The sequence below is a fragment of the Triticum aestivum genome, chromosome 1D (assembly GCF_018294505.1).
Source record: "Triticum aestivum cultivar Chinese Spring chromosome 1D, IWGSC CS RefSeq v2.1, whole genome shotgun sequence".
Lineage (NCBI taxonomy): Eukaryota > Viridiplantae > Streptophyta > Magnoliopsida > Poales > Poaceae > Triticum > Triticum aestivum.
In genome coordinates this window covers 448,059,995-448,131,741 of record NC_057796.1, presented here as the reverse complement: position 1 = coordinate 448,131,741, position 71,747 = coordinate 448,059,995, and the positions used below count along the sequence as shown (strand labels likewise).

Genomic DNA, 71,747 nt, shown 5'->3' with positions numbered 1-71,747 from the left:
TTCGCGAGAGGCATGGTTGTGCCTCTCAGAAATGAAAATTATGTGGGTTTTTTTTCGTGAGAGGCACGGTTTTGCTTCCGTGAGGGGCACGGTTTTGCTTTCGTGAAAGGCACGGTTATGCCTCTCGAAAAGGGAAAAATGTGTTTTCTTTTTTTCCTTCTGTGAGAGGCACAGCCGTGCCTCTTTCGAAAAGAGAAAAAGTGCTCCGGTTCGGTTTTTCGTTCTGTTTTTTTGTGAAAAAAATTCGTCAAATCTATCAACATGTAATCTAGTTTTAAAAATCTTGACGCGATATATCCATTGGTGAAAACAGTTCGAGATTTGAACATACGATTTGAAAGATAAAACATTTTGAATAAACAGATTTACAAAAAATAAAAAAACTCAAGAGGTTGTGATAAATGACGTGCATGCAATGCACCATTTGTCGCATCTTGGTGAGTACTTCTTAATTGGCGATTTCGCCACGGCGGATACTCCAATTCTTCGCTTTGTACGATAAATCAACCGTAAAACACGCACTAGGCCAGCCCACATAGCACGCTCTTGTGCGCTCCCCTCACACGTGGGAAAAAAATCAGTGTGCCCCCTGTGAAGGAAAAAAAACAGGCTATCGGTATTTCGAGAGACTTATTTTTAACACAATGCATACGGTCATACATACGTGCATACACTCATCTCTATAAATGCATACATGCACATCCTACCCCTACTAGTTAAATACTCGTGCGTTGCCACGGAACAACATAACAATGTTACTTTGGTTGTATTTCTCCCAGCAGCTAACCAACAAGACAAACTTTCGTTTGCCCCTCTTTAATCTCGGTCCACTCCTTGCTCTAGCTTTGGTGTCATCACTCTACTTCAATACATCCATTTTCACTATGACATGATAAGCTAGCTCTTACTATGCTTGTCATTCATTGTTTTTATGGATTGGTAACGCTCATATGTAGGTGCATGTTTCTCAATTATCTGGATTTTGGACTACCAGGCTATTCAAATAAATGGTTCGTGTGATTTTCTTAAGTTGAACTTATTGACATTGTCTTGTCAAAGCAAGCGTATCAAAACGTACTGGTTATGGAAGATGCAAACAAAAGATGTTCGAACTCTTACCGAAATCTGTTGATGATACATAGAAACTGGAGATAGTTCCATCAGTACATGCTTGCCTACCAAATGGAATTTGAACCACAAAGATATGTGAAAAATAATTTGAGTGCATATTGGATGCCACATCATTTATTTACAAAATCATATAGTTTCATGACCAAGTATTGAAGCAATTGGTCCTTCTATCAAAAATCTAAAATTCGTTCACAAACTCCAATGTATTTCTCCCACTTCGCTCCATTCTTGACCCTCATGTCTGTTTCTCCGCATGTAAGTCCCACCCGAAACACAAATAGGTAAAGTTTGATGATGGTCTCCATATTCTTTTTTGTTAGGAAAAAATGGTTTTCATCTTCCTTCACTACTTCTCTGTCGGTCTTCATATGTGGATATGGCTCGCAATACCTTCTTTCTTATGTGGCATTTCTTCCAACTGCAAAGAATTGTTGCAGAGCTCTCGTTGTTCACTACGAGAAAGGGCACACATGAAGGGCAAAACATAAATATAGGTAATCAAGGACTTGTGACAATCGCTATATCCCTGCAACCCACAGTAAGTAATTTGAACAAATGTGCAATCAAATTTGCCTCATGCTTCACATCAACCAATGCCTCGGTGAGGGTGAAGGGTTTTGGAAAAGTTTAGAATGTAAAATAAGTATATCGACCATGCTACGAGATTTCAAGACAAAGTTATAAACAGGCTTATTAACAAAAAGTTTTAAACATGTTAGAGAGGCAGCCTGATTCCTACATGCCAATTTTGGAACCTTTAGCCAAATTACTACAGAGCAGCACCAGCAGTGAAGGAAATTTTGATACCTAAAATAGGATAAATATTACTCAAACCCATAGGGATTATCTGATGTAGAACGAAATGTGGTTATACACGAGGATGAATGATCAGACAGGTATAAATAGTCAGGTTCATAATGCTGAATCTAAGATCAATTTTCGCCTCTTGCTTAAAGATTAAATCATAAATTGAACACATGTCATCATTGTCAGGCAAAATTTAACAAAGCACAGAGATACTCATAAGCAACAAAACATCTCACTTCTATGACACATCGACAATAAAAAAACAACACCATACTTTTGGTTCGGTGTGGTGACCCAAAGGTATCATAGAACTGTGCTCTCGGTAACACCGTGCTAGTCTGTACGGTCTACAACATGTATATGAACAGATTATGAGGCTGCAAAAAAGGAGTACAATGGGTCCTTGTACACCAAGGTATCTACATCTCTATTACTAAAGGCGAATTTGGCATGTTATTCACAGTTAAGAGGGAGAACAAATAGATCCAGGAACAGCTGCAGAAAAATAGAAATGCAGTACCACTAATTCCGTCCTGAACCAGTCTGCTGCCGTGACTCACCGCTAAGGCCAAAGGTTATTATTGAAGGAAATATGCCCTAGAGGCAATAATAAAGTATTATATATTTCCTTATATCATGATAAATGTTTATTATTCATGCTAGAATTGTATTAACCGGAAACATAATACATGTGTGAATATATAGACAAACAGAGTGTCACTAGTATGCCTCTACTTGACTAGCTCGTTAATCAAAGATGGTTATGTTTCCTAGCCATAGACATAAGTTGTCATTTGATTAACGAGATCACCTCATTAGGAGAATGACGTGATTGACTTGACCCATTCCGTTAGCTTAGCACTCGATCGTTTAGTATGTTGCTATTGCTTTCTTCATGACTTATACATGTTCCTATGACTATGAGATTATGCAACTCCCGTTTACCGGAGGAACACTTTGTGTGCTACCAAACGTCACAACGTAAATGGGTGATTATAAAGGTGCTCTACAGGTGTCTCCAAAGGTACTTGTTGGGTTGGCGTATTTCGAGATTAGGATTTGTCACTCCAATTGTCGGAGAGGTATCTCTGGGCCCACTCGGTAATGCACATCACTATAAGCCTTGCAAGCATTGTGACTAATGAGTTAGTTGCGGGATGATGTGTTACGGAACGAGTAAAGAGACTTGCCGGTAACGAGATTGAACTAGGTATCGAGATACCGACGATCAAATCTCGGGCAAGTAACATACCGGTGACAAAGGGAACAACGTATGTTGTTATGCGGTCTGACCGATAAAGATCTTCGTAGAATATGTGGGAGCCAATATGGGCATCCAGGTCCCGCTATTGGTTATTGACCGGAGACGTGTCTCGGTCATGTCTACATAGTTCTCGAACCCGTAGGGTCCGCACGCTTAACGTTACGATGACAGTTTTATTGAGTTTTGATGTACCGAAGGAGTTCGGAGTCCCGGATGAGATCGGGGATATGACGAGGAGTCTCGAAATGGTCGAGACGTAAAGATCGATATATTGGACGACTATATTCGGACTTCGGAAAGGTTCCGAGTGATTCGGGTATTTTTCGGAGTACCGGAGAGTTACGGGAATTCGTATTGGGCCTTAATGGGCCATACGGGAAAGGAGAGAAAGGCCTCAAAAGGTGGCCGCACCCCTCCCCATGGTCTGGTCCGAATTGGACTAGGGAAGGGGGGCGCACCCTTCCTTCTTTCTCCTTCCCCCTTCCCTTCTCCTACTCCCACAAGGAAAGGAGGAGTCCTACTCCCGGTGGGAGTAGGACTCCCCCCTATGGCGCGCCTCTCCCCTTGGCCGGCTGCCTCCCCCTTGCTCCTTTATATACGGGGGCAGGGGGGCACCCCAGAGACACAACAATTGATCCTTGAGATCTCTTAGCCGTGTGCGGTGCCCCCCTCCACCATATTACACCTCGATAATACCGTTGCGGAGCTTAGGCGAAGCCCTGCGTCGGTGGAACATCATCATCGTCACCACGCCGTCGTGCTGACGAAACTCTCCCTCAACACTCGGCTGGATCGGAGTTCGAGGGACGTCATCGAGCTGAACGTGTGTAGAACTCGGAGGTGCCGTGCGTTCGGTACTTGATCGGTCGGATCGTGAAGACGTACGACTACATCAACCGCGTTGTGATAACGCTTCCGCTGTCGGTCTACGAGGGTACGTGGACAACACTCTCCCCTCTCGTTGCTATGCATCACCATGATCTTGCGTGTGCGTAGGAAATTTTTTGAAATTACTACGTTCCCCAACAGTGGCATCCGAGCCTGGTTTTATGCGTTGATGCTATGCACGAGTAGAACACAAGTGAGTTGTGGGCGATATAAGTCATACTGCTTACCAGCATGTCATACTTTGGTTCAGCGGTATTGTGAGATGAAGCGGCCCGGACCGACATTACGCGTACGCTTACGCGAGACTGGTTTCACCGTTGCGAGCACTCGTTGCTTAAAGGTGACCGGCGGGTGTCTGTCTCTCTCACTTTAGTTGAACCGAGTGTGGCTACGCCCGGTCCTTGCGAAGGTTAAAACAGCACCAACTTGACAAACTATCGTTGTGGTTTTGATGCGTAGGTAAGAACGGTTCTTGCTAAGCCCGTAGCAGCCACGTAAAATATGCAACAACAAAGTAGAGGACGTCTAACTTGTTTTTGCAGGGCATGTTGTGATGTGATATGGTCAAGACATGATGTGATATAATGTGTTGTATGAGATGATCATGTTTTGTAACCGAGTTATCGGCAACTGGCAGGAGCCATATGGTTGTCGCTTTATTGTATGAGATGCAATCGCCATGTAATAGTTTTACTTTATCACTAAGCGGTAGCGATAGTCGTAAAAGCAATAAGTTGGCGAGACGACAACGATGCTACGATGGAGATCAAGGTGTCGCGCCGGTGACGATGGTGATCATGACGGTGCTTCGGAGATGGAGATCACAAGCACGGTGCTTCGGAGATGGAGATCACAAGCACAAGATGATGATGGCCATATCATATCACTTATATTGATTGCATGTGATGTTAATCCTTTATGCATCTTATCTTGCTTTGTTTGACGGTAGCATTATAAGATGATCCTTCACTAAATTATCAAAGTATAAGTGTTCTCCCTGAGTATGCACCGTTGCGAAAGTTCTTCGTGCTGAGACACCACGTGATGATCGGGTGTGATAGGCTCTACGTTCAAATACAACGGGTGCAAAACAGTTGCACACGCGGAATACTCAGGTTAAACTTGACGAGCCTAGCATATAACAGATATGGCCTCGGAACACGGAGACCGAAAGGTCGAGCGTGAATCATATAGTAGATATGATCAACATAGTGATGTTCACCATTGAAACTACTCCATCTCACGTGATGATCGGACATGGTTTAGTTGATATGGATCACGTGATCACTTAGAGGATTAGAGGGATGTCTATCTAAGTGGGAGTTCTTAAGTAATATGATTAATTGAACTTAAATTTATCATGAACTTAGTCCTGATAGTATTTTGCAAATTATGTTGTAGATCAATAGCTCGCGTTGTTGCTTCCCTGTGTTTATTTTTGATATGTTCCTAGAGAAAAATTATGTTGAAAGATGTTAGTAGCAAAGATGCGGATTGGATCCGTGATCTGAGGATTATCCTCATTGCTGCACAGAAAAATTATGTCCTTGATGCACCGCTAGGTGACAGACCTATTGCAGGAGCAGATGCAGACGTTATGAACGTTTGGCTAGCTCAATATGATGACTACTTGATAGTTTAGTGCACCATGCTTAACGGCTTAGAATCGGGACTTCAAAGACGTTTTGAACGTCATGGACCATATGAGATGTTCCAGGAGTTGAAGTTAATATTTCAAGCAAATACCCGAGTTGAGAGATATGAAGTCTCCAACAAGTTCTATAGCTAAAAGATGGAGGAGAATCGCTCAACTAGTGAGCATGTGCTCAGATTGTCTGGGTACTACAATCGCTTGAATCAAGTGGGAGTTAATCTTCCAGATAAAATAGTGATTGACAGAATTCTCTAGTCACCATCACCAAGTTAGTAGAACTTCGTGATGAACTATAGTATGCAAGGGATGACGAAAGTAATTCCCGAGCTCTTCGTGATGCTGAAATCGACGAAGGTAGAAATCAAGAAAAACATCAAGTGTTGATGGTTGACGAGACCACTTCAAGTGTTGATGGTTGACGAGACCACTAGTTTCAAGAAAAGGGCAAAGGGAAGAAGGGGAACTTCAAAAAGAACGGCAAGCAAGTTGCTACTCAAGTGAAGAAGCCCAAGTCTGTACCTAAGCCTGAGACTAAGTGCTTCTACTGCAAAGGGACTGGTCACTGGAAGCGGAACTACCCCAACTATTTGGTGGATAAGAAGGATGGCAAAGTGAACAAAGGTATATTGGATATACATGTTATTGATGTGTACTTACTAGTGTTTATAGCAACCCCTCAGTATTTGATACTGGTTCAGTTGCTAAAGAGTAGTAACTCGAAAACGGGAGTTGCAGAATAAACAGAGACTAGTAAAAGGCGAGGTGACGATGTGTGTTGGAAGTAGTTCCAAGATTGATATGATCATCATCGCACACTCCCTATACTTTCGGGATTAGTGTTGAAACTAAATAAGTGTTATTTGGTGTTTGCGTTGAGCATGAATATGATTTGATCATGTTTATTGCAATACGGTTATTCATTTAAGTTAGAGAACAATTGTTGTTCTGTTTACATGAATAAAAACCTTCTATGGTCATACACACCAACGAAAATGGTTTGTTGGATCTCGATCGTAGTGATACACATAATCATAATATTGAAGCCAAAAGATGCAAAGTTAATAATGATAGTGCAACTTATTTGTGGCACTACCGTTTAGGTCATATTGGTGTAAAGCGCATGAAGAAACTCCATACTGATGGGATTTTGGAATCACTTGATTATGAATCACTTGATGCTTGCGAACCGTGCCTCATGGGCAAGATGACTAAAACGCCGTTCTCCGGAACTATGGAGAGAGCAACAGATTTGTTGGAAGTCATACATACAGATGTATGTGGTCCAATGAATATTGAGGCTCGTGGCGGATATCATTATTTTCTGACCTTCACAGATGATTTGAGCAGATATGGGTATATCTACTTAATGAAACATAAGTCTGAAACATTTGAAAAGTTCATATAATTTCAGAGTGAAGTGGAAAATCATCGTAACAAGAAAAATAAAGTTTCTACGATCTGATCGTAGAGAAGAGTATTTAAGTTGCGAGTTTGGCCTTCAGTTAAAACAATGTGAAATAGTTTCACTACTCACGCCACCTGGAACACCACCGCATAATGGTGTGTCCGAACGTCGTAATCGCACTTTACTAGATATGGTGCGATCTATGATGTCTCTTACTGATTTACCGCTATCGTTTTGGGGTTATGCATTAGAGACAGCTACATTCACGTTAAATAGGGCACCATCAAAATCCGCTGAGACGACGCCTTATGAACTGTGGTTTGGCAAGAAACCAAAGTTGTCATTTCTTAAAGTTTGGGGTTGCGATGCTTATGTAAAAAAGTTTCATCCTGATAAGCTCAAACCCAAATCGGAGAAATGTGTCTTCATAGGATACCCAAAGGAGACAGTTGGGTACACCTTCTATCACAGATCCGAAGGCAAGACATTCGTTGCTAAGAATGGATCCTTTCTAGAGAAGGAGTTTCTCTCGAAAGAAGTGAGTGGGAGGAAAGTAGAACTTGATGAGGTAACTGTACCTGCTCCCTTATTGGAAAGTAGTTCATCACAGAAATCTGTTCCTGTGACTCCTACACCAATTAGTGAGGAAGTTAATGATGATGATCATGTAACTTCAGATCAAGTTACTACCAAACCTCGTAGGTAAACCAGAGTCAGATCCGCACCAGAGTGGTACGGTAATCCTGTTCTGGAGGTCATGTTATTTTGACCATGACGAACCTACGAACTATGAGGAAGCGATGATGAGCCCAGATTCCGGAAATGGCTTGAGGCCATGAAATCTGAGATGAGATCCATGTATGAAGAACAAAGTATGGACTTTGGTTGACTTGCCCGATGATCGGCGAGCCATTGAGATTAAATGGATCTTCAAGAGGAAGACGGACGCTGATAGTAGTGTCACTATCTACAAAGATAGAATTGTCGCAAAAGGTTTTCGACAAGTTCAAGGTGTTGACTACGATGAGAGTTTCTCACTCATATCTATGCTTAAGTCTGTCCGAATCATGTTAGCAATTGCCGCATTTTATGAAATCTGGCAAATGGATAAACAAAACTACATTCCTTAATGGATTTATTAAAGAAGAGTTGTATATGATGCAACCAGAAGGTTTTGTCAATCCTAAAGGTGCTAACAAAATATGCAAGCTCCAGCGATCCATCTATGGACTAGTGCAAGCATCTCGGAGTTGGAATATACGCTTTGATAAGTTGATCAAAGGATATAGTTTTATACAGACTTGCGGTGAAGCCTGTATTTACAAGAAAGTGAGTGGGAGCACTACAGCATTTCTGATAAGTATATGTGAATGACATATTGTTGATCGGAAATAATGTAGAATTATTCTGCAAAGCATAAAGGAGTGTTTGAAAGGAGTTTTTCAAAGAAAGACCTCGGTGAAGCTGCTTACATATTGAGCATCAAGATCTATAGAGATAGATCAAGACGCTTGATAAGTTTTTTCAATGAGTACATACCTTAACAAGATTTTGAAGTAGTTCAAAATAGAACAGTCAAAGAAAGAGTTCTTGCCTGTGTTACAAGGTGTGAAATTGAGTAAGACTCAAAGCCCGACCACGGCAGAAGATAGAAAGAGAATGAAAGTCATTCCCTATGCCTTGGCCATAGGTTCTATAAAGTATGCCATGCTGTGTACCAGATCTATTGTATACCCTACACTGATTTTGGCAAGGGAGTACAATAGTGATCTAGGAGTAGATCACTGGACAGCGGTCAAAATTATCCTTAGTGGAATAAGGATATGTTTCTCGATTATGGAAGTGACAAAAGGTTCGTCGTAAAGGGTTACGTCGATGCAAGTTTTGACACTAAATCTAGATGACTCTAAGTCTCGGTCTAGATACATATTGAAAGTGGGAGCAATTAGCTAGAGTAGCTCCGTGCAGAGCATTGTAGACATAGAAATTTGCAAAATACTTACGGATCTGAATGTGACAGACCCGTTGACTAAAATTATCTCACAATCAAAACATGATCACACCTTAGTACTCTTTGGGTGTTAATCACATAGCGATGTGAACTAGATTATTGACTCTAGTAAACCCTTTGAGTGTTGGTCACATAGAGATGTGAACTATGGGTGTTAATCACATGGTGATGTGAATTATTGATGTTAAATCACATGGCGATGTGAACTAGATTATTGACTCTAGTGCAAGTGGGAGACTGAAGGAAATATGCCCTAGAGGCAATAATAAAGTATTATATATTTCCTTATATCATGATAAATGTTTATTATTCATGCTAGAATTGTATTAACCGGAAACATAATACATGTGTGAATACATAGACAAACAGAGTGTCACTAGTATGCCTCTACTTGACTAGCTCGTTAATCAAAGATGGTTATGTTTCCTAGCCATAGACATAAGTTGTCATTTGATTAACGAGATCACCTCATTAGGAGAATGACGTGATTGACTTGACCCATTCCGTTAGCTTAGCACTCGATCGTTTAGTATGTTGCTATTGCTTTCTTCATGACTTATACATGTTCCTATGACTATGAGATTATGCAACTCCCGTTTACCGGAGGAACACTTTGTGTGCTACCAAACGTCACAACGTAAATGGGTGATTATAAAGGTGCTCTACAGGTGTCTCCAAAGGTACTTGTTGGGTTGGCGTATTTCGAGATTAGGATTTGTCACTCCAATTGTCGGAGAGGTATCTCTGGGCCCACTCGGTAATGCACATCACTATAAGCCTTGCAAGCATTGTGACTAATGAGTTAGTTGCGGGATGATGTGTTACGGAACGAGTAAAGAGACTTGCCGGTAACGAGATTGAACTAGGTATCGAGATACCGACGATCAAATCTCGGGCAAGTAACATACCGGTGACAAAGGGAACAACGTATGTTGTTATGCGGTCTGACCGATAAAGATCTTCGTAGAATATGTGGGAGCCAATATGGGCATCCAGGTCCCGCTATTGGTTATTGACCGGAGACGTGTCTCGGTCATGTCTACATAGTTCTCGAACCCGTAGGGTCCGCACGCTTAACGTTACGATGACAGTTTTATTGAGTTTTGATGTACCGAAGGAGTTCGGAGTCCCGGATGAGATCGGGGATATGACGAGGAGTCTCGAAATGGTCGAGACGTAAAGATCGATATATTGGACGACTATATTCGGACTTCGGAAAGGTTCCGAGTGATTCGGGTATTTTTCGGAGTACCGGAGAGTTACGGGAATTCGTATTGGGCCTTAATGGGCCATACGGGAAAGGAGAGAAAGGCCTCAAAAGGTGGCCGCACCCCTCCCCATGGTCTGGTCCGAATTGGACTAGGGAAGGGGGGCGCACCCTTCCTTCTTTCTCCTTCCCCCTTCCCTTCTCCTACTCCCACAAGGAAAGGAGGAGTCCTACTCCCGGTCGGAGTAGGACTCCCCCCTATGGCGCGCCTCTCCCCTTGGCCGGCTGCCTCCCCCTTGCTCCTTTATATACGGGGGCAGGGGGCACCCCAGAGACACAACAATTGATCCTTGAGATCTCTTAGCCGTGTGCGGTGCCCCCCTCCACCATATTACACCTCGATAATACCGTTGCGGAGCTTAGGCGAAGCCCTGCGTCGGTGGAACATCATCATCGTCACCACGCCGTCGTGCTGACGAAACTCTCCCTCAACACTCGGCTGGATCGGAGTTCGAGGGACGTCATCGAGCTGAACGTGTGTAGAACACGGAGGTGCCGTGCGTTCGGTACTTGATCGGTCGGATCGTGAAGACGTACGACTACATCAACCGCGTTGTGTTAACGCTTCCGCTGTCGGTCTACGAGGGTACGTGGACAACACTCTCCCCTCTCGTTGCTATGCATCACCATGATCTTGCGTGTGCGTAGGAAATTTTTTGAAATTACTACGTTCCCCAACAATTATTGCCCACCGCCACACTGCTGCTAGGTCCGTGCTATTGAATCGACGCCGAGGAGATCCACATGGTGGCGCGCTGCACACATTTGGCATGGCAACACAATTTTTCATTTAATTTGCCCCATCTCATAATGCATCACTTTCTGTAGGTCGTACGGCTCCTTGTAATCTACAACATGAGAGCATATAGCGATATGAGAATTAGTGGTATTGCCTATCTCCTCTTTCAGGAAGCTTGTTTCTATTATCTCACCAAAACACCTAGAGAACAATTATCATTAATAATTGTTATTCTTCTTGTACTTTCCACAAAGATAGGAGTATACCTATAATCAAAGAACAAAGGAGTTGCTCAATCGAATATCTTCCAATCCCAATTCCTACCAACAATGTGCAATGGCTTTGCTCCTCTGAAATTGGTCACAACCATCTTCAATCACCTGATGGCAGAAGAACACACAGCATTAGTACTATGGGTACAAATACATTTGGTACAAATATATTCTTTCATTAAGCGGCTCTTCAATCTGCTATCAGACCCATGGCATATATTTGTGTCGAACAAAAAAAAAGATGAAGAATCAGTTTATTTTCCACTTGATCTGAAAATCATTCCTCCACTGAAATTGCCCAATCCGTAGTCAAACGCCCAATCAATCATGGTTGTGTGAAAGACAAGGCAAGGAAGATCCCAGTAAACATTTAAGAGGTAGAGGATCACACGGTGTGCTACTGTAAGAATATAAGAACCGCACAATTTATCAAAATTTCTGGAATGCAAGAGCAATAGGCGCTACACGTACCTGCAGGAGAATCACAAAAACAAATGAGAGGATCAAGATCAACGCACCCTTGACAATGCGTCCTGAAGTCCAGGTTGTTGGCCCTACCTTGTCCTTGTCTGGGTGGCACGCACCCTCACCGCAGCCATCGACGAGATGCTGTAAGCACGTCATGCGAGTTGGCTTGCTTGGTCCCTGATGATGGCTCCGGCAAGTGTAGCCGGGCCATGGGCCTCAGTGAGCTTGCCGACTTATCTATTTGCAGCGGAAGACGACTCGGGTCAAGGGGATGGCGGGCGGAGACGGAGCAGGGGTCGGCGCCGAGAAAGTGAGAGACCGTGGGTGAGAGGATATAAGGAGATGTCGGATTGGCCGATGCGAGCGATGAAGGAGGAGGCCGACTGCAACAATTTCTTTGGGGATAAACACGGGATCGAAATCTTTGGGGATTTGAGGGCGATGAGGCGCGGCGAAATTGACCCCACCAGCGAGAGCTGTGGCGCCCATCGACGTGGGCATTCTGGCAAGGGCACACTCCGTCGAGCCCTTCTCCTCCTCCTCGACCTCCGTGACGGCCTCCACCGCTGCAGCTCCTGTGCCTCTCCTCCTAGACCTTAGTCGCTGCCTCCACCGTCGTGGTGCGGTGCCGGTCCCGACCATGCCCAAAAGGTCCATGGGCGAGTCGGCACATAATATACGGGCGTAGAGGGAGTTACTCCCACACAAGAGGAGGTGTTGGGGGATCGCCGGAGAGTGGTGGCGTCCTTTGGACAGGGAGGCGCAGGGTGGGTGCGGGAGAAGATTTGCAGATGGGTCGTGTCTGGGGAAGGGGAAAGTCGGGGAGGAGGTGGAGATCGTGGAGTTATTTTTTTTCCTGTCATCGAACGTGGGCGCGGGGTATTACCGGAGGTCGAACCATCACGACGTTTGATTCTCCTTTAGTAGTAGAGATGAACACCCGTAGGTGTCTCGTCATTGACGGGAACGTCTCCTCCCACTGAAAGCGGATCGTTGAAAATACTGGAAAAAAATCCAGAAATAATGCAAGTATCGGGACTTGAACCCTCATGGGCTGGGGATACCATTGGCCCTCCAACCATCCAACCATAGTTTGGTTCATGTATTTTGAGAGATTTGAAAAGTATTACTATGGAATAAAAAAATATTCGAAAAATAATCTCCAATTTTATAGAAAATATCGTTAAAGCTTATAATAAAAATGATTTGAACATCTAAAAATGTTCATGAATTTTATAAAATGTTCCTGCATTTCTAAAATATTCAAGATCTTTTAGAAATGTTCAAAAAATGAAAAAAATGGAATTTTTAAGGGGAAAACGGAAAAAAGAAGGAAAAATAAATAGAATAAAGACGAGAAAGAAAAAAAAAACACTAAAATCGGAAGAAGAACTTATGTAAAACCCAATAGAACGACCGCTGAAATGTCTGTGGTGTTGTTACGGGGCTAGCCCATTCTATGGTGCGGGGTGTGATTTGTACGCTTCACCTCCCATTCATCCTATAGGCAATGGGTAGGATTTTCTATCCATGGCACTACTTAATTCATCCCACGTAATAACCTATGCGATGGGATTCGCGAACTGTCATGTGTGACCTATATCTAGCACGCATATCCTACTTAACCGAAAATGCATCAACATCAATCGAGTTTCCCCCTAGTATTCGAGAGTTTGTGAGTTCCTTAGCGGCTTTCCTGACCTAGTGCACCAAACCCTCCCGATCTTGCGATATAACACCTTGGAAGCTTGAGATTTTTATCAGTTTTTGTGCTTTTCTTGGAAGGGATTGCATGTCGGATCCTTCATATGTTCTCACCCTTCAATGGGGTCAATAGCAAGAGTACAGAGGTCACAGAGATTAGACAACCACGGTCGCTTTTACAATTTGGGTTAGAGTACAACGTGGGTTAGAGTACAACGGTGTCTCGGACTGAATCAATTATTATTTTTTTGTCCTCTCCCGTCTACCGTTTTGCACCTGCATTTCTATCGTACTGATGTGTTTTTCTCTCCCAATGTTTTCAGAACTGCGAACCAAATATGCATTTACCAATTGACCAGGAGTGACCACTCCTCCCAATGGCATCCCATGTTCTCCCAACACACATACATCCATGTGTACGTGCTTATCCTCTGACATGTCCCTCCAATTTCCTTATGCGGTTTATTTCGTGGCCCCCAAGAATCAAGAAAATATACTCCAACTTGCTGCATATGTACCATACGTACGAGTAGAAGAATCAGGCAAAGTTAAAACACATCAGTCATCAGGGCTGCTTCTTGATCCGGGTAGCTATAGCTAGTAGTACAGACGTAACAAACCGCTACTGGTCTGGCCTTAATTTTGGGTACTCGACGTTGGCGGGAACGGGACTAGGAAAAGAAGATTGAGTATGGCGGGAAGCCGGTCTCAGAGGAGAGCAATTGAATTTGGCGGGAAGAGCAAATATGGTTTCTGTGAGTAGTAGTTTACTGCTCCCGGTCAGAGTCTCACAGCACATCTCGTCCTCCTATGCCGCAGTGACTGACCGTCTCGAGCGGCCCTAGGCTGTGGTACTTCCGATTTGGAGCATATATTACTTGGCACTTGCTGATGGATAGAAGGTTTGTCAGGCGCACGTTACGTTGGCATTGAAAGCATGCGCCCATCATGTGATCTCTGCTCAGCAGAGGAGCCTACAACTGGACGTATTCAGCTGACGAAAATGCGTCCAGTTAACTTTCTAAACCCCAGTGCATTTTATGATAAATTAGCAGCTCCTGCAAGGGTGAAAGAAAAGATTAAGATTCAACATTTTTGTTTCCAAGTTATTATAAGATCCACTGGATTCAGGAACACATGGCAAGGGCGGCTGCTTTGAACAGCTTCACGTGAGATGCTTGTACTTTCTCTCCTGGATCATTGGGGATGGAGTCCTGTCAAAGAATATACCAGCTGGTATAGCCGGACTGGATGATGGATCTCTGGTTTCAGACATTTTTATAGCCTGATCCAATCTTGGATTGGATCTCTTTCCTGGCGGGAAATTCATTTATTTAAGGCCCCTAGCTCTGGCATCGTCTCCTGGTGCATGTTTGATGTTTAGATGGTACAATTATCTTGATGCATCTTAGAGCAACTTCAATGCGGGAGTACTCAAACGAACGTCGCCAAATGTCCGCGGACGCGTTCGGATGTGTCATGTGTCTGTATACCGTGAAATAGATGGGGTGGACGCCATCCAACTCTACCGAATAAAAGAGGACACAATTTTCATTCATTTTAGATCAACTTTTACATAGCAAAAGGACCGGACTCTAACGTGTCCCACGCATTACTCTACCCCTTCCCGTTGGAGTCCACCTGTTCGTCATTGTGACCGGTGGAGGTCAATTGAACGATCCCCGCACTCGACGATATGGCCTCGTCATTGATACGGGGCGGCGCAAATAAGGTGGAGTTGCCGACTTTGGTGTCGTCGGTTGCCGCCTCCAATGCGTCGAAGAGGCGGTTGCGCTCTGCCTTGTTGACACGGAGCTATCAGTGCTCACGAGAAATGGCGTGGCTGTTGTGCACGGATTCGAGCACCGCCCGCTGCTCGTCGGCAAGTCCCGAATCCATCGCGACCATGGAAGCAACGTCATCTCCGGATGCCCGCATGGCTGACAGCTGGTCCTCCCCTGGTCAATGGTCCTCGAGGAGCGCCAAGCTGTACCGATGCTTCTCCTACAGTAGGCAGAACTTGGCGCTCCTCGAGGACCATTAACCAGCGGAGGACCAGCTGTCGGCCATGCGGGCATCGGGGCCGTTTGGTTTTAGGCCTAGCAATGCCACACTTTGCCATACAATGTTGCCAAACTTGCATAAGGTTAGTTCTTTAAAATGAGAGCCACAAGTTGGCAAGCCTAAGGGAATCTTGCCACACTTTTTGTGTGTATGTCATGTGGGGCCCTAGTGTGGCTTGCCTAAGGTGTGGCTTGAACCAAACACTCACCTAAATTGGTCAAACTTGCCTAACCTTAGGTGTGGCAATCTTTGGCAATGCTAGTCGCAAACCAAACAGCCCCGTAAATCGGTGCCACCTTTTTCTCTTGCTCCACCTCGGCCAGCACACGGTTATAGTGTTGCTTCGCCTGCAACAAGGTGAAACCAGACGTCGACGGCTCCTGCACCAGTGCGGCGTATGCTCCTCATCCTCCGCCTCCTACATGACGATCTCCGTCATTGCCAGGGGGTCACCCTCCTCCTCATCCTCCATCTCAGACTCGCTCGAGCTCTACTCCGGAGAGCATGGAGGTTGGCCCGTACCTCTGCGCCATGGACCAGTGGTAGGGTTTTGGAGAGTTGTCGGCCGACTTTTAAATAGCCCGGGCAGGCAAAGCGGCCGGTTGAATGTGGGTGGCCGAAGTAAGCTTCTCGGTCACCGCACCGATGTGTTGCATGGCAAGCGGACGACCGGTTAATCGGCAAAAATGCGGGTTGGAAGCTGTTCGCCCGATCATTTTCTGCTCTGGCATGCATGAATGCGTCGCAGAGAATGGGCGGAGGCAGTGGGAGAGGGGTTTTTGGGTGAGAGAGCGGACGGTTGGGTGGGAGAAGGGTGACGGAGTCCGACATGGCGTATTTCTGGACTCCCCCAAATCATCCCCGTTTGGTTTAGATTTGTAGAGTTTTGGACGTCCAGATCGGTCTCAACATTTGGGTTAGCGTCCGGATTTCTTATTTTAGTTTCCTATTCCCTCCGTTCCTTTTTAGAGATTTTAAATGGACTACCACATACGGATGTATATAGACATATTTTAGAGTGTAGATTCACTCATTTTCTTCCATATGTAGTTATTTGTTGAAATCTCTAGAAAGACAAATATTTAGGAACGGAGGGAGTATGAAATTGTAAATCCTTTTAGTTATACTCATGCGCTGGTACAGAGATAAAAGAAAATGGATGTGGCAGGACGTCACGGCGGAGCATCTACAGTTGGGCAATTATGCTAGGAGGTACAACGAGTCGTCACTGCCATGCGGATCACGCAACAGATCACCGCTGCGTTTCAGTTATTCGGTTGTACACCTCGTTGATCTTGACCGCTCCTCTGGCTATGTATGGTCGTTGTCTTCTCGGTGAATGATACTCTCCGCTGTTAAGAGTGTCACTATTTTTAATTAGAGGAGTACAATGTCATCTGAAACCTGCGAGCTTTGCAGCCATTGACCGGTCTTACGATGATAACCTGACCTCTGGTGCGTGTATGCTTCACAGTGCAACAGACCAAATAAAACAGAGCTGCACATTACAGACACAGCAACCGGTCAAAGTAAGCATCAAGTAGAATCACATGATATAAAGACTTGATTTCACAATTGAGTTGCGAGTTGCAACAACAACGACGGCAGTACATGAACCACAGTTGGGCGTACAGTACTTAGCACTTGTACTCAAAGGAACACCTAAAGCAGTAAGTAGTAGGAAGGATAAATCAAGACCCACTAGTGCGTGCGTGCCCTTGTTTTGCTTGCACTGGGGTCTCCGGATCACTTCACGGCAATCAATTAGATCGCCGGAACAATCAAGGCAACGAACAATCTCATCTTGGGACCGATAAGATAATGCGGCTAGGCTAGAGCTGGCCGGAGGAGTGGGCGAGGTAGGCGAGGGCCCCGACGAGCGGCGCGTTGATGTAGGTGGCCGGCTCCGAGTGCTCGTAGTCGCTGCGCTGGTCCGGGAACTGGTCGTTCTGGTTGGGCCCGCCCACGACGGCGCCGACGTGAACGTTCGGGTTGGCCGCGCCGGAGTAGAGCCCCGTGAACCCCTGCGAGCAGCCGATCTTCCCCGGGTGCGCCGCGACGGAGGGCAGCGACGAGGCCCGGTGGTGGAGCTTCTTCGGGTACTTGGCGCCGTACCCCACCATGTACGACATGCCCATCGGGTTGCTCCCCAGCAAGTAGTCAACCTACAGGAATGAGAAACAAACGACATGACGATCGGCTATGCTCTGCTCTGCTGTTGACGACGACGATGATGGAGAACCAAGAAGGTGAGCCGGACCTGGCGCCTGGCGATGGCGCGGAGGCGCTGGGGCGTGACGGCGACGCCGCCGCAGGAGACGGTCTTCTTGGCGGAGACGAGGTACTTGGCGTAGGTGAGCAGGAGGAAGGAGCTGGAGGTGACGTACTGCATGTTGCTGTCGCTGAGCTTGAAGAGGAGGCCGCCGCGGGTGTAGGTGGTCTGGTCGGTGGGGGTGCCGGGCACCATGGAGCAGATGAAGCCGTCGGCGTGGGCCTTGTACTCCTGCAGCGCGCCCACCTTCTGCACCAGGAAGGACTTGGAGAGGAGGATCCGGGAGCCGGCGTGCTTGTTGTCCCAGCCGAAGGTGTTGTCCTGCTCGTCGGCGCCGAGGAGCTGGCCGTTCACCTTGATGTAGCTGAGGTAGACGGGGCTCTTGGTGGCCCGGTGTAGCCATGCGGCGCCCCATAGCAGCTCGTCCTGTTGCCATCCATTCATTCATTCGTCGGTCCCTCCCATTAAACAAACAAACGGCACGAGACGAGAGGAGGAAAACTGGAAAAGCAGACGGGACGACGGCGAGCATAGGGCAGAGCGCATGCATGGCGCTGGCGCCCATGCTCGCTCGCTCACAGGCCTGTGGAGCCAGCCAATGGAGGGAAAGCAGAGCGAGAAAAAAAGACAATAATGGCGGACCCTACCTGGTATCCGGAGTAGGAGCAGTAGTAGGGGCAGACGTAGGACGAGAGCTTGGCGCTGTACACGCCCCTGTGCTTGTCAGCGAACTCGAACACCTACGCGGAGCAGAGCAGCTGAGAAAGATGCAGCAGAGGCAATGGTGGATGTGGTGTGCGGACAGTGGAGGAGTACGTACCCTCTTGGCCCGGGCGACGAGGCGGCTGGAGTAGGCCGGGTCGGACTTGCGGAAGACGAGGGAGGCCGCGGCGAGCGCGGCGGCGGTCTCGGCGGCGACGTCGGAGCCGGGGGTGCTGGGGTCGACCTTGTACACGGTCCGCGGCGTGTCCATGTCCTCCGGCCGCTCCCAGCACGCGTGGTCCTTGCCCGCGTCCCCGACCTGGCGACAGTCGGTCACACTCACAGTGAGTTGGGGAGTGGTCCGGTCCACATGGCTTTGTACTTTGCGGCGAGGAGCACCCGCGCCATGCATCAATCGATGAACAGTGCCGGAATGAGGGACGGACCTGGACGTAGACGGTGTCGGGGTGGGCGGTGGCCTTGAGGAGGTAGTCGGCGCCCCAGCGGACGGCGTCCCGGGCGTGCTGCAGCTCGCCCTTCATCATGCCGCCGAACTCCAGCACGCTCCACGCCAGCATCGTCGAGCTGAACGCCAGCGGGAACCCGAACTTGACGTTGTCGCCGGCGTCGTAGTACCCTCCAGTCAAGTCCACCTGAAAACAGCCAGCCAACATGTCAGCCATTGAACGCAACGCAATGCAGGAGAAACGCAGCAAGAACGGCCGGCGGCGCTCGCCTTGACGGAGGAGCCGTCGGAGAGGCCGGAGCTCCGGCGCCAGGACACGCGCTGGGACGGCGGCAGCCGGCCGGACCTCTGGCCCTCGAAGAAGAGGATGGACTTGGTGAGGGCGTCCCGGTAGTCGTGCTTGGCGGGGCCGTGGTGCGGCAGGGCGGCGGCATTGCCGAGAAGCAGGCCGGCCAGGGCCGCCAGCAGGAGGCAGCAGCGGAGGATGGCAGCCATGGGCGAGCGAGCGAACAACTGTGCGCTGTGTGTGTGCAGGGGAGAGAAGAACCGGAGCAGAGCACCAGTGCTGGTTAACTACCGGCTACCGGCCACCTCTCCTCTCTGCCCGCTCTGCCATTGTAGTTGGCACTCGAGCGCTGCTTTTAAAGACAGGCCATGGGTCTCTCTTTCCTCCCTCGAGAATGAGATGGAATGGAACAGTTTTTCCAGCGAGATGCGAGCTCGTTCACATGGCAGTGCCAAGTGGGAGCTGGGGATCTGATAAACAAATGGCGCTGCTTCCATTACTAGTGTAGTGATGGTTTTGCTTCTATGGTGAAAGGAAAACTGGCGTTCAAGAAGACATCATTTTAGAGAAGTTCAGTTTTCTCTGCGAGATGTGGGCTCGTTCACATGGCAATGTGGGCTCAACTTCCATTAGTGGTACTAGTTTTGCTCTTATGGCGAAAGAAACACTGGCGCTTTCACATCATTTTGGCGCAGGAAGATGGCTTGTTGCAACTTATGGCACTGTGGCAGCGCTAGTACGTACATTACACAAATGCTCACTGGCACTCACCGCTTTGAGTAGCCGGTTTCCCGCCTCACTCAAAGGTTATTTAGTTCCAATGCTGGGAAATATGGGAGCGGCTAGGCGACAGTTGACCGAAAATCGAGAAAGGGTCAGTCGATTCTCCTCCTCCTGTCTCGCTAATCAAGATCCAGTGAAGATTGACTGTCTTCAACCTCACACAGTTACTCTCTTTCTCTCTCTCTCCCGCCGATCCAGCCCAGCCCTAACCGCCGGCCCTTGCCGTCCTCCCCTGAACCACCCCCACCGCCGGTCTTCTGCTGCCCCCGGCCATCCCTCTAGACCCACCGCGTCAAGTTTTTTTCTTCGGCGAAGCCCCACCACCGCCCCCACCCTGAACCCTAAGATAGATAATGGGGTGATGACGGCGAGCCCCTTCCTTCTCTCCAGCGAGGCGCTTCCTTCTCCTTCCTTCATTCAAAATCGACTGGCCCGAATTCGAAATTCAGTTGATTGACGTGTAGCTAAACTGGGGAAATATACCCATGCACTTAGTTTGGGGAGCTGCTGCATCTCTAGCACTCACCAAAATATTACAACTAGTCATCAAGAATAATTCTGCTCTTATCTAAACGATAATCGACGGGATGGGCAACGACATGCGAGACCCACGATGGGCGGTGCACTTGGTCTCTGACCTCCATGCAACTGCTCTCCTCGTTTTTCGGCGAGGGACTCTGCTCCGATGAGGCAAATCGCGGCGGCTGGTCCTCCTCAACGATCGAGGAGTGCACGTTGACGAGCGAGCGGAGCGCGCGGGCATCACTATCGGTGAGGGCACTCATATACATTTCCCTTGTCACATAGCGTTGGTTGGGCGGTTGCATGGTGCGGCTTGCACGTTGCGGGGTGCGAGGAGGGGATGGAGGTGGACCGCCGTGGCGGCCAAGCTTTTAAGGCTGGTCAGGGGAGTCTGGTGTCATCCATCCCCTCTCCTCTCGACGAGTGTGACTCCCCTCCTTCCTGCCCAAAATCTTGACCGAAGCTAGGGTTCGATGGCGCACTGGAAGCCGAAGCTCGAAGCGGGGATGTTGGAGATTGCGAGCGACGATGATCTGAAGATGGAGAGGACGCGGGAGATCCTCTCCTGGTTCACGGAGAGAGAGGATATGCAAGCCGCATTTTACAGGAGGAGTTCAGTTTTCTCTGCGAGATGTGGGCTCATTTACATGGCAATGTCGGGTGCGGGCTGAGCCAAATGGCTTAACTTCCAATAGTGGTAGAGTACTAGTTTTGCTCTTATGGCGAAAGAAACACAGGCGTTTTCAGACCATTTTGGCGCAGGAACACATACGGCGTGTTTGGGCAAATGCAGGCTAAAAACAAACATCTCTGTTTTAGGGCATTTTGCATACTTGTTTCAGTTGGGCCTGGTTGGGCAAATGCAGGCTAAAAACAAACATATGCATGTAGTTTGGTTGCCTGCATTAGGCTTTCTACATGAGGGAATCAACTAGTCAGCATGTTGTTTGGTTGCCTGCGTCGCTGTTGTTAAACAAACAACACGTTATTTGGTTGCAAACGGCTAAAGATGTGATCACCACTTCTCACTAGTGGTGATCTTACCACACAGACTGAACATTGTTTTGTCCTAGCTAGGAAACAAATGACAGTTTATCCTACTGCTAGCAAATGACAGTACAAGTTATTAAGAGCCAACTTGGCTGAATAAGGATAGTTCAATGATGCAAACTAGGTGCTTTCTCTTCCTCTGCTACTTATGTGTTGCTTTCTCTTCCTCGCTTATGCTGCTCCCTCTTTCTTCTTCTTCCTCTTGTTCTTCGGCTTCAGATCCTTGCCTGACCTCTGTTATCCCTTATTGCCTGAGCCCACTCCAACCTTTTGATCTTACACGCTTCATTGTCGAACGCCTCCACACCATGGCCGGAGCTGATCACCCCATCAGGAGTGACATCTTCCTCCTCTGGCACAAATTCATGAACCCCCCATTGCAGGATCCAGTTATGAATGATGCAACATGCAAGAACAAGCTTCACCTGGGTAGGGTAAGGATGGAATGGCTTCTGATCTAGGATCTTAAACATGTTCTTCAGAGCTCCAAAGGCCCTCTCAATAGTCACTCTAAGGCTGGAGTGTCTGAGAATGAACAGTTCCTGATGAGTCCTAGGATAGTTCCTATCAGTAAACTCTTTCAGATGATACCTGGTTTTTCTGAAGGGTGGAAGAACACCTGGCCGACATGTATAGCCAGCATCTCCAAGGTAGAACTCGCCATCGGGGATGTTGATGCCATCATGACGACTCATGCTGTCACTGAGAATGTTAGCATCATGTGTTGATCCTTCCCAGCCAGCCAGCACATATGTGAACTTCAGATCGAAGTCAACAGCAGCTAGCACATTCTGTCTTGTGTAGTGCTTCCTCCCTCTATATGCTACAGCTTGTGAGCACGGCACTCTGGCAGTGACATGAGTACCATCTATTGCTCCAATGCAATCGTGGGATGGCATTACAATATGTTGTTAGTCTACTACAAAATAATAACAACATATCAAGACATGAACTACAACAACATGTCAAGTGCTCACCTTGAATTATGGATACCATCTTGGGCTAGTGCGAATCTTGGTGGGAGTCCGGCCAGTTGGTGACCTGATCATCTCTCCTCTGAGCTCCCCAACAGCATACAACACTTGCTTGAAGTACCTGGAGATGGTCTCTATTGATCTCCTGAAGGTGTTGTGTACAACCCTGAACCTCATTATGACCAAAAACATGGAGGAACATGGCGACTTGCTCTTCCATAGTGGTGCGGATTCTATCTTCTAGCAGCCCCCTGCTCCTAAACGTCTGCACAAGCCTGGCGAAAGGTGCTCTTTTCATTTGACACATCCACAGAGCCTCTGTGTCGTTGCGGTTGTAGATGTAGTTCAGATTCGCTATCCTCTCTTGATCCCGGATTAACATCGGACCATACTTGATGCGAGGTCTCTCATTCCGATGAACAACTCTCTTATGGACCAACAAGATCCAGGCCAGAATCACGTTTATTAGCGATGCTGCCTGAACTAGAAGATTCATCCGTTCATTCACAACCTAAGCGACATCCATGATGCGGTCAGCGATGGCGCTATCGACCCTAAACGCTCCTATCAAACGACCTAACACATAAAAGAGGAGGTGGAGGAGGAGGGTGGTAGCTTACCAGCTTCGAGGTCGGGGGAGACATGGCGGAGACGAAGAAGAAAGGGAGAAGCAGCTGCGCCACCGGGGAGTGCGCCTGCCACCTCTTGCCGCTGCAGGGGAGTGTCACACCCGCAGATCTCCGTCGCCGCCGCTGTCCCATCCGCAGATCTCAGTCGCCACCGCCGCCGGTGCCAACAATAGAGGAGGGTTTGTCCTACAGCTAAATGTGAGCGAGGAAATGGGGTGGTGAGGGTATATTTGGCACCACCCCCGCCTTGGCCTATTTCCCCCTCCTGCCATGTCCGCCTGCATCCCCCCTACACCGCACCCTACGCCGCGTCTTCGTTTTCCGCCCCACTCAGCTTTTGGCCACATTTTCATCCGAGGTGGTTACTGCCACAAAAAGACCCGTAAGGTGCAACCAGTTTAAACCGAACAGTTTTGGAAAGTTCAGACAAAACCAATCCGAATTTAACTAGGGTTTTGGACGTGAATCCAAACCTTTTCCTTGCACGGGAAGTCCAGCCGCCTCTTATATACCTAAGGGGTGACGGCCGATTGAACAACAACACACAATCACAAAACCCATCTACAAACTTTCATCTCCTACCCTAGTTTTCTGCTTCTCGTTCATCGGTGTTCTTTGCTTTGGAGAGCTTCGATCTACGAAGTCCTAGGGGCGGGCGAACCGACCTAGGGCAGCCCATCACCGCCGTGCGTCCAGACGGGGTCTCTTCCGGCCGCGTGGGGTTTCGGGTCTTCAAAAGAGCTCGCTGGATTGTCTTGCGTATCACGCTTCCGATGAGCCTCCTTCGGCGACGTGTCTTGCGTATCGCGCTCGACGCCGAGGGTACACGGTGACGTGTTCGTGTGCGAACAGGGTGCTTTAAGGTCCGTGCAGATGCGAGCCAGGCCAGCCTGCAGGCAACCAAACGGCTCAATTTCATCTCGCCCGGGCATGGTTGGGCTGTTTGCAGCCTACAAAACGCGTCCATAATTCAAAGATGGCTTGTTGCAACTTATGGCACTGTGGCAGCGCTAGCACGAACTCTACATTACTGAAGGCTAACCAGTACACACCACTTTGAGTAGCTAGTTTCCCGCTTCACTCAAAGGTTATTTAATTCCAAAATGCTGGGAAAATATGCTCATGTGCTTAGTTTGGGGAGCTGCTGCATCGAAACTTGCACTAACCAAAATGCTACTGCTAATCATCGAGAACACACCCGCAAAAAAAAGAGAATAATTCTGCTCTTATCTAAACAATAGTCACTGCTATCAGTAGAATAGTAGGTCCCTCCGTGGCCTTGTGGCAAGTCGAAGGGCGATGGTAGCATGAGCCCGTAGGATACGAATTCAGAGCTGCGTGCATGAGGTCATTCCACAGTCCACCCATGCCGCCCCAAGTCTTTCGTGCGTGACGCAGCAATAGCATGCCGGCAGGCTGCAGCTCACCACCAGCAGTAGCAGCACAGCTCCACATAGTTTGTTTGGTCACGTGTGCTCCCAGCCCGAGCGAACAAAGTGTGTGTGCACGTTATCGGCCACCTCTCTCCTCTGCGGGATCACATGTACTGTGCCAGTGCCTCCTCCGCCATTATAGCCGCGCGATGCTTTTCAAGACGGAGCCACGAGCATTATTTTGCGTCCATGTTTCCTTTTTCTCCTCCCTGGAGAATGAGAGATGGAACAGCTGGCCGTTCGGTTTTTCCTGCAGGATTCGAGCTCGTTCACATGGCAATGGAAGGCAGGGAGGGGCTTTGAGTAAGTATTTTGCACCAGTTAAGTGTTTTATAATGTGTTTCTATATATGTTTATGTCTTTTTTATAAGTCTGTATAATATATGGTCTAATGAATATACTCATAAATATTTAAAAAATACAAATGTATACCTTGGTAATAACTAATAGAAAACTCTAGAGTGTGAGAGAAGAAAAGCGGCAAGCTGCCAACGAATTTCTCTCACTAGTTGACATCCGTTGTTTTGCATTCTTTTTGTCAAATCTTTAATTTATGTCCTTCACATTCTATTATTGTTTAGCGAGCATGCATGGTCGACCCATTTTGTAATGTTTTACCATGTCTTCACATATATTGAAGACGAAGCAAACATGGGTGGCCACCGTCGGCGTGGTGCACAATCTTCACGACACAGAGAGATCATGGAGAGGAAGAGACGACTTCTCTACAGTTGTAGGGGACAACGGGATGGCTATCAAGATGTGCCGAAATTCTTCGCCGCTAGATCAGGAGGAGAAGATTTTGTTTTGTTCTTTCCTTTCAATTTTCTGAGGGAATCAGTAGAACAACTTTTTGTTCTTAACTGCCAGGAGAACAACTTGGACACGACGAAGAGGAGTGCTCATGGGAGCGGGAGACCGAGGACTGATCTTACGATAATCAGGACTAGTCAAATATTCCTACTACACACCATGCATATCCTATCCCTATATTACCAAAGTTAAACAAAACATTCACACTATAATTAGGGGGGAAACATGAACTAGGAATCCTCAACATGTAAAAAATGCTAGCAAAATAACAAGATTTAACCAAAAAAATTGGGTGATTCGGGGAGATTACCACAAGCAACGAAGTGATTGAAAGATCCACCTAAGGGAAGCACCTTTTGGAGAGGTTTGAGGGGGAGCTTGAGGGGTGGGAGAGAGAGGGGGGAGGGGAGCAACAAGTGTTCTTGCGGCTTGGGCTGGATTGAGGAGAGTGAGTGGGGTGTGTCCCACCCACTCTCCTGTGGGGTTATTCACTTACCAGGGCGAAACGCCAAGGTACATGGCGTCTCGGCCGGCTCTGGAAACAGCAAGCACCTTGACGTTCGGTCCTTTGCCACGTGAGGAAGTCAACGAGTTAGCGGATCGTGCGGGCCAAGGACCAGACGCTAGGAATCCTGGCGTCTCTCATGTAAGCAGAACGCCAGAGATGTTGGCGTGGCAAAAAGAAAGGTCAGATTTGATATATTTTTTGCGAACAAGGTTAGCCCAAAAGGTTAGAACAGAATTTTTGTCCATTACTAGTAGTAATGGTTTTGCTTTTATGGTGAAAGAAAAACTGGCGTTTTCAGATCATTTTGGTGCAGGAAGATATAATTTGTGAGCAGTCCGGTTTTCTTTGTGAGATGCGAGTTCGTTCACATGGCAATCGGCAGTTATTGTTTCGCCCTGCAAGATGCGAGCTGGGCCAAATGGCTCAACTTCCATTGGTGGTACTGGTTTTGCTCTTATGGCGAAGAAACATTGACGTTTTCAAACCATTTTGGAGCAGGAAGACATAATCCAAAGATGGCTTGTTGCAACTAATGGCATTGTGGAAGCGTTAGTACTTGGAAGCGGATTTATAGTACTCGGGTGCTTCACACCCCTATACGAACATTAAATTCAAAAAATATCGAGAAATTTGAGAAAAAATCTGAGATTTTGGGATATCAGACCTGGGGTCCCGGTCTACTCCCGCGTGAAATTTCGTGAGAAAATACGAAACGTATTCGTGTCAAAAAAGACAAAAAATTCCTATGTATAGAAAAAACTGTTTGGATGAATTTTTGTTCGGTCAGTATTTCCTTCGTCACAGATACGTTTCCTGGTATTTTTTTACTAAATTTCACGCGGGAGTAGATTGAGAACCCACGTTTCATATCCCCAAATTTTAGTTTGAGTATTTTTTTACGATTAATATTCGTATAGAAGTGTGGAGCATCCAAGAGCTCTTGTGTATTTTCCCTAGTACTTACTCTACATTACAGAAGGCTCACTGGTACACACCGCTTTGAGTAGCTAGTTTCCCGCTTCACTCAAAGGTTAATTAATTCCGATGTTGGGAAATCCACTTAGTTTGAGAACAGTTTGAGGATCCTGGGCTGGTCGGTTCTTTTTTACCGATCACTGATCGGTCCGTTCGTGCGGGCATTTGAGTCTGATTTGAGGTGCCCGTAGATGCCCTAATTCCAATGCTATGAAATCCACTCATGTGCTTAGTTTGGGGGAGCTGCTGCATCGCTAGCACTCACCAATAATATTATGTATAACCAATCACTAAAAAATAATTCTGCTCTTATCTACTCCCTCCGTCCGAAAATACTTGTCGGAGAAATGGATGAATCTAGACGTATTTTAGTTATAGATACATCTAATTTTATCCATTTCTCCGACAAGTATTTGAGACGGAGGGAGTAGACAATAATCACTGCTATGCTACCAGTAGAATAGTAGGTCCCTGGCCTTGGCCCTTGTGGCAAGTCGAAGGGGGATGGTAGCATGAGTCCGTACGAATTCAGAGCTGCGTGCATGAGGTCATTCCACAGTCCACCCATGCCGCCCCAAGTCTTCCGTGCGTGACGCAGCAATAGCATGCCTGCAGCTCACCACGAGCAGTAGCAGCACAGCTCCACATCGTTTGTTTGGTCCCGTGTGCTCCCAGCCCGAGCGAACAAGTGCCTCCTCCGCCATTATAGCCGCGCGATGCTTTTCAAGACAGAGCCACGAGCATTATTTGCGTCCATGTTTCCTTTTTCTCCTCCCTGGAGAATGAGAGATGGAACAGCTGCTCGTTCAGTTTTTTCCTGCAGGATTCGAGCTCGTTCACATGGCAATGGCAGGCAAGGGGGAGCTTTGAATAAGCAAATGGCTCTGCTCCGGTAGTGGCAGTGGTTTCCATTTCAATTATGGTTGAGAAAACTGGCGTTTTCAGGCAGTTTTGGCGCGGGAAGGCATAGAAATCTAGTTACTCGATTTGAACTGAAGGTGCCGTAAGCAGCTGCAGAAATCACTGGGCCGTGGCGGGAACCGAAACAACCTTTTCCCCGAAGTGGACGGTGCGGAGTGGCGTTGCCTCACCGCCGACTATTAAGTATTAAGTCACCAAATAAATACACGCACCTCCAAATTAAATTAAAGTGGCACGTTGCTGCTTTCCACTGGGCCTACTGAGTGACGAGGCTTTCTTAACCAGTCCAGCCCAAAGACAGCGGTGGATTCATCGCAAAGATATGGCATTGGCATGTTTGCAGTTGATCTTCTGGAATGAATGGAGAAAGAAGAAGAAAAAAGTGGCGTGAGGCGCCGGAAATCCGGGACCCGGCGGAGCACGGGCGGAACCGCTGCGCGGTGCACGGACTCGTCAAGGAAGACGGCGGCTCGCGTGTCCCGCGGCGCTGTTTTTCTGCCTCGAGTTCCCGAGGGCCGAGGTCAGGGCGTCACGTGCTTGACCGCGGTCGTGGCTCGCGCCTCCACGACGGGCCCCGCTCGCTACGGAGTTCAGAGCACCAAGATTGGGCCTGGCCCGCTCGCACTCCTCGCTCCAGAGTTTGGTTCAGAGCGCCCACCGTGCCGCCCGCCCATCGCATCTGCAACTTGCGACGCAGCGCGCCGCGCGCAGCACGTTGGAGCGCCGCGCGAGCGCGTGTGTGTGTCCCGGCGCATGTACGCGCGGCGCGGTCCGCATCGGGCATCGGCAACGCGTGCTGCGTGCTCTAGATTTTACTTCTACCAGTTTTTTTTTTTAAAGCTTTCCCTCAACCGGCCGACTACAGCGCATCGTCCGCCTCAAACACATGATATGTGTCTCGTGTGGCCCATCACCACTCATTCTTTTTCCATCTTATTATGTCCCTCGTGAATGAGAGCGCTCGTGGGAGCGGTTATTCTGCACCCATGCTTATCTAAACCTGGTGCGAACAGTAAATTCAAAAGAAATTGGCTCGTGCAAATTTTAATGGTCTTTGGACATATGAGGAGGTTGTGCAAAAAAAAAAAACAGTTGTGTGAGAAACTTTGAAAAAGAACACTATTTGAAGCCAATTTTGTTTCTTTTGTACAAGCCCCTCACATGTCCAAACACCACGAAAATTTGCATATGCCTTGTGCACATAAGCATCTTGGATGCATAATTTTTTTTAGTTTTTTTACATGAGTTTACTATTCGCCGGATGTAGATGAGCCTCGACACCTTTTTGAACTATCAGTCGTTCGTCTTCTCCATCGAGCTTCTCTCTTCGAATTTTCGCCTTAAGATGCACTCTCCAGGGAGGGGTGAGTGCCCACCGGTGCGGTGCTGCAGGTCTGTGTTGCTCATAGCCAGATCAAATCCACGAGTTGCATCCTATCCCCTCCGTCATCCTCTTGATCTTCGTGACTGATTCATCCATTTTAAGTTGATTTTGGCTTGTCTGCAATATTGCCCATCTGGTTAGATAATGGCAGAACTTGAAAACAACTGGAGCAGGATCGCCATGCATTTTCTTATCAAAACAAGCAGAATTCCTGGATTTCCACATTGTCCAACATAGTGATGCCCCGCCAACCAGGCCCATCTTCCTATGATCAGCCGGGAGGAGATTTAGCCAGGGCCCCACCAGGTCATCAATATCCTCATGGGGCCGACTAAACCAAAAGCGCCAAGGACAACCCTTGAGGAAAATTTTGCCAAATTACAATCAAAGAAAATGTGCTTCATAGTTTCATCATGGCCACAAAAGTAACATTGACTATTCCTAGTCCATCCCCTCGGAAGAAAATTGTCTTTGGTTAGGACACTATTTTTTATCATTAGCCATAGAAAGATATTGATCTGTAGAGGCATTTCAACTTTCCTGATCCCTCCGTAGTAAACCGAGGCAGAAGCCTTAAGTTGCAAATACAGATCTCTGACAGTAAAGGTTTGCTTGCTAGACTTGCTACCAATTTTCCAAGGCACCCTGTCAGGATTGTCAAATAGAGCAACGTCATCCAACAAAGATTTCAATTCTTAAAACAATCTTATCAGTTTCACTCACAAATGTTCGTCGAAAATGCAAGCAATCCTTCCCTTCAGACTTAACAAAAGCAACAGTAACCTGCTTGGTAAAACATACATAATCCAATATGATGATTAGCAGCTAGAGAAGTCTCATCAATCTAGACATCCTCCAAAAAAAGTTTTTTCCCATCACCAATCTTCTTTTGGGCAAAATGTTGAAAACTTCTGTTTACATTCATCACGCAATCATGGTCATGGTTTTGAACATGGCGTGCTTTCTGACTATTGGTGTGTTGGTACCATCATTAAAGAGATTTTAGAAACCGTTAAGTTTTCAATTCTTGTAATTTCATTTATTTATTTTTTGACTGTGACTAGCTAAGTCTCAGTGTTACTCTTACCCAAGGGTGGCATATGTGGTTGGGCAATCCCAGTGACCCCGTTGCTTTTCCTGTAAATATTGTTATATCAATGAATAAAGCCTGGCTTTTTGTTGCTAGAAAACAAGCAAACGAGGATCCACACCACATGATGCATGGGTGCTCCTTCTCTCGCCAAGTATGGCACTTCCTTCTGGTGCCCGATCGGCTACACCGCTTCACCACCATGCAGCAAATTGACAATGTGGATTGGTGGACGAGTGTCATGGTGGTGGCGCAGTGGTTTACGCATCCGGAGATATCCTCCCTAGTGGCGGTCGGTCTACGCTTCATTTGGCTTGAGAGGAACATTAGGGTATTCGACAAAATTTATTCACCCTCGGAAGCTTTGCGAGGAGAGCAGGGGAGGTGCTGCTCCTTTGGAGGCAGGCGCGGAATGACGGACATGTAGAAGAGTACTCCCTTGCGATCTTTCGAGGGAAGGGAGCGATATCTATATGTGTTGCCCCAAATCTTGTAACGTAACTACATAGGAACTTGTCTCCAATCTTCATTCAAAGACACGCAAGTCTCATGCCTGTTCTGAAAAGGATGGCACATACAACAACAGTCACATTACTCACATACTTACTTTCTGTTGAGTTATAAGAGAGAAGATAGAAAAATAAAATATCAAAATCACCTCATAAAATTTTCCCCGCAAACAAAATCACCCCATAAATTCAGATACATGCAGCTATTTAAGGATGAAATCCGTTATGACTGACGTATGCAGAGTTACAACAAGTCTCCTGATAAAAGAGCGGGCAACTTCTCAACCACTACTGTTGGGAAACGTAGTAATTTCAAAAAAAATCCTACGCATACGCAAGATCATGGTGATGCATAGCAACGAGAGGGGAGAGTGTGTCCACGTACCCTCGTAGACCGAAAGCGGAAGCGTTAGCACAACGCGGTTGATGTAGTCGTACGTCTTCACGATCCGACCGATCAAGTACCGAACGCACGGCACCTCCGAGTTCAGCACACGTTCGGCCCGATGACGTCCCTCGAACTCCGATCCAGCCGAGTGTTGAGGGAGAGTTTCGTCAGCACGACGGCGTGGTGACGATGATGATGTTCTACCGACGCAGGGCTTCGCCTAAGCACCGCTACGATATTATCGAGGTGGACTATGGTGGAGGGGGGCACCGCACACGGCTAAAAGATCAATGATCAATTGTTGTATCTTTTGGGTGCCCCCTGCCCCTGTATATAAAGGAGCAAGGGGGGAGAGGCGCCCGGCCAGGAGAGGGGCGCGCCAGGAGGAGTCCTACTCCCACCGGGAGTAGGACTCCCTCCCTTCCTTGTTGGATTAGGAGAAGGGGGAAAGAGGAGAGAGAGAGAGGAAGGAAAGGGGGGCGCCGCCCCCCTCCTTGTCCAATTCGGACTAGAGGGGGAGGTGGCGCGCGGCCTGCCCTAGCCGCCTCTCCTCTTCTCCACTAAGGCCCATGTAGGCCCATTAAACCCCCGGGGGGTTCCAGTAACCTCCCGGTACTCCGGTATATATCCGATAACCCCCGGAACCATTCCGGTGTCCGAATATAGTCATCCAATATATCAATCTTCATGCCTCGACCATTTCGAGACTCCTCGTCATGTCCGTGATCACATCCGGGACTCCGAACTATCTTCGGTACATCAAAATATATAAACTCATAATATAACTGTCATCGAAACTTTAAGCGTGCGGACCCTACGTGTTCGAGAACTATGTAGACATGACCGAGACATGTCTCCGGTCAATAACCAATAGCGGAACCTGGATGCTCATATGGGCTTACGAAGATCTTTATCGGTCAAACCGCATAACAACATACGTTGTTCCCTTTGTCATCGGTATGTTACTTGCCCGAGATTCGATCGTCGGTATCTCAATACCTAGTTCAATCTCGTTACCGGCAAGTCTCTTTACTCGTTCCGTGATACATCATCTCGCAACTAACTCATTAGTTGCAATGCTTGCAAGGCTTAAGTGATGTGCATTACCGAGTGGACCCAGAGAAACCTCTCCGACAATCGGAGTGACAAATCCTAATCTCGAAATACGCCAACCCAACAAGTACCTTTGGAGACACCTGTAGAGCACCTTTATAATCACCCAGTTACGTTGTGATGTTTGGTAGCACACAAAGTGTTCCTCCGGTAAACGGGAGTTCCATAATCTCATAATCATAGGAACATGTATAAGTCATGAAGAAAGCAATAGCAGAATACTAAACGATCGTGTGCTAAGCTAACGGAATGGGTCAAGTCAATCACATCATTCTCCTAATGATGTGATCCCGTTAATCAAATGACAACTCATGTCTATGGCTAGGAAACATAACCATCTTTGATCAACAAGCTAGTCAAGTAGAGGCATACTAGTGACACTCTGTTTGTCTATGTATTCACACATGTATCATGTTTCCGGTTAATACAATTCTAGCATGAATAATAAACATTTATCATGATATAAGGAAATAAATAATAACTTTATTATTGCCTCTAGGGCATATTTCCTTCAGTCTCCCACTTGCACTAGAGTCAATAATCTAGATTACACAGTAATGATTCTAACACCCATGGAGCCTTGGTGCTGATCATGTTTTGCTCGTGGAAGAGGCTTAGTCAACGGGTCTGCAACATTCAGATCCGTATGTGTCTTGCAAATTTCTATGTCTCCCACCTGGACTAGATCCCGGATGGAATTGAAGCGTCTCTTGATGTGCTTGGTTCTCTTGTGAAATCTGGATTCCTTCGCCAAGGCAATTGCACCAGTATTGTCACAAAAGATTTTCATTGGACCCGATGCACTAGGTATGACACCTACATCGGATATGAACTCCTTCATCCAGACTCCTTCATTTGCTGCTTCCGAAGCAGCTATGTACTCCGCTTCACACGTAGATCCCGCCATAACGCTTTGTATAGAACTGCACCAACTGACAGCTCCACCGTTCAATGTAAACACGTATCCGCTTTGCGATTTAGAATCGTCCGGATCAGTGTCAAAGCTTGCATCGACGTAACCATTTACGACTAGCTCTTTGTCACCTCCATAAACGAGAAACATATCCTTAGTCCTTTTCAGGTATTTCAGGATGTTCTTGACCGCTGTCCAGTGATCCACTCCTGGATTACTTTGGTACCTCCGTGCTAAACTTATAGCAAGGCACACATCAGGTTTGGTACACAACATTGCATACATGATAGAGCCTATGGCCGAAGCATAGGGAACATCTTTCATCTTCTCTCTATCTTCTGCAGTGGTCGGGCATTGAGTCTTACTCAACTTCACACCTTGTAACACAGGCAAGAACCCTTTCTTTGTTTGATCCATTTTGAACTTCTTCAAAACTTTGTCAAGGTATGTGCTTTGTGAAAGTCCAATTAAGCGTCTTGATCTATCTCTATAGATCTTGATGCCCAATATATAAGCAGCTTCACCGAGGTCTTTCATTGAAAAACTCTTATTCAAGTATCCCTTTATGCTATCCAGAAATTCTATATCATTTCCAATCAGTAATATGTCATCCACATATAATATCAGAAATGCTACAGAGCTCCCACTCACTTTCTTGTAAATACAGGCTTCTCCAAAAGTTTGTATAAAACCGAATGCTTTGACCACACTATCAAAACGTTTATTCCGACTCCGAGAGGCTTGCACCAGTCCATAAATGGATCGCTGGAGCTTGCACACTTTGTTAGCTCCTTTTGGATCGACAAAACCTTCCGGTTGTATCATATACAACTCTTCTTCCAGAAATCCATTCAGGAATGCAGTTTTGACATCCATTTGCCAAATTTCATAATCATAAAATGCGGCAATTGCTAACATGATTCAGACAGACTTAAGCCTCGCTACGGGTGAGAAAGTCTCATCGTAGTCATTCCCTTGAACTTGTCGAAAACTTTTCGCAACAAGTCGAGCTTTATAGACAGTAACATTACCGTCAGCGTCGGTCTTCTTCTTGAAGATCCATTTATTCTCAATGGCTTGCCGATCATCGGGCAAGTCAACCAAAGTCCACACTTTGTTCTCATACATGGATCCCATCTCAGATTTCATGGCCTCAAGCCATTTTGCGGAATCTGGGCTCACCATCGCTTCTTCATAGTTCGTAGGTTCGTCATGGTCCAGTAACATAACCTCCAGAACAGGATTACCGTACCACTCTGGTGCGGATCTTACTCTGGTTGACCTACGAGGTTCAGTAACAACTTGATCTGAAGTTTCATGATCATCATCATTAACTTCCTCACTAATTGGTGTAGGTGTCGCAGAAACCGGTTTCTGTGATGAACTACTTTCCAATATGGGAGCAGGTATAGTTACCTCATCAAGTTCTACTTTCCTCCCACTCACTTCTTTCGAGAGAATCTCCTTTTCTAGAAAGATTCTAAATTTAGCAACAAAAGTCTTGCCTTCGGATCTGTGATAGAAGGTGTACCCAACAGTCTCTTTTGGGTATCCTATGAAGACACATTTTTCCGACTTGGGTTCGAGCTTATCAGGTTGAAGCTTTTTCACATAAGCATCGCAGCCCCAAACTTTAAGAAACGACAACTTTGGTTTCTTGCAAAACCACAGTTCATAAGGTGTCGTCTCAACGGATTTCGATGGTGTCCTATTTAACGTGAATGCAGCCGTCTCTAAAGCATAACCCCAAAACGATAGCGGTAAATCAGTAAGAGACATCATAGATCGCACCATATCTAGTAAAGTACGATTACGACGTTCGGACACACCATTACGTTGTGGTGTTCCGAGTGGCGTGAGTTGCGAAACTATTCCGCATTGTTTCGAATGAAGACCAAACTCGTAACTCAAATATTCTCCTCCACGATCCGATCGTAGAAACTTTATTTTCTTGTTACGATGATTTTCAACTTCACTCTGAAATTCTTTGAACTTTTCAAATGTTTCAGACTTATGTTTCATTAAGTAGATATACCCATATCTGCTCAAATCATCTGTGAAGGTGAGAAAATAACGATATCCGCCGCGAGCCTCAACATTCATCGGACCACATACATCTGTATGTATGATTCCCAACAAATCTGTTGCTCGCTCCATAGTTCCGGAGAACGGCGTTTTAGTCATCTTGCCCATGAGGCACGGTTCGCAAGTACCAAGTGATTCATAATCAAGTGGTTCCAAAAGTCCATCAGTATGGAGTTTCTTTATGCGCTTTACAACGATATGACCTAAACGGCAGTGCCACAAATAATTTGCACTACCATTATCAACTCTGCATCTTTTGGCTTCAATATTATGAATATGTGTATCACTACTATCGAGATTTAACAAAAATAGACCATTCTTCAAGGGTGCATGACCATAAAAGATATTACTCATATAAATAGAACAACCATTATTCTCTGATTTAAATGAATAACCGTCTCGCATCAAACAAGATCCAGATATAATGTTCATGCTTAACGCTGGCACCAAATAACAATTATTCAGGTCTAAAACTAATCTCGAAGGTAGATGTAGAGGTAGCGTGCCGACCGCGATCACATCGACTTTGGAACCATTTCCCACGCGCATCGTCCCCTCGTCCTTAGCCAATCTTCGCTTAATCTATAGTCCCTGTTTCGAGTTGCAAATATTAGCAACAGAACCAGTATCAAATACCCAAGTGCTACTGCGAGCATTAGTAAGGTACACATCAATAACATGTATATCACATATACCTTTGTTCACCTTGTCATCCTTCTTATCCGCCAAATACTTGGGGCAGTTCCGCTTCCAGTGACCAGTCTGTTTACAGTAGAAGCACTTAGTCTCAGGCTTAGGTCCAGACTTGGGTTTCTTCTCCTGAGCAGCAACTTGTTTGCTGTTCTTCTTGAAGTTCCCCTTCTTCTTCCATTTGCCCTTTTTCTTGAAACTAGTGGTCTTGTTGACCATCAACACTTGATGCTCTTTCTTGATTTCTACCTCCGCAGCCTTTAGCATTGCGAAGAGCCTGGAAATTGTCTTATCCATCCCTTGCATGTTATAGTTCATCACGAAGCTCTTGTAGCTTGGTGGCAGTGATTGAAAAATTCTGTCAATGACGCTATCATCCGGAAGATTAACTCCCTGTTGAATCAAGTGATTGTTATACCCAGACATTTTGAGTATATGCTCACTGACAGAACTATTCTCCTCCATCTTGCAGCTGTAGAACTTATTGGAGACTTCATATCTCTCAATCCGAGCATTTTCTTGAAATATTAACTTCAACTCCTGGAACATCTCATATGCTCCGTGACGTTCAAAACGTCGTTGAAGTCCCGGTTCTAAGTCGTAAAGCATGGCACACTCAACTATTGAGTAGTCATCAGCTTTGCTCTGCCAGACGTTCATAACATCTGGTGTTGCTCCTGCAGCAGGTCTGGCACCTAGCGGTGCTTCCAGGACGTAATTCTTCTGTGCTGCAATGAGGATAAACCTCAAGTTTCGGACCCAGTCCGTGTAATTGCTACCATCATCTTTCAATTTTGCTTTCTCAAGGAACGCATTAAAATTCAACGGAACAACAGCACGGGCCATCTATCTACAATCAACATAGACAAGCAAAATACTATCAGGTACTAAGTTCATGATAAATTTAAGTTCAATTAATCATATTACTTAAGAACTCCCACTTAGATAGACATCCCTCTAATCCTCTAAGTGATCACGTGATCCAAATCAACTAAACCATGTCCGATCGTCACGTGAGATGGAGTAGTTTCAATGGTGAACATCACTATGTTGATCATATCTACTATATGATTCACGCTCGACCTTTCGGTCTCCGTGTTCCGAGGCCATATCTGTTATATGCTAGGCTCATCAAGTTTAACCTGAGTATTCCGCGTGTGCAACTGTTTTGCACCCGTTGTATTTGAACGTAGAGCCTATCACACCCGATCATCACGTGGTGTCTCCGCACGAAGAACTTTCGCAACGGTGCATACTCAGGGAGAACACTTATACTTTGATAATTTAGTGAGAGATCATCTTATAATTTAGTGATAATCACGGTGTTACGCGGCGACCTACGCGCCATATAGGAACCCCGGTGTGGCAGTCCCGATGCACGCGGATCTTCACCGATATCTTGCTCGCGTCGCCGTTGGCCCGCCGCCCATCTCCGTAGCTTCTCCCGGCCTCGAAACGGCCCACTACGTGCAACATCACAAAGTTAGACCGCGAGCGGAAAAATAATGATCTTAGTAGCAAGGCATCAGTGCTTATACTGCCCGATCACCGCCAGGCACCCGATGAGCAAGACGACGGTCATCATCACTATACCTGGCCAAACCTCGGGCCGGGCCTAGCCAAGCCCGAGGCAGAAAACCTAGGCCCGGACCCGGCCCGGCTATCGAGCCTGTTTTTTGAGCCCAAGCCTGGCCCGAATGCGTAAAAGCCTGACGGGCCTCGGGCTAGGCCCCTTCAGAAAAACGCAAAAACGACGGGCCCGGGCCCGGCCCGGCCCGGCCATCGGGCTCAAAATCTAGGCCCGAGCCCGGCTCGGGAGCAGCGTCGGGCCGGGCTTCCCATGCCCAGGACTAATCATCACATTCACGTATGCCCTCATGTTTCTTCTAGTCTAGATGAAAGAATTGTAATATCACGAGCGAGTTAGATTTGCTAGATAGTAGGTGAGGCCGCCGATGGCTGCCCCAGCTCCTCAATCTATGGGCGTGTTTGGTTGCCGTGCGCTACAGTACCCGCATTGCATACACTTCTCCACCCAACCTGGCTATGCAAATGCAGCCTCAAATGCACCATATGCATGTTGTTTGGTTGCCTGCATGCCCTCTTACCTGCATGGGCTGAACCACACTGCCTGGTGTTTGGTTGCCTGCATGTTAGTCCACAAACCCAAGGCATGGTGTTTGGTTGTATGAAAGGCCTGATGTGTGGTAACCTCTTTGACTAGTTGGTGAGGTTACCACCACACTTCGGCAGCACACATCATAAGCACAACAGAGTATAAACAGAGCATCAACTAGCATAATTCAGATATAAGCAGTACCACACATATAACAGTTCAACGCATAAACCATAAACATGTTCAAAGTAGACTCGATAGTACGCTCGAAAGAGGTGGCCCGGCCCTACTCCTTGGCGGCGAAGGCTTCGTCGTGCTTCCCGCACTTGTTGACGACCTCAATGCCATCGTCGTCGAAGATGATGACCTTGAGGGTGTCGGGAGTGAGGAGCTTGAACGTCACCATGTAGCCGATCTTGATCTGATGAACGGCTGCGTAGGTGGCCCAACCCTGATCCAGGGTCACCATGTCGTTCATCAGCTTGACCGTCACCTTCCAGGAGCAGCCGGTGTTGTTCCTGAGCTTGAACTCCGTCGGCACCGCGACGAAGTGCTTGGTGAAGTCCAGGGCATGGGGATGCACTCAAGCTTCGGTGCAAGGATGACCTTGCAGAAGTGAGTTGGGCCATCCTCCTAATGGTAGTGGCCGTAGTTGCGGCACTTGTTGCTGGGGGGCTCCTCCATGCCCTCGTCGTCGCCACCCTCAGGTGTCTTCGGGTCTTCCTCGGCGGTGGGCGGCAGCTCAACCTCGTCGGGCATTGGGTGAAGGGGCTGCTGTTGGAAATATGCCCTAGAGGCAATAATAAATTGGTTATTATTATATTTCTTTGTTCATGATAATCGTTTATTATCCATGCTAGAATTGTATTGATAGGAAACTCAGATACATGTGTGGATACATAGACAACACCATGTCCCTAGTAAGCCTCTAGTTGACTAGCTCGTTGATCAATAGATGGTTACGGTTTCCTGACCATGGACATTGGATGTCGTTGATAACGGGATCACATCATTAGGAGAATGATGTGATGGACAAGACCCAATCCTAAGCCTAGCACAAGATCGCGTAGTTCGTTTGCTAAGAGCTTTTCTAATGTCAAGTATCATTTCCTTAGACCATGAGATTGTGCAACTCCCGGATACCGTAGGAATGCTTTGGGTGTACCAAACGTCACAACGTAACTGGGTGGCTATAAAGGTGCACTACAGGTATCTCCGAAAGTGTCTGTTGGGTTGGCACGAATCGAGACTGGGATTTGTCACTCCGTGTAAACGGAGAGGTATCTCTGGGCCCACTCGGTAGGACATCATCATAATGTGCACAATGTGACCAAGGAGTTGATCACGGGATGATGTGTTACGGAACGAGTAAAGAGACTTGCCGGTAACGAGATTGAACAAGGTATCGGGATACCGACGATCGAATCTCGGGCAAGTAACATACCGATAGACAAAGGGAATTGTATACGGGATTGATTGAATCCCCGACATCGTGGTTCATCCGATGAGATCATCGTGGAACATGTGGGAGCCAACATGGGTATCCAGATCCCGCTGTTGGTTATTGGCCGGAGAACGTCTCGGTCATGTCTGCATGGTTCCCGAACCCGTAGGGTCTACACACTTAAGGTTCGATGACGCTAGGGTTATAGGGAATAGATATACGTGGTTACCGAATGTTGTTCGGAGTCCCGGATGAGATCCCGGACGTCACGAGGAGTTCCGGAATGGTCCGGAGGTAAAGATTTATATATGGGAAGTCCTGTTTTGGTCACCGGAAAAGTTTCGGGTGCTATCGGTAACGTACCGGGACCACCGGGAGGGTCCCGGGGGTCCACCAGGTGGGGCCACCGGCCCCAGAGGGCTGCGTGGGCCAAGTGTGGGAAGGGACCAGCCCCTAGGTGGGCTGGTGCGCCTCCCACAAGGGGCCCAGGGCGCAGGAAGGGGGGAAGGGGGAAACCCTAGGCTCAGATGGGCCTAAGGCCCACCTAGTGGTGCGCCCCCCTCTCTCCCCCCTTGGCCGCCCCCCAAGTCCCATCTAGGGCTGGCCGCACCCCTTGGGGGGGAACCCTAGATGGGGGCGCAGCCCCTCCCCCTCCCCTATATATAGTGGGGGTTTTGGGGCTGCCATACACATGAGAACATCTCTCTCTTGGCGCAGCCCTACCCCTCTCCCTCCTCGTCTCTCGCAGTGCTTGGCGAAGCCCTGCTGGAGTGCCACGCTCCTCCATCACCACCATGCCGTTGTGCTGCTGCTGGACGGAGTCTTCCCCAACCTCTCCCTCTCTCCTTGCTGGATCAAGGCGTGGGAGACGTCACCGGGCTGCACGTGTGTTGAACGCGGAGGCGCCGTGGTTCGGCGCTTAGATCGGAATCAACCGCGATCTGAATCGCTACGAGTACGACTCCTTCATCCGCGTTCTTGCAACGCTTCCGCATCGCGATCTACAAGGGTATGTAGATGCACTCCCCTTCCCCTCGTTGCTAGATTACTCCATAGATTGATCTTGGTGATGCGTAGAAAATTTTGAATTTCTGCTACGTTCCCCAACAGTGGCATCATGAGCTAGGTCTATGCGTAGTTTCTATGCACGAGTAGAACACAAAGTAGTTGTGGGCGTCGATTTTGTCAATTTACTTGCCGTTACTAGTCTTATCTTGATTCGGCGGCATCGTGGGATGAAGCGGCCCGGACCGACCTTACACGTACACTTACGTGAGACAGGTTCCACCGACTGACATGCACTAGTTGCATAAGGTGGCTAGCGGGTGTCTGTCTCTCCCACTTTAGTCGGATCGGATTCGATGAAAAGGGTCCTTATGAAGGGTAAATAGAAATTGGCATATCACATTGTGGCTTTTGCGTAGGTAAGAAACGTTCTTGCTAGAATCCCATAGCAGCCACGTAAAACATGCAACAACAGTTAGAGGACGTCTAACTTGTTTTTGCAGGGTATGCTATGTGATGTGATATGGCCAAAAGGATGTGATGAATGATATATGTGATGTATGAGATTGATCATGTTCTTGTAATAGGAATCACGACTTGCATGTCGATGAGTATGACAACCGGCAGGACCATAGGAGTTGTCTTAATTTATTGTATGACCTGCGTGTCATTGAAAACGCCATGTAATTACTTTACTTTATTGCTAACCGTTAGCCATAGTAGTTGGCGAGACAACTTCATGAAGACACAATGATGGAGATCATGGTGTCATGCCGGTGACGAAGGTGATCATGCCGCGCCTCGAAGATGGAGATCAAAGGCGCAAGATGATATTGGCCATATCACGTCACTTTATGATTTGCATGTGATGTTTGTCATGTTTACATCTTATTTGCTTAGAACGACGGTAGCATAAATAAGATGATCCCTCACTAAAATTTCAAGAGACGTGTTCCCCCTAACTGTGCACCGTTGCGAAGGTTCGTTGTTTCGAAGCACCACGTGATGATCGGGTGTGATAGATTCTAACGTTCGAATACAACGGGTGTTGACGAGCCTAGCATGTACAGACATGGCCTCGGAACACATGCGAAACACTTAGGTTGACTTGACGAGCCTAGCATGTACAGACATGGCCTCGGAACACAAGAGATCGAAAGGTCGAACATGAGTCGTATAGTAGATGCGATCAACATGGAGATGTTCACCGATGATGACTAGTCCGTCTCACGTGATGATCGGACACGGCCTAGTTTGACTCGGATCATGTATCACTTAGATGACTAGAGGGATGTCTATCTGAGTGGGAGTTCATTAAATCAGATGAACTTCAATTATCATGAACATAGTCAAAAGGTCTTTGCAAATTATGTCATAGCTTACGCTTTAGTTCTACTGTTTAAGATATGTTCCTAGAGAAAATTTAGTTGAAAGTTGGTAGTAGCAATTATGCGGACTGGGTCCGTAAACTGAGGATTGTCCTCATTGCTGCACAGAAGGCTTATGTCCTTAATGCACCGCTCGGTGTGCTGAACCTCAGCGTCGTCTGTAGATGTTGCGAAACATCTGACATACACGTTTTGATGACTACGTGATAGTTCAGTGCGTAATGCTAACGGTTTAGAATTGTGGCACCAAAGACATTTTGAAAACGTCGCAGAACATACGAGATGTTTCGAAGACTGAAATTGGGATTTCAGACTAGTGCCCACGTCAAGAGGTATGAGACCTCTGACAAGTTTCTTAAGCCTGCAGACTAAGGGAGAAAAGCTCAATCGTTGAGCATGTGCTCAGATTGTCTGAGTACCACAATCGCTTGAATCGAGTGGGAGTTAATCTTCCAGATGAGATAGTGATGGTTCTCCATAGTCACTGCCACCAAGCTATTAGAGCTTCGTGATGAACTATAACATATCAGGGATAGACACGATGATCCTTGAGCTATTCGCGATGTTTGACACCGCGAAAGTAGAAATCAAATAGGAGCATCAATTGTTGATGGTTAGTAAAACCACTAGTTTCAAGAAGGGCAAGGGCAAAAGGGATACTTCATGAAACAGCAAATCATTTGCTGCTCTAGTGAAGAATCCCAAGGTTAAACCCAAACCCGAGACTAAGTGCTCCTGTAATGAGGGGAACGGTCACTGAAGCAGAACTACCCTAGATACTTGGTAGATGAGAAGGCAGGCAAGGTCGACAGAAGTATATTGGATATACATTATATGAATGTGTACTTTACTAGTACTCCTAGCAGCACCAGGGTATTAGATACCGGTTCGGTTGCTAAGTGTTAGTAACTCGAAATAAAAGCTGCGGAATAAACGGAGACTAGCTAAAGGTGAGATGACGATATGTGTTGGAAGTGTTTCCAAGGTTGATGTGATCAAGCGTCGCATGCTCCCTCTACCATCGAGATTGGTGTTAAACCTAAATAATTGTTATTTGGTGTTTGCGTTGAGCATAAACATGATTGGATTATGTTTATCGCAATACGGTTATTCATTTAAGGAGAATAATGGTTACTCTGTTTATTTGAATAATACCTTCAATGGTCTTGCACCTAAAATGAATCTCGATCGCAGTGATACACATGTTCGTGCCAAAAGATATAAAATAGTAATGATAGTACCACATACTTGTGGCACTGCCATTTGAGTCATATTGGTATAGAACGCATGAAGAAGCTCCATGTAGATGGATCTTTGGACTCACTCGTTTTTGAAAAGATTGAGACATGCGAACCATGTCTATTGGTATATATGCATGAAGAAACTCCATGCAGATGGATCGTTTGGACTCACTTGATTTTGAATCACTTGAGACATGCAAATCATACCACATGGGCAAGATGACTGAAAGGCCTCGTTTTCAGTAAGATGGAACAAGAGAGCAACTTGTTGGAAGTAATACATTTGATGTGTGCAGTCCAATGAGTGCTGAGGCACGCAGTGGATATCGATATGTTCTTACTTCACAGATGATTTGAGTAGATGCTGAGAATATTTACTTGATGAAACACAAGTCTGAATTATTGAAAGGTTCAAGTAATTTCAGAGTGAAGTTGAAGATCGTCGTGACAAGAGGATAAAATGTCTATGATATGATCATAGAGATATCTGAGTTACGAGTTTGGCACACAATTAAGACATTGTGGAAAGTGTTTCACAATTAATACCGCCTGGAACACCACAGTGTGATGGTGTGTCCGAACAGCATAACTGCACCCTATTGGATATGGTGCATACCATGATGTCTCTTATCGAATTACCACTATCGTTTATGGGTTAGGCATTAGAGATAACCGCATTCACTTTAAAAGGGGCACCACGCAATTCCGTTGAGACGACACCGTTTAGAGAAACCTAAGTTGTCGTTTCTTAAAAGTTTGGGGCTGCGATGCTTATGTGAAAAGTTTCAGGCTGATAAGCTCGAACCCAAAGCGGATAAATGCATCTTCATAGAATACCCAAAACAGTTGGGTATACCTCCTATTTCAGATCTGGAAGCAAAAGTAATTGCTTCTAGAAACGAGTCCTTTCTCGAGGAAAAGTTTCTCTCGAAAGAATTGAGTGGGAGGATGGTAGAGACTTGATGAGGTTATTGAACCGTCACTTCAACTAGTATGTAGCAGGGCACAGGAAGTTGTTCCTGTGGCACCTACACCAATTGAAGTGGAAGCTTATGATAGTGATCATGAAACTTCGGATCAAGTCACTACCAAATCTCGTAGGTCGACAAGGATATGTACTACTCCTGAGTGGTACGGTAATCCTGTCTTAGATATCATGTTGTTAGACAATACTGAACCTACGAGCTATGGAGAAGCGATGGTGGGCCCATATTCCGACAAATGGTTAAAAGCCATGAAATTCGAGATAGGATCCATGTATCAGAACAAAGCATGGACTTTGGTGAACTTGCCCGATGATCGGCAAGCCATTGAGATAAATGGATCTTTAAGAAGAAGACGGACATGGACGGTAATGTTACCGTCTATGAAGCTCGACTTGTGGCAAAGAGTATTTTCACAAGTTCAAGGAGTTGACTACGATGAGATTTTCTCATCCGTAGCGATGCTTAAGTCCGTCGGAATCATGTTAGCATTAGCTGCATTTATGAAATCTGGCAGATGGATGTCAAAACAAGTTTCCTTACCAGTTTTCGTAAGGAAAGGTTGTATGTGATACAATCAGAAAGGTTTTGTCGATCCTAAGGATGCTAAAAGGTATGCTAGCTCCAGCGATCCTTCCATGGACTAGAGCAAGCATCTCGGAGTCAGAATATACGCTTTGATGGAGTGATCAAAGTTTTTGGGTTTATACAAAGTTTGTTAGAAACTTGTATTTACAATAAAGTGAGTGGGAGCGCTACAACATTTCTGATAAGTATATGTGAATGACATATTGTTGATCCGAAATGATGTAAAATTTCTGGAAAGCATAAAGGGTTGTTTGAAAGGAGTTTTTCAAAGGAAGACCTGGATAAAGCTGCTTACATATTGGGCATCAAGATCTATAGAGATAGATCAAGACGCCTGATGATACTTTCAAAGAACGCACACCTTGACATGATTTTGAAAGAGTTCAAAATAGATCAGCAAAGAAGGAGTTCTTGGCTGTGTTACAAGGTGTGAGTATTGAGTAAGACTCAAGACCTGACCACAGCAGAAGAGAGAGAAAGGACGAAGGTCGTCCCCTATGCTTTAGACGTAGGCTCTACAGTATGCTATGCTGTGTACCGCACATGAAGTGTGCCTTGCCATGAGTTGGTCAAGGGGTACAATAGTGATCCGGGAATGGATCACATGACAGCGGTCGAACTTATCCTTAGTATCTAGTGGACTAAGGAATTTTCTCGATTATGGAGGTGAAAAGGAGTTCGTCGTAAAGGGTTACGTCGATGCGAACTTTGACACTAATCCGGATGACTCTGAGTAGTAAACCGGATTCGTATAGTAGAGCAGTTATTTGAAATGGCTCCAAGTAGCGCGTGGTAGCATCCACAAGATGACATAGATATTCGTAAAGCACACACGGATCTGAAAGGTTCAGACCCGTTGACTAATAACCTCTCTCACAAGCATAACATGATCAAACCAGAACTCATTGAGTGTTAATCACATAGTGATGTGAACTAGATTGTTGACTCTAGTAAACTCTTTGGATGTTGGTCACATGGTGATGTGACCTGTGAGTGTTAATCACATGGTGATGTGAACTAGATTATTGACTCTAGTGCAAGTGGGAGACTGTTGGAAATATGCCCTAGAGGCAATAATAAATTGGTTATTATTATATTTCCTTGTTCATGATAATCGTTTATTATCCATGCTAGAATTGTATTGATAGGAAACTCAGATACATGTGTGGATACATAGACAACACCATGTCCCTAGTAAGCCTCTAGTTGACTAGCTCGTTGATCAATAGATGGTTACGGTTTCCTGACCATGGACATTGGATGTCGTTGATAACGGGATCACATCATTAGGAGAATGATGTGATGGACAAGACCCAATCCTAAGCCTAGCACAAGATCGTGTAGTTCGTTTGCTAAGAGCTTTTCTAATGTCAAGTATCATTTCCTTAGACCATGAGATTGTGCAACTCCCGGATACCGTAGGAATGCTTTGGGTGTACCAAACGTCACAACGTAACTGGGTGGCTATAAAGGTGCACTACAGGTATCTCCGAAAGTGTCTGTTGGGTTGGCACGAATCGAGACTGGGATTTGTCACTCCGTGTAAACGGAGAGGTATCTCTGGGCCCACTCGGTAGGACATCATCATAATGTGCACAATGTGACCAAGGAGTTGATCACGGGATGATGTGTTACGGAACGAGTAAAGAGACTTGCCGGTAACGAGATTGAACAAGGTATCGGGATACCGACGATCGAATCTCGGGCAAGTAACATACCGATCGACAAAGGGAATTGTATACGGGATTGATTGAATCCCGGACATCATGGTTCATCCAATGAGATCATCGTGGAACATGTGGGAGCCAACATGGGTATCCAGATCCCGCTGTTGGTTATTGACCGGAGAACGTCTCGGTCATGTCTGCATGGTTCCCGAACCCGTAGGGTCTACACACTTAAGGTTCGATGACGCTAGGGTTATAGGGAATAGATATACGTGGTTACTAAATGTTCGGAGTCCCGGATGAGATCCCGGACGTCACGAGGAGTTCCGGAATGGTCCGGAGGTAAAGATTTATATATGGGAAGTCCTGTTTTGGTCACCGGAAAAGTTTCGGGTGCTATCGGTAACGTACCGGGACCACCGGGAGGGTCCCGGGGGTCCACCAGGTGGGGCCACCGGCCCCAGAGGGCTGCGTGGGCCAAGTGTGGGAAGGGACCAGCCCCTAGGTGGGCTGGTGCGCCTCCCACAAGGGGCCCAGGGCGCAGGAAGGGGGGGAAGGGGGAAACCCTAGGCTCAGATGGGCCTAAGGCCCACCTAGTGGTGCGCCCCCCTCTCTCCCCCCTTGGCCGCCCCCCAAGTCCCATCTAGGGCTGGCCGCACCCCTTGGGGGGGGAACCCTAGATGGGGGCGCAGCCCCTCCCCCTCCCCTATAAATAGTGGGGGTTCTGGGGCTGCCATACACATGAGAACATCTCTCTCTTGGCGCAGCCCTACCCCTCTCCCTCCTCGTCTCTCGCAGTGCTTGGCGAAGCCCTGCTGGAGTGCCACGCTCCTCCATCACCACCATGCCGTTGTGCTGCTGCTGGACGGAGTCTTCCCCAACCTCTCCCTCTCTCCTTGCTGGATCAAGGCGTGGTTGACGTCACCGGGCTGCACGTGTGTTGAACGCGGAGGCGCCGTGGTTCGGCGCTTAGATCGGAATCAACCGCAATCTGAATCGCTACGAGTACGACTCCTTCATCCGCGTTCTTGCAACGCTTCCGCATCGCGATCTACAAGGGTATGTAGATGCACTCCTCCCCTCTCGTTGCTAGATTACTCCATAGATTGATCTTGGTGATGCGTAGAAAATTTTGAATTTCTGCTACATTCCCCAACAGCTGCTTGCCCTTGCTGTCAACGGCCGGGAGTACCTCCGTGCCCATCTCATTGTTATCCTCGATCTGCACAAGTCATGGAGTCAGGCATTGCACAGAGTTCATGGCTAATTCAAGAGCTTGTAGTTAAAACGGCATGACTGTCACTCTTCTCCTCCTCTCCACCCCCCTATATTTACTCACCCTGCCCACCACTATTTACCCACCCCCTCTCTTCTCTCACTGTCAACCTTCCTCCTCCCCATCGCCATGAGCTCTAGCTCCAGCTCCAACGCCAACCCCTTCCCTTGGGGTATTGGCTAGAGGGCCTTCTTCCTCGGGTGGACGGCTGGTGACCGGACCAAGTTCGAGAACACCATGGAGGTGTGCTCGAACTTCGGCTCCATGCCGGACATGCAGAACGAATCTAATGTCGTGCTCATGAAGGCCACTAAAGAAGAGCTGAAGACGCTGATTCCTGACTCAGCGAAGGGCGTGATGGCAGTTGACATCATTTGCTGGGCCATGAATCAGGCCGTCTCCGACGGCCCTAAACAGAGGAAGAAATGGTGCAAGTACAAGACCTACTGGGCTCCTAATGACCGCCGTGCCGCAGTGTACTGGGAGACGGCTATCGCGCCGCCGGCGGTTATCGGCGGGGAGCCTAAGGAGGAGGAAGAAGAGGCGGTGCACATGCCAGCTAGGGCGCCGGAGCCAGTCCGTCCTACCTGGCAGATCGACCTCGACTCCGCCGAGGACGACCCGCCGGCCCGCACGGCGATGAAGAAGAAGATGAAGGCCAGCGGCTCGACCAGCCGCTCCGCACGCCGGTGACGGCCGCCGCGGTCAGCCGGTGTCCGTTGTACACCCCCTTTCCCCCTATTCCCCTATCCCCCAATCCCGAAATCTACCTTATGCATTCCGATCTTGCATGTATGAACTCGTATGAACTGCTAAGAACTTGTATGAACTACCCCTATGCTTATCTACCTCTATTCCCCATTCCCCTCCGTCGTGGATCGAATCTACCGCCGTGGATCAAATCTAGCGTGCATGTCGAAGAGAGAGAAGTGCTTACCGCGATTGATGGAGTCCGGTGGTCTTCTTCCTCTACTCCGATCCGCCACCGCCAGTGGTCTTCTTCCTCTGCTCCGATCCGCCGCCGCCGGTGAGAGTTGGGAGAGTGGGGAAGAGTGGGGAAGAGTGGGGAGAGGGAGCGGTGAGGGGCGGTGCGGCTAATAACTGCCGGTGCTTCGGGAAGCAACGCGGCTTCTCGAGGGTGGCCGCACGCGTGCAGCCGCGCCCTTCCACGTGCACCGCTCGGGCCTAGCCCTGGAGAAACTGTCGATTCATGCGTTCCCAGTGAGCCAGGCCCTGAGGTGCTTTAAGAAGCATGCGATGCAGGCCCAATAGTGTATGCGGGCTACCAAACAGGCCGCGCACATCCCGCGCAGGCCTGGTTGGGCTGCATGTGGGCAACCAAACACGCCCTATATATACAGAGAGAGGATCGCGTAGTTACTGTACTAAATCTATATGCCTTCGGTGAGATATCCTTCCATTATTTTCTTTTGGGTGCGGGCGATTAACCCACAAGATTTTACATATCAATAGCCATCTACTAGTAATTAATGGTTGCCCTTTTTACATATAAAATAATCTTCTACTCCATTCGTCCAGAAAAGATTGTCTCAAATTTGTATAGATATGAATGTATCTACAATCAATTAATTGTCTGGATAAGCGAAGCGAAACTGCTTTGCATACGATGCTTTTCTCGTCCGAACAGTACGACCAGAGAGCAAATCATCTGTAGATGCTATGGCCCACAAATTGAACTATTTATAATTATCTCTAGTCGTACTTGGGCAGAAAACTCGTCGTACGCATAGCAAGGTTCTAAGCGAAGTCCTAGCAGGATCGTCATCACTCCTGGTTAGTCATGCTCATGGCTCTCGTCGGTCCTTCCTTCGATCTTCGGCAGATCTGGCCTCCATAGCCTCGGCCCTCGGCTTCACTCAAGACGGATGTCGGACAAGGGCTCCGTTGCTCCGACCTCCTGGTCGTTTTGGGCCTGTCGTAATCATGCCGTGTCGCAAGGAGCTCCTTGGCAGATGATCTTCTACTTCACAATTTTGCGGCGGCTACTAACTCTAAGCAGGTGGCTAATGATATCAACAGGGGTTGCATCGGTACTCATGGTCTGATTGTAGCTGAGATTAAGTTGAGAGTAGCCGAGTTTAATTGTAGTTTTTGTTTCGAGGGTCGGGCGTCGAATAGAGAAACCCATTGACTAGCGAAGTTTTCTCATTCATTAGACTGGTAGACATGTCTGATTGGGATAGCCACATGATCCCTTTTGTATCCCCAGTTTTGTGAACTATTATGGATAATAAAGCTTGGTGGTTCTCCAAAAAATAAACACAAGGCCCATTGAAAGCCGTAGCGGGGATTGCACCTCGCTTTCTGTGCCGCTGGGCAGTTCCTAAACGGCGCCCATTGCGCTAGTTATAGGCACCTGTGCAAACAGGCGCACACCCCACACCTCTCATCGATGGTATATGGGCCGGCCATTTTACCTTTTCTTCGTTATTTTCAAAAAAGCGCGCAGATAAAGGATTCAAATTTAAGACCTGTTCTAATAGGGACATCGCTAATAACGACTAGGACAGCTAGCGCTTTGTACCTTTTACTTCATTTCTCTCTTTTAGTATTTCTTCAGTTCGCCCGAGGCCCCGGTTCCCAGCCATTTTTTTATCTGGTTTTTTCTGGACCAGTGTTATTTGTTTTTCTTTCTTTTTCTACCTTGTTTCTTTCCTTTTATTTATTTTTTCTTTTCTCAAAATGCTTAAATTTTTTCAAAATGGATGATTTTTTTTCCAAAAAATGATGATATTTTGACAAATTGATGAACTTTTTTCCAAAACTGGTGATTCTTTTTTGAAAATTGATGAACTTTCTAAAAATCTGACTTAAAAAATGAACATTTTCCCAAATTCAATGAACTTTATTAAATTTCATGGTTTTTCTTAAAACTTAGTGAACTTTTTTCAAAATCGATGTTCTTTTTTAAAACGAACTTGCTTTCAGAATTGTTGAACTTTTAAAAAATGTGCTATTTAAAAAAATTATGATATTTTCTAAATTGTGAACTTTTTTTGAATATTGTGAATCTTTTTCAAAAACTCATGACATTTTAAATTTTGTGAAATAATATCGTATTTTTAAATTTTTGGATTTTTTTGTTAAAGGTCAACAGTTGACTGGTCAACCATTTTCTGACAAAAAAACGGATGCATAGGTACCAGCGGAGCGAAGCCAGCGGGACAGGGCATCAAGAGCAATGCTACATCTACGTACTCAATTTTACGTGATTAACATAATCACCAGGTGGCATTTATTCGTTGGACAGATTCGGGGAGGGGCCCCACCCATTTGAAATCAGGGGGTGGAGAGTTTAAATAGGAAGATTACGTAGGCTGGTTACATAGCTTTACCTAGGTGTAGCATTTTCGGGGTCGCGGCGCACTTGGGCGCGTGCGTGAGCGCCAGCAAGAACAATTGACGCTTAAGGCACCCAATAGGAGGCCCGTGTCGATGCTCCACATCCCCGCTTGGTTCAGGCACAACTTTTGCAGAACGCGTTGCCGTTTGGCATCATGCACACGACTTAGAGCATCTCCAACAGACACTCAATATACAGCGTGCTAAAATAAATTTTTCAGTGTCGAAATAGCAACTTTTTGCGCTCAGCAGAGCGCTGGCTCCAGCGGTCGCTGTAAAATATTACGCGCGCGCGACACTACAGCAGCCGCTGTGAAAAACGGCGCGCGTGAACAACCAAAGCACATACGAACAATATTTGAAACATCATATAGATAAGCATTCAACGATACAAATAGTATAGTTCAACTCAACACCACAAACTAGTTTTACGATACAAATAAAAATAGATAATTACGATACTAGGGTGCAAATAAACTAGAAACTGCTCCAAGTCGTCCTCCTCGGTGGTGTACTCCGACGAAAGAAACGCGCCATCCCACCGAGGATCGTTGTCGTCAAAGGTCGACGCCTGTCCTAGTTCGCACTGCGCTAACGCCAGTGTCTTGCGCGCACGCCTGTCCGCTCGTTCTGCGGATCGCTTTGCTCTCCTCTCCACCTAGAAGGCCTCCTTAGCGGCGACGTCCTGAGGGTAGCGCTGGCATCACTCCGCCATGGCGTACTCGTCTGCCTCGGCGATGAGGAGGCGGTGCTCCTGCTTACGGTGTTCGTGTCGGTCCTCGTCGGTGATTAGCCGCGGCGGAGGCGCGAGGTCCTGCACCTGCAGGCACGTCCGCGCGTCATTGAAGTTCATCTGCGAACGTGGCCTCGAGAGGCGCCATGCTGCCGCTTCGTATGCGCGGGCGGCCTCGTGGGCGGTCTTGAACATGCCGAGGCCGAGACGCACGCCATCGGAGCGGATCTCCGCGTAGAACATGCCGGAGGGGCGGGCGCGGACGCCGCGGTAGCCGGAGTTGCTCCAGGCGCGCGGCAGCATGTCGGCGGCGGGAGAAGGTGCGGTGGCGGGGCGCTGGATGCGAGGAAGAAGGGGCAGCGGGGAAGAAGAAGGCGCGCGAGTGTGCGGTTGGCGGGCTCGGGCACGCGCGTTTTATAGTGCACAACACGCCGCGCGCAAAAACTGCCGCGCGTCGGGGCGCTTTTTGCCGCGCGCCTAAATCTCCGCGCCCGCTGTAGCGCGCGAAACCACTCCGCGCACGCTAAAACACGATTTTCCCCGCGCGTGTGAAATTTACCGTGGTTGTTAGAGATGCTCTTATAAGAAGGGGCAGTGATAGGCGTTGGTCGGCCGACCCAAACTTTCGGCCGGCCGCCACGCAAGCCGCACGATTACACAAATCTTGAGCATTAGATCTTTTTTATCCCCTCCACTACACACTTCCACTGGGGCGTTGACCTTCGCCTGCCGCATCTGGCCTCTTCGTCCTTCTCGCGCATCTGGCGAGAAAGCTCGCTCCATAGCCACCAGCATGTCTCTCGCCTCGCAAACAACAACGCCACCCCACAGCTCACCGGCGGTCACCGTCCCCCATCTCCCTTGTTGCAGCTTTTATGATGCAGCTCAGCCACTCGTCGGTACAAACTCCACCCCCTGCTGGATGGCGGTTACAACAATTCTATATATCGGCCGACAAAGACAAAAAAAGAGTTGGCTGCAGCTCCGCCCCCATTGGTCGCTACCTCCAGCTTGCCGCTGTCATTGGTTGTAGCGCCACCTCCAGTAGACGGTTGAAGCAAAAAAAATCGGTTCCAACAAAAAGTAATGCGCATTCGAGCAAAAATATCTCAGAAAACAAAACTCCATTAGTCCATTGAAGCAAGAAAATTGGCTACTTCCAGCAAAAAAAACACCAGTAACAACAAAAAATTATGAGCAGCAAAACTCCGGTAGTCGGTTGAAGCAAAAATAAAACTGGTTGTAGCATCCCTTGCCACCGGTTGTAGCATCTTGCTCAACCAGTTGTAGCATCTACCGTCGCCATCCAGCAAAAGCCCAGAGTGCCGCGCACCCCATCGCAACTCCAAGTAACGGCGGTTCCGACATTTCGCTGTGCAACACTTCATAAGTGAAGGTTGCACATGGGCGCTCATTTGGAGAAGTCAATGTTTAGCTTTCAACGGCGATCTTGATAAAGGATGTAACTGAAAATATGTCTCTTTTATCTTCAGAAGAGGTTCATTTTCCTTTGACATCTGCAATTCATTGGTTTCCATGCTAGCAAAATTTTCAGATGGTATATTATGTTAGTTCTACCTTGATAAGCTGCAGTCGTTCTCTTTATGACATTTCAGTAAGTAGAGTGTTGCAAAAAATTGATGGTAAGAAATTTCATAGGAATGATGAGCTGAAGGGAGGCAAAAGAACCAAGAGAAAGAAGCCGCCTAAGGATAATAATTTTTTAAGATGCGGCATTCACTTTACTCAATATGAAGGAGCCAATATAGGCCCCTGTGTGGACTTCCCTTTTTCTCCAAGATTTTTTGCACGAGGCTCTAGAAGCCAACATTCTTGAAACTGATATTCTGCTGCTTATGCTACTTTGCCTACTAGAATTTCATCCAAGAACATGATTTTTTGAATTAACAATCGTTCCAAAGAATGAGCCATCGAATCACTTGCTAATGAGGTATGATATTTTTGCAGGTGCGGCTGAATGAGGTATGCATTTATGAATTGATTCCAAGTATACAAGGGGTATTGAGTTATCTCGTGAAAGGAAATATTGCATGGCACTTAGATGAACACTTGCAATGTAAATGAGTAAAACATTGCCACACTCCCCACATATTGTTTCAATGGCGTTCTCTCTCCAGATTTTAAATTATTTTTGTTACTTAAAATAGAATGATGAAGGATCCATTGGAGTAACATGTTTTTTTTCTATAGCAATCGCACAAACCTTTGTATTGTGTAAGTGGCTAAGCCATTGCCGTTTGTCAAATGCATCCGTGGAAGAGACCCATGAAACACGATAGAGATTCTTTGGGGTTTTGAAGAACCATTTCATTTATAAATCGGACATACAGTACACCACCATCGCTGGTGCTACGTGCAGGCATTTCATTGATCTGATAAAACAAAACACAGTTTCCCAAATGATGGCATCGCGAGATTAAGGACTTCTGAAGCGATGGCAATGTTAGAGCAAGGGTGGATGAGGAGAATGAAGGTGAAGGGAAGTAGGGGCTGGGAGAAAGATGTTGTCTTCTTGCAAGGAGAGGATGGTTAACAAGACACGACAATTGCGAGAAGAAAACAAGTAGGGAAAAGAATCAGTATTTGTCGTTGTATATAAACGAAAACCACATATCATCATTATTCGACACATATTTCTGAATTAGAAAAATTATTTGATCTATAACTTTTTTTTCATCATTCCGTAGCAACACACGAACATTCAACTATCTGACATAAAAGGAATAAAGTATAATTTATTCCATGCCCCCAAGCGGGCAGAATTAGCACAAATTAGTCTCCTAAGACAAGAGACAAGCCAACTTGTCAACCACCATCACCTTTACGATCACGCAGCTCTTGCGTACTACTACACCTCACCGTATCAGTTGCCATCCATCTGCTCATACGCGTAGGTAGTCCCGTTGCCGACGGCGGAGGCGGGCAGTGCGGGTGGCCCCGTGTAGGGGCACTCCGCCTTGCACTCATCCCGCGTGAAAGAGCACGGTATGTTCGGCAAGCTCATGCAGCAGAAACAGGAGGTGTAGATAGGTTCACCCTTGGTCTCGCAGTCCCGGCGGACGCAGATCTTCACCGTAAGCTTGCTCGCCTCGCCGTCGGCTTGCTGCCCTTCCCTGTAGCTTCTCCCGGCCTCCACGCGACCCACTGCATGCAGCACCACAAGTTAGACGGCGACCGGAAAAACAATGGTCTGAGGAGGAGCAAGGCGTCGCTGCTTACACTGGCCGATCGCCGCCAGGCACCCGATGAGCAAGACGACGGTCATCGTCACATTCACGTACGCCCTCATGTTTCTTGCAGTCTAGTCTAGTGTAGATGGGGAAAATGTGTGATATGACGAGCGAGTTCGATTGCTAGGTCGTAGGTGAGGCCGGCGATGGCTGCCCCGGCTCCTCGATTTATATAGGGAGAGATGATCGCGTAGTTATTATAGTACTATAAATCAATATGCGTTCGGTGAGATATGATTTACCATTGATTTCTTTTAGGCGCGGGCGATTAATCCGCGAGATCTTACATACATGTGCTACACTGCTAGTAATCGGCTCCATTCCAGACGGATCTCCTTCCCGGCCCCCCACCGAAAACCAAATCCTCGCCGATTCTGATTTTTCTTTCCATTCTTTCCAAACCTGATCCCCGCCTGATCTGAATCTTGACAAGGGATTTGCCTCCGTTCCAACCCATCCCGTCCGTTGTGCAAGCCATGGGAGAGACAGGGGAGCGCGGTGGCCTCTCGACCATCACGTGGGAAAAGGACATGCCGATGCACTCCCGCTCGCCGCTGCCTCTTGCGCGCTCGTGCTCCTCCGTCCACCCTCACCTCCAATTCGATCTCCGGCTGTCGCGAAACCGCAGATGGCCAGTCTGGTACACGCACCCGCCGCCCGTCACAGAGGACACCGCCGCGCGCCCCGCTCTTAGCGCTGCCTTGTACGTGGCCAACTGCGGGCCTGCGGTGGTGCTGACAGCTGACCCACGAGGCCACGACGATGTCGCCTTGCCCTTGAGGCCGCCGCCGCGGACGACACCGGCGCGCGTCACCGTCCATTTCGGTGAGCCTGTCGCCATCTCCGTTCCCCCGATCGATGGCTCTCTCGTCGTGCGTTCACTAGTTTGGTCGATGAGTTCAAGTGTGCCGCCTAGGTGAACTCGAGTCTCAACCGTTGGCGCCTTACTAATAAGTTTGGGTTCAGTAGAATATGTAACTTTGTTCCTTCTGCATGAGCTTCTTGCAGCTGTGGACAGGATGTTGTTGGCTCAGGCCTTGTACAATGCAAGGTGCTTTGAGAGATGCTTAGAAAAATAAATTGGGTTTTTCTAAAGCACCAATGCCTATTTCTAAAAGAGAGACGCCTAATTAAGCGTTTATCTTTTTTTTGCGAGATAATTAAGCGTCGTCTATCATGTACAAATAAGCACCCGTGTTTGAGGAAAGCCTGATTTATTTCTCCCCTTAAGCACCTTGCATTGTACAAGGCCTCATGCGGCCATTGTGTTGCAGCCGTTGCCTCACACTGCTGACTCTCGTGTATGGAATTGATCCAAGTGAAAGTGCTCCTCTCATATATATATTTCCATCCAAGGAAGTCACGCAAGAATTTAACCAGATGGCCTACAATATCTAACAACCCAAACAATCGTGTCATATATACGAGTAAGTTTTAATACACTCAAATAGCTATCCATCAATGGAGGGGATGACGCCATCACCAAGGCAAGGAGATAGGTTTCAGAGGCGTTGCATCAATGGAGGGGGTGACGCCGCGTCCGAATAATTTGCCTCTGTTTTTCCTCCATCTCGGTGATGCTCTAACCAGCGGTGCCAGGGAGCAGATGGCTTGGTGTTCTTGCCGGTCTTCGGATCCGATGAGATTGGTGTCTAGGGGTCGGCGCTTGGCCCTCTTCTGGGTGGCATTGGCATCGGCTATTTGTAGTTGTGTTTGGTGTCTTGCAGTGGGATACGTGCGGTAGACGGCGACGTTCCGCTTCTTCAACTGTGTTGGATGAAGTTGACGACGTCGGGATCTAATGGACACGGGGAAGAACCCCGACCGACTTGCCACAAAGCCTCGGTCTCGTCGCCTTGCGGCGGTCTGGTTCATCGGCTCGAAAAGCATCCTTATATGCGAAGTGCTCCCTCAGATCTTGGTATGGTGGTTGTTCTTCTTTTTCTGCGACATTGCCTTGGTGATGGTGGAGGACAATGGTGGGCAACTATTCAGCGAGGCACCAGGTTCTCCACTTGTGAAATTCTAGTTTTACCGGTTGGAGGATCTTTAGTGCAAAAATGTAAGACACCTATGTATGTCTCATGTGGTGACCGCATATGTACTCTCTGTAATAAGTTTGTCTACTAATGGAATATATGTGGTTATTTCAAAAAAAAATTGCTATCCATCTCTAATTATTTTCATTAGAGGTTAACTAAGTTTTTTTTTTGCACCTTGGACACATTATTGAAGGCGCAACATGACTTGGAATGGAAGAAGTTAAGGGGGTTGTCGGAGATTCAATATGGTTCAGGATTGATACAACAAAGATTTTAAAAGAGTACTATATTATATACCAAATATATGGTTACACATATGAAGAATGATGACACTATATTAGATGAGTTCTTTGTTCTTTTGTAGGTTTACTTTGGTTTTCTTTTTTCCTTTCTAGTTTTATCGGTTTTTTCATTATTATTATTATTTTCAACACGTGTCTATCTTTTCACGCAATATACATTTTCCGTATACATCAGAGAAATTTTTTATACATGTTTAACTTATTTATTTAAATACATGATTAACATTTTTTTAATATATTTTTAATGTCTACTTTTTTCATACACATTGTATATTGTTCGTATACAAGTAAAACTTTTTTTTAAGCTTACAAGTAAAACTTTTCTTATTCATGTTTTAGCATTTTTTTACAAAAAAAGTTTTGAACTTTTCTAATAGGTGTTAAACATTTTTCAAATACAACTTGGAACATTTTTTGAATGATAATAAACTTTTTGTGAAGTATGCAAATATTTTTTTTACATTGTACAAATATATTTTTAAATATCACAAACACTTTTTTGTAACTTGTGGACATTTTTTAAATGCAATGTACATTTTTTAAATACACAGACATTTTATTTACACTTTATACACATTTCATTTTTCTAAATGTGACATACATTTTTGAAAACGTCTCTAACTTTTTCATACACACGCTTAACATTTTGTAAATGCATGATAAAATAAATTGTATACCAAGTCTTGCATGCTTAATAGTTAAAAACGAAAATATGCGTATTAGATACCCATAGTAGTTCAGAAGAAAATAAAATGTTACTACGATTTATTGTATACCAAGTCTTGCATGCTTAATAGTTAAAAACGAAAGTAAAATGTAAACATGGAATGTCTTGCATGAAGAATAATTAGGAAACAAATCAAACATTCATTGTGCGGCGGTACATACCTAAAACAATCAAGGTGCCCACCTAGGTCCCAGTTAATTTACCCATACATACCCATTCATGGTGTGTTTCTTCGATTTTTTTCATCCGTTCACCGCAAATAGATTATTATTTTTCTATCCGAGGTGGTACTAAACTTTCTATGTTCGTCTATTAGCAAAGAAAAAACAATTTGTGCAGAATTTCGTACATGGGCCGCGCGCACTATGGCCCCGTAAAGTCAGCCCATTTCTTCCTGCCCATATAGCAATAAAAAATCCTATTTCCCGCAAAAGGCGGTAAATAGTTTCAGGTACGCACAGGGCGCTCAAAACTCAGCGGCTCATTTATGCTTGTGTTCTGTTTCCATTTTTCTTTTTCTGTTTCGTTCTCTTTTTGTTTCCTATTTCTTTTATATTTTCCCATTCTAAGTCTATTTTATATTTTTTTGCTGAGATTCAAAATTTTCAAAAAATGTTCACAATTTCATTTTTATTAAAAATTCATAAAAAATTACGAATTACATAATTGTTTTCCTATTATAAAAAATGTTTGGATTTTTTTTGTTGTGACAAAAAATTTCAAAAGTTAAAAAATATTCCCATTTGTTAAAAAAAGACTCTATTTATTTATTTTTTTTGGAAAAATGCATTTTAAAAATGTTCCAAATTCGAAAAATATGCTTGTGTTCTGTTTCCATTTTTCTTTTTCTGTTTCTTTCTCATTTTGTTTCCTATTTCTTTTTTATTTTTCCCATTCTAAGTCTATTTTTTACTTTTTCTGAAATTCAAAATATTGGAAAAATGTTTGCAATTTCATTTTTATTCAAAAATTCATAAAAAATTACGAATTACATAAATGTGTGGATTTTTTTTGTTGTGCCAAAAATGTCAAAATTTAAAAATATTCCCATTGGTTAAAAACTTACTGTATTTTTAAAAAAAATAAATATTTGGAAAAATGCCCTTTAAAAATGTTCCAAATTCGAAAAATATTTTTGTTTTAGCGACATGTTCAAAAATTGAAAATAATTTTTTCATTAAAGAAAAAATTGCTAAAACTCTTCTGAATCTTCAAAACATGTTCCTATTTTTAAAAATTGTTCACAACTTAAAAATGTTCATGTTTTTAAGAAATATTTGTGAATTTCAGGAAATGTTCCTTTCAAATTGTTTATTCTTGCTTTGTCCAAAAATGTATGGACTTTTCAAAAAAATAACTGTTCATAATTTGGAAAATGTTCACGTTGCCAAGTATATTTGGCAGTACATCATTATCAGTTTTTGAAAAGTTAAAAAAAATGTTTCGACGTTGCATTATATTCTTTAATATTCACACTGACCATTGGTTAACAGGACACGTTTGTTTGAGTGGCTAGCGACATGTGGTCTGGTCTTTGAGGTCGTGAGTTCGATCACTCCCATACTGGGCCTGCTCCGCATCCGGCACATCGAGCTAAGTCGGCTTGTTCAAAATAAATGACACCATAACTTATTGACTTCCATGTGCCAAGAAAAGAGAATATGATGGTAATTATAATTGAAAGAAATTGTGGGCACGTGCCAATACAAGAGAATACGGACATGTGGGGGTCTTGATCCATTCTTATAATGAGCTAGAGGCATGCAATTTTATTATCCCGTTGCAAAGCACGGGCATGTGTGCTATTATAAATAAATAAACCAAAGTAATAAACTAAATAAAGGAAAAACAATAAAGCGAATAAAAAAGGGAAAAAGTGTGACGTCAGCATGGTTTGGCATGTGGTTATTGGGCCGGCCCAGCACCGGCTCGTACTCGATGCGGACGGCCCATAGACGCTGCCGCGATCGCGTCACGTGTTGGCGGCCTCCTGCCGTGATTCGTCTCGACCCTCGAGAGGAATCATTGAATATGCCTAGTCGTTCCCGCCGTGCCGTGCCGTCCGGCCGCGTGCGTGCGTGCGTGAAACGATCCACCGTCTCCGGCTCACGTGCAGCAGTGGCGCGCCATAAAGCATCGTCGCTCGTCCGTCCGACCGCGTCGTCACTGATGAATGCACGCACGATCCGGTCGACCACCGACAGCGAATCGAGATGCCGGGCAATGGGCCGGGCGAACCTGTGCCTTTCTTTTGCCAACGTTGTTCTTCCGTTCCGTGAATCGGATGGCCGGCACGAAAGGGATGTCGTCGGACGCAAGACAGGGAGCCCCCAAGCCGAGCGAGAATCGCGCTCAAACTTGCTGGCCACTTTGCCTTTTGAGAGACACAGCAGAAAATAACCGGTCGATTCGCCCTGAACGAACCTGCCCATGGCTCCACTCCCACGAGATCGTGCTTTGCTTTCGTACTGTGTATACGTGGGTACTACGACGCCACATCTGGGAAACCTCTGCATCATTTCCCGCCCATGTTTCTGGCAAAGAGATCCAAAGATTAACGGGAAGTGGCGGGCAACCGGCCATACGCTTTGCCACCAAACTGCGACTGGCGACAAGGCATATGTTTAGTGTTTAATTGGGGATAGTTTGGGTTCGGTTAGAGCTCCTTGGATAACATATATATGTTTGGTGTTCATATCTGTGATGTTGAACGCAGAGCAATAAGCAATTAGTGTTAAGTACAAAGTTTTGGTCTCGAAAGCGGCCCGGGTAATTTGGGTGGCATGAGATGATTTGGTTCTTAATACTAATATTGTCTCGATTCTTTAAGTTCAAGTTTGACCAACGCACCATAGGGTTATGCACCACAAAATTTATATTATTGAATTCACATCTGAAACGACTGTGTTGTATAACCTTCAAGACACTTGATTCATGCATTATTATTGGTCAAGTGGATGGTCAAAATTAAATCACGGGATACGAGCATGGTGTGTAAATAATTTTTGCAAGCGCAACACTGAGCTTCCAACAGAGAGTGCTTTTGCTACTGAAACACCAAGATGTTTATTTCTGGTGTTCGTTGTACTGCCATGATTGAAAATGAATTGATCGGAAGTTTTCCCGCAAAAAAAAACAATGTCGTCTAAAATTCAAATTAGGTTTTCTTTTCTGATCTTCTCATTTGACATATATTTCAACCAACGGATGTTTGATTGCAGTTGTTGACCGGTGAGGTATTGGTTGATGATCCAAGACGATGCGGATCTTACTACTTTGGCGGGGTTGTCGTGCACATTTGTCCTTTTCTCCATATCATGTTGATGAATGAACTTTTTTGTTGTGTTTCTGGGTTGTTCTTGAGGTGGATGTTTTGTTATTTTGTTGTACCGAGTAATTCTCGAACAGGAATCTAATTTTCTTTAGAACGATAAGCCTATTTTCTAAAAGGACATACATAAAAATTGTCAATCATTTAAATTTCTAAAACCTTTCAATTATATAAACCCTTGTTGTCTGTCCTATATTCAAGTGCTTACCTACTGCCTAGCATAAATTTTCCGCATACAATAATCTTGGCACGGATCTTACTATATCTCCGCATACCCAAATCCGGCATGTAATAGTAATCCGGAAAATCCCGCATTACTATTGCCCCGATGAGGATCTCCCCGTTTTTATTGCCGTATAAATTCACCTCAAATCCGTCCAATCGCAATTTATGTCGACGGGCTGGCTTGCCAGTGAGAAAGCGGCCACAGCCAGTCACGTCCTGCGCAGCCACAGCTCACAGAAATTCACAGCCGCGCCCCAGGAATATTCCGGCAGGCAGGACAGGAGCACCGTCCGTCTCTCCCACCGACGCGTGGGCCCCGCGGCCCCCCCGACCGCGCCGCTCCCGAGTCCAAAGTCCAAACTCCAAACCGGCGGGGCGCGCCCGGGCTATAAATCGCGGCCCACGACTCGATCTCTTTTTTTATCCCTTCCCCCCGCCTCCACCCCTCCCACTCCCCCCACGCAGCAGCCCGCGCCCCCAACCCCCCACCCCACCCCCACGCGCCGCCGCCGCTAGGGTTTCTCACCCAGCCCCCCCCTCGCCGCCGCACGCGCACGAGGAAGGAGCCCGAGTCTCCAGCAGCCATGAGCGACGGCAAGGACACCCTCGACCTCTCCGCCCTCGGCGCCGCCGTCCCCAACGCCGCAGGTTCGTTCCCCGCTCCCCGCCTCCCCCCTCCTTGCTGCTGTTGCCGTTGATGGGCTGCGAGGTCTTATCGGTTTCGCTGCTGGTGGTTTCGATGCAGAGCTCAGCGCCGAGGACAAGGCCAACCTCGTGGAGTCGATTAAGGTGAGGTTTCCCGCGGCGGCTCTGCCTTACGTCGTTCGCCTTTCATTCCAGGGGGCTCTGGGTTGTTTTTGTGGTGTTCCTGTGCTGATTCGGTGCTGCGGTTGTGCAGAACACGCTGCAGGGATTGGCGGCGCGGCACACGGACGTGCTCGAGAGCCTGGAGCCCAAGGTCAGGAAGCGCGTCGAGGCGCTCAGAGAGATCCAGGTATAATAACAACAGGGGTTCCACTACGCGGTGCTGTTGCCATGCGTTCCTTGTGGCATGAATTTGGTACTGCTTCCTAGGTGATTCGCGGCAGCGTGGATCATTAACTGTTCCTAAGTGCGATTTCTGCGATTCCCTGATGCCACTTGCGCTAGACGGTACATACAACTTGGTAGGTACTGCCATTGATAAGACGGCCTGTGTAACAGTACAGGTTGGTTCGTGGCTGTACTGCCATGATTGGTTGCTATCCTGACTGAGCAAGGACTGTTGAATATAGTTTGCGCGGTTGCTTATTAGTGGACGCTTCAGGCTGTGCTGGTGATTCCTGCCATGATTCTAGGAAAGTGATAGCAGCTGTCTAGATTTTAGTTTCCCCTGATAACCGTTTTAACTTTTGAACTCTTAACAATGGGACATTGGGGTTGGGTAGGACAAGTTAGATAACAGCGTGATAGAGAGATCAAAGACATTCATGTTTCCCAAACCGACAACGCATAGGCTTGTCTTTTACTTGAAGCTTTATTCATTCTTTGTTTGGATTTTCCTGTTTCTACACTTTGCCAGTATTTCGAACAAGGCGACAACTTGGTATGTTGCCCAGCTCTATCACCGATTTGCTACTCATTAGATTGTAGTGTAATTTCCTTTTTTAGAGAAGGATGGTATCATATAAAACGGCACTGGCTATTTTTGGAAAACACAACTAGTATGTTTGGACTTAAAAAATAATCTAGTTGTATCTGTTGGTGGACTTCTTATCTTTGTTTGCTGCTTGGCACCTGGCAGAGCCAACATGATGAATTTGAGGCAAAGTTTTTTGAGGAGAGAGCTGCACTTGAAGCTAAATATCAGAAGATGTATGAACCACTGTACTCAAAGGTAAACTAATTGATACCAATATCGGTGCTTGCTATTTGCTGTTTATTCCTGTTGCCAAACTTCACTTTTGACTCCTGTAACGGGTGTTTAACTCTCACCTGTACCATGACAATAACTGCTCAAGTTGGATATACAGAAATCGTTTCTATTTTGCATGTTTCATACAATACAAGCTGTCTTGAATCATGTTTGATGCTGTATGCCATGATCCATCTGATGTATTTCTTGCACCTGCAAAATGACAGCGTCATGATGTTGTCAATGGTGTGGTTGAGGCAGAAGGCGTAACCAAAGATTCAGGTGAAGCTGCTCCAGATGAGAAAGGTAAACATATGTTGACCTGTGCTAAGATCTTTTGAGCAATTTTCTATGCTGGATGGAGATCATATATAGGATAAAAGGAATATAGTCTCTAACTGTCTTTAACTTTGTATATTATGCTTCCCTGCAGAGGAAAAGGGTGTGCCAGATTTCTGGTTGAATGCAATGAAGAACCATGAAATCCTTGCTGAGGAGGTGGGACATTGCACCTTTTTTATCCAACTTGTCTTTAGATCCATTTGCACGTCTAATTCTATTGTTTGGAATCTTATTTATTATTATGGTTTACTCATATCCAGATTCAAGAGAGGGATGAGGAAGCTCTCAAGTACCTCAAGGATATCAAGTGGTACAGAATTACTGAGCCAAAGGGTTTCAAGCTTGAATTCCACTTCAATACTAATCCATTCTTCAAGAATGAAGTGCTTTCGAAAACGTACCACATGATTGATGAAGATGAACCAATCCTAGAGAAGGCCATTGGGTAATTATTATTTCAACTCACATGTTGTGTTTATTATTATTGATTGTTCCACTAATGTGTCTGTTTTGGTATTTTTCAGAACTGAAATTGAATGGTATCCTGGAAAGAGCTTGACACAAAAGGTGCTAAAGAAGAAGCCAAAGAAGGGGTCGAAGAACACTAAACCTATCACGAAAATCGAAAATTGCGAGAGCTTCTTTAATTTCTTCAGTCCACCTCAAGTTCCTGATGACGATGAGGAAATTGATGAGGATACAGTAAGTTAAACCTCCTTTATGTTTGCTCTTGTGTTTGAAACTTCTGTGAGAGCATGATTTGACATCTCTCTCATTTCAATAGGCTGAACAGTTGCAGAACCAAATGGAGCAAGATTATGATATCGGGTATGTAAAATATGCTCTGTGCAGTACTGCAGTTCTATGCTTCAATGTTAGTTCTCTGTTCTAATTATCCATTCTTGTTTCCCAGATCTACCATCAGAGACAAGATTATTCCACATGCTGTTTCATGGTTCACTGGAGAGGCCGCTCAAGATGAGGACTTTGACGGCATCATGGATGATGATGAAGATGATGACGAAGATGATGAGGAGGATGAAGATGAGGATGAGGATGACGAGGAAGATGAAGATGATGACGATGGTGATAAGAAGGTATGGAAGCCTCTGAGAGTTGTTTCATGCTCCTGTTAATAGGTTCAGTCCAGCGTCATATTTTTCCCGTTTTTCCTTTGTTGATTTGAACAGAAGGGTGGGCGAGTTCCTGCAGGGGAAGGTCAGGCAGGGGAGCGGCCCGCGGAGTGCAAGCAACAGTGAGGTCCTTCCCAGATGAAGACTATTTTTCTTGGCTGAAGAATGTTTGGTTCTGCTTGATGCCATGTCGTTGAGTTTGGTTCCGAGGAGCCAGTGGGGGATTGGTTTTGTGGAACCGGTGGGGGGTTTCTTTGTCGGGGACATGGTATTATATACTGGTAGCATTTCAATTGTTGTATTGGGTTGAAATACTTTTGTCCGCTGCTGCGAGTGATCATCGATGTTGCAAGTTTGGTAGTCCTACTTGTTTTGCCAGGAAATTTTGATATACTAGGTATTTGTGTGCGCTACATTCATTGTTTCAAAATGCATATCTGCATTGCCTGGCTATTTCTCGGGTCGCAGCTGAAACTAAACTTGTGTCGAAAGGCCTGAGCAAAGCTTTTGGTTTCACTGGTTTCAAAACTGGAACACTCGTTGTCCAGTGTGGAGGCCAAAATCAATGTCTGCTGTGATTAAACCTTTTGGTTTCAATGTTTACAAAACTGGAACACTGTCCGACGTGGAGGGTGAAATCGGAGACTCTACGCGTGGTATGCTAGCCTGATACTGATTAAGGCAGGAAAAGTTAGTAATCCGCGAAGACTTTGGATATCACTTGTAGCTGCATTTTCTGCATCAGAAAGCAGCTGTCTTTTATTTTTGTGCATATCTATGGCACGGTAGGTACAGTAAGGAATGTTCGTTTGGAGGTATGGAGAGGGAGGAACGGATCATAAACACTACTTGTCATGGTTTTAGTAGTAGTTTAAATGAGAACAAAAACCATGGTTTTAGTAGTTTAAATTTGAACAAATACGGAGTATTTTGGAACGGAGGGGAGCAACAATCACGCGCCTGATTATGAACTCCTTGAGCTAAATGCATGACAAAGGTCCTGCACCTGCCCTGCCATTTTGTAGTACAAGATATTCATAGGAAGGCCAACAGTGTTAACTGAACACTCTTTCAGTGTAGTTCCAACCTCACCACCAGAAAGCACACAGGCAGAGAGGCAGTCAATCCATTGGAACTTCGAGTCACACACGAGAGAGACGGAACGAAAATCAAAACAAACAACAGCCAGCCACAATCTCTGGGACCATGATGCCCTTGCTACTAGTTGTAGTTGGTTGGTTAGTGGCGAACAGCAGGAAACCAGTACTCGCCTACTACAAACAAAGCGCTTGATCCGAGCCGCCGCCGCCGCTGCTGCTCCGTGTACCGTTTGGTCGTGTCTAATCTCCATGCCGGAACCCCAAAATCTGTGGAGAACCACACACTCTCTCTATACCTATCACAACCTACCCCCATTCATGAACTTCTTCACCTCGTCGTACAGCACGAGTATGGCGGCCGCGCCGGTGCTCCGGAACATGTTAGACAGCGCGCCCCGGTAGAAGGACCTGACCCCCTCCGCCCTGTAGATCTTGCGCCAGCAGTCGAGGGTGCCGCTGTACATCTGCGCCTCCATCCCCGACTGCATCATCATCCTCCGCCGCACCGTGTCCAGCGGGTACGAGATGAGCCCTGCCGTGGAGGTGACCGCCTGCGCCGTCACCCAGCGCTGCCACAGTGGGGAGTCCAGCGGCACCAGCGTGTCCTTTGCGGTGTCGAAGCCTCCGAAGTATAGGCCCCGGTGGACGACCATCCCGTGGAGCGACGCTGGTAGCCCTCTGTAGATGCCGCGGATGCCGTTCTTCTTGTAGATGGTTTGGATGAAGTGCCGGATGCCCTTGAACTGGCGGGCGTCTGTTTGGCCAATGTCGGCTGCAAGGCGGGTGTGAGCTATGTCGAGTGGGTAAATGATGACCAGGGTAGTGCATCCGGCGGCGGCACCAGCGATGAAGTTGGTGAGAGCAATTGATGTGAACTTATTGTCTGCTGAGGTTCCTGCGTCTTTCAGTATGCTCCTGTACAGGTCCTGCGAGAATAATGAAGAGAGATTTTAGACATCACATAACCATAAGATAATTTTAAATAGTTAATAGTCAATCAAAAATTGCACATCAGTATTAGATTGGGTGCGGTTTCATGCTTGGACCTTTACATAACTTCCTTCACTATACTTACTGAACTATGCATCCAAGCTTGCAACATTAAAAAAAGAGCATGCTTGTATTGACAAAATAATTAATAGAATGGACAAAACAACAAACAATTGCTCTGAATCCTTGGTTATATTTATTATGACATTACGAGTTGTACACAATTTCTATCAGCATTAAGATCCAAGATGAGCAGTTCTTGCTTCCCTATAACCGTGTGCTAACATAAACATATAAGATATTAACTTCAGCTCACAACTGCCTACCTCTCAAATCAGTACACAAGACCATCAAACTAAGAAAGCTGACACATCTGGACAGAGGTTAACTACCCACCAACAAAAGATGCATGAAACCCCATGACAATAAGTTCGCAGCAGCAAGTAGGTAAAGTAGTACCCTATTGAAAGTAAGATGGACCAGCTTGGGATAGAAACACTGGGCCAATGCATAATTTTGGCCAGCAATTGACCATCTTCACGCATTCATCACCAATATATCCACATTGTCCATACATGTATATTCACTTTCAGTAGCTGGTAACTATTACCTAATATGTCTGTTTCTTGAGTTCTACTATGAGAAAAAACACCAATGGGTCAATGGACAGTATTGTGGTTATTTTCATGCCATCTCATTAGCATGAACAAAAGAGAGCACCTCCAAAAACCAACCATTCAAGATTTAATATCCTGTCTAGTGTCTACAATCCATGTTCTCATCATGGAAACAAATAAATGAGCATGGTTCGTCGAAGGAAAGTTAGCAGAACTACTGCAGTAGAAAGGGGACATCATGGTAAACCGCTAACTGAAGTATAACGGACATGCTTAACACTAAAAATTCATCTTACTCATAAATTATAAGGAAATTGCAGATACGTGCTTCTAAACTTATTTATCATCATTGTTTTAAAAAGTAATTAAAAAGCACAAGCAATAGGCCACTTGTTTGGTACCAATCAAACAATCAACCTAAAGAAGATTAGCAAGAGCATACAACAAGGGATTTTTCAGGTAACAGTTGACTCAGTATGATATATCATCTAGTGTCCTAACTGTGCACTTGCAACAACTTCTGCTACTTTTAAACGATAAGTTGTAGATTATCCTTACTAGTTATTGCTGCATCACAAAATCACTCTCCGTTCATGTTGAGACAAGACCTACTGGTATCCCATATGTTAAACTCAAAACGAGCTTAGGAGGTCAGTACACACTGCATATCCGACAACATAACTTTTCATCGCAGAGAATTGTCGTTTTGTTACCTTGCAAAACCAAAGGTGCCAAATGGCAAGTCAAATATCTGCTTGAATATCTGTTTCTGTAAATCCGTTATGCATTGATGACATCTGCTATCTTTCATGATCACTCTTTGTCGTTTTGCGAGAAAGACATCCCATAATTTTATCCTGCACTAGGCCCTCGTAATCCACTAGTACTAACATGTCGATGATGTCATCATATGGTATCTTCATATGGCATGCAAAAAGTAGTTGGTGGTATAGTTGATGTAACCAGATTTTCGCTATATGTTGGCTTACAAGACATCACTCATAACAGTATAGTTCCAGTGCGTCATTCGTACCAACTTCCTCAACATAATTACTTGACCAAATAGATCTTAACCAGCCAGACTGTAAATGGAATTCTACAACTAGCCTATAAAAGCGCAGGAATATATGCACCAATAATACCATTCTCTAGTGTTTATATATCACTGATCTCTAGTGCTTTTGGAGACAAGGGTCACGAGCAGCAGAGCACTTTATTCTTTGATTCTTTGCCATTTTGGGAGGCAGACATTCATCCGTGGAGTGCGAAAGCCCACCAAATATCTTACTAAATCTTATCTGTTGTCAGTAAAGACATGTCACGGCCGAATCTAATCTCTCCATCCCTGCGAATTCACCTCGCCGCACGGCACTGTGGGGCATGGAGACGAATGGCTCTGGATGCTCCCTACCAAGCACGCAACGACATGGCCGGACTTGTAATCTCCCTTGGCATCACAAACCATCCTAGGCATAGCAAGTGGTGGATCAATCAAGCAAGGAACTGAAAAACGATCCCCAAATCCGCAGCGCGCATCTCACGAAACACTGACGAGATCGCGCCTAATCAACCAGCAGCAGCACGGGAAACGACGCAACGAAATGGAAATGCTACTGATCATCAACATGCCCAGTAAAACGGGGTTGGGATGCGGGGAAGAAGGAGAAGGGGGAGAGAAGGAGGGGGTCTGAACCTTGAGGGAGAAGTTGAGGGCGACGGAGGGGTAGTAGCGGATGACGGCGGTGCCGTTGCCCCGCCAGAGCGAGAGCACGCCCTCGTCGCGCACGGTGCGGGCGACGCAGTCGGCGAAGCCCCGGAAGCGGCGCGACCTCCCGAGCAGCGCGGCGTTGCCGTCCTGCGTCTGCAGCAGCAGCTTGACCCGCTCGATGGGGGCCACCACGGTGTGCACGGCGCCCCCCATCAGCGCCCCCGCCGCCAGATCCCGCCTGAACGCCCACGCCCGCCCCGCCCTCGCCGCCTCCGCCCCCGCCCCATCCTCCGCCGACGAGGCCACCCGCGCGGCCGCCGCCGCCGCGGCCCCCTCGCTCATTCGCGTCCCGGCTCGGCTCGCACGCTACGCTTGCTGCGCGATGTATCGGCGAGTTGTTTCGGTCGCTCGGGTGGTTCGGCTCGGTGGGTCGCTTCGGTTGGGCGAGGCGGGTCGGGTCCCGTTTTGTTGGGCCTGGCGGCGGGGCGATGATGATGAGCGAGACGGGTATTCGGGATGGGCTTCCCACGCAGCAGCCTTGGCGTTGCGTTGCGTGTCTGGAGTGCATCGCATGACGGCGTGCTCTATCCGCAGAGAGTTGGCGTGCTCTCTGTCTATCCTTTGGATTGGAGCGTGACAGGTGATGGTGAGCACTGTCAGCTGCCGTGATCGCCGGTAATTCCTCCTCTCCTCTGAATCACTCACTCGTTCTTCTGACGACTTGGCTGAATTTCTTCGGGTTTTCAGATATTTGTGGTGTGAGGATGGCGGATATGCTGACTTGTATACATCTATCTATCTAACGGAGGTGCGTGTGTCGCAGTCATGGTTGCTCGTGGAGAGTGGAAGCCGCGTCTCGCCAACTTGCGCGTGCCTGGACTATGACACGTGTTGTCATGTGAGGTTTCAAAACTTTTTGTAAAATAGGGTCTAGCATATTGTTATTCTGATCATCTGTATACGTATGTAATTGTATTCTGATCATCTATATATTGCGACGTGAGGCTGGATGTTAGCCACCCACGCAAAACCCTAAACCTACCTCTTCAACTTGGGATCAGATAGCCACCGGGCCGCCGCGCGAACCCTACGCCGCCGCCTGCTCCATCCGCCACCGCCGCCGCGCGCCGCCCTTCTCCGTGCCGCCGCGATGTCGCCCACCGCCCTTTCGCTCTCCAACAACGTCGGCACCATCACCTCGCTCGCGGCTGCCACCGTTCCCGCCGCACTCGCTGTTTCAGCGATCTCCGTCCGCCTTGGCCGCCACAACTTCATGCTGTGGGGAGGCATCGCCGGCAACGTCTTAGCCGGCGCCAACCTCCATGGCTACCTGGACAGCACCACGGCGGCACCCGACAAGACCATCGCCGTCGGGACTGGCGATGCCGCGACGACCGCCGCTAACCCGGGGTACCACCATTGGTGGACTCAGGATCAGAAGGTCAAGGGCCTCCTTCTCACCTCCATGGAGGAGGACATCGCCTGTCAGCTCATCAGCCGTGAGACGGTGCAGGCGGTATGGACAGTCGTCGGTGCCATGTACGGCGCGGAGAGTCGCGCCAATGTCCGTCACATCCGGCATCAACTTCAGACACTGAGAAAGGAGGAGATGTCCGCGGCTGAGTACATGCACAAGACGAAGGCCCTCGCCGACACCATGGCTGCCGCCGGCTCTCCGATTCGTGATGATGGGCTCATTGACCACATCCTCACAGGACTCGGCTCCGCCTACAACTCCATCGCCGCCTCCCTGGGTGTGAGTAACGCACCTATGCCCTACTCCAGCTTCTACTCGCTCGTCTTGTCGTTCGAAGCGTTGCAGGCTCAGTAGAGTGCGTCGGAGGGGTGGACTCCCTCGGCCAACACCGTGACTGTTGGGGATCGTAGCAGAATTTTAAAATTTTCCTACGCTCACCAAGATCCATCTATGGAGTATACTAGCAACGAGGGGAAAGGAGTGCATCTACATACCCTTGTAGATCGCGAGCGGAAGCGTTCCAATGAACGGGGTTGATGGAGTCGTACTCGCCGTGATCCAAATCACCGATGACCGAGTGCCGAACGGACGGCACCTCCGCGTTCAACACACGTACGGTGCAGC

General features: G+C 46.7%; 3 protein-coding genes across 3 annotated transcripts; 1 reads left to right on the top strand and 2 right to left on the bottom strand.

Moving 5' to 3' along the window:
- Nucleotides 1-17,225: 17,225 nt before the first annotated feature.
- On the bottom strand, nt 17,226-19,819 carry LOC123182813 (endoglucanase 3). The gene is made up of 6 exons (XM_044595483.1): nt 19,385-19,819; nt 19,095-19,301; nt 18,767-18,967; nt 18,594-18,686; nt 17,935-18,372; nt 17,226-17,839 (listed from the first exon to the last, which is right to left on the bottom strand). The coding sequence occupies exons 1-6, from the start codon at nt 19,607-19,609 to the stop codon at nt 17,507-17,509; spliced, it is 1,497 nt and encodes a 498-aa protein (XP_044451418.1). The 5' UTR covers nt 19,610-19,819; the 3' UTR covers nt 17,226-17,506.
- A 42,488-nt stretch (nt 19,820-62,307) lies between these two features.
- LOC123182812 (nucleosome assembly protein 1;2) lies at nt 62,308-65,591 on the top strand. The gene is made up of 11 exons (XM_044595482.1): nt 62,308-62,510; nt 62,608-62,651; nt 62,761-62,856; nt 63,646-63,738; nt 63,984-64,062; nt 64,190-64,254; nt 64,359-64,543; nt 64,623-64,800; nt 64,883-64,926; nt 65,012-65,195; nt 65,289-65,591. The coding sequence occupies exons 1-11, from the start codon at nt 62,447-62,449 to the stop codon at nt 65,355-65,357; spliced, it is 1,101 nt and encodes a 366-aa protein (XP_044451417.1). The 5' UTR covers nt 62,308-62,446; the 3' UTR covers nt 65,358-65,591.
- Nucleotides 65,592-66,284: 693 nt separating this feature from the next.
- On the bottom strand, nt 66,285-70,133 carry LOC123182811 (probable ADP,ATP carrier protein At5g56450). Its single transcript, XM_044595481.1, has 2 exons — nt 69,632-70,133; nt 66,285-67,257 (listed from the first exon to the last, which is right to left on the bottom strand). Exons 1-2 carry the CDS (start codon nt 69,986-69,988, stop codon nt 66,631-66,633), a joined length of 984 nt encoding a protein of 327 aa, XP_044451416.1. The 5' UTR covers nt 69,989-70,133; the 3' UTR covers nt 66,285-66,630.
- Nucleotides 70,134-71,747: the final 1,614 nt, after the last annotated feature.

Coding starts and splice junctions, on each gene's coding strand:
- LOC123182813 (XM_044595483.1), bottom strand. CDS start 19,609: ATGGCTGCCATCCTCCGCTGCTGCCTCCTGCTGGCGGCCCTGGCCGGC. Junction 18,687..18,766: donor TCGTCGCCCGGGCCAAGAGG/GTACGTACTCCT, acceptor TGCTCCGCGTAG/GTGTTCGAGTTCGCTGACAA. Junction 17,840..17,934: donor GCGCCATCGCCAGGCGCCAG/GTCCGGCTCACC, acceptor TCATTCCTGTAG/GTTGACTACTTGCTGGGGAG.
- LOC123182812 (XM_044595482.1), top strand. CDS start 62,447: ATGAGCGACGGCAAGGACACCCTCGACCTCTCCGCCCTCGGCGCCGCC. Junction 62,857..63,645: donor AGGCGCTCAGAGAGATCCAG/GTATAATAACAA, acceptor GGCACCTGGCAG/AGCCAACATGATGAATTTGA. Junction 64,927..65,011: donor GAGCAAGATTATGATATCGG/GTATGTAAAATA, acceptor CTTGTTTCCCAG/ATCTACCATCAGAGACAAGA.
- LOC123182811 (XM_044595481.1), bottom strand. CDS start 69,988: ATGAGCGAGGGGGCCGCGGCGGCGGCGGCCGCGCGGGTGGCCTCGTCG. Junction 67,258..69,631: donor CCCTCAACTTCTCCCTCAAG/GTTCAGACCCCC, acceptor TTATTCTCGCAG/GACCTGTACAGGAGCATACT.